This window comes from Thalassophryne amazonica, chromosome 2, assembly GCF_902500255.1.
Source record: "Thalassophryne amazonica chromosome 2, fThaAma1.1, whole genome shotgun sequence".
NCBI lineage: Eukaryota > Metazoa > Chordata > Actinopteri > Batrachoidiformes > Batrachoididae > Thalassophryne > Thalassophryne amazonica.
Genome location: NC_047104.1, coordinates 86,521,714 through 86,593,802, shown reverse-complemented (window position 1 = coordinate 86,593,802; position 72,089 = coordinate 86,521,714). Strand labels below are relative to the sequence as shown.

Here is a 72,089-nt window from a genome sequence, read left to right as displayed (position 1 = left end):
CTAGAAAAAACCATATTTTTGTACCGCTGTTTGAACTGGTTCATGCTTGGACATTGCTTGAGCCCCACTCCCAATCTGTTCCACATCCTCACCCCACAGACAGAAATACAGAAACCTTTTAATGTTGTTCGTGCCCACTGATGCTTTAAATTAAATTTCCCCCTCAGACTGTAATCCCCTGATCTGTTAAAAAACATATTTTTAATATTTGCTGGAAGTAAATTGTTATTGCTTTATACACAATTTGTACTGTTTGAAAATGAACCAAGTCTGTGAATTTTAAGAATTTGGATTGTAAAAATAGTGGATTTGTATGATCTCTATAGCCAGTATTATGAATAATTCTTATAGCTCTTTTCTGCATTACTGATAGTGATTGTGTTGTACCTTTATAAGTATTACCCCATACCTCTGCACAGTACTGTAAATATGGTAAAACCAGTGAGCAGTAAAGAATGCGGAGTGAGTTGTGGTCCAGAATATGTTTCGCTTTGTTTAGAACTGAAATGCTTCTTGACAGTTTACTTTGTATATGTTTATATGAGTCTTCCAGTTTATCTTATCATCTATTATCACCCCCAGAAACTTATTTTCATGTACCCTTTCAATATCTACCCCCTCGACTTGTAACTGAACCTGTATGTCTGTATTACAATAGCCAAATAACATGTATTTTGTTTTACTTAAGTTTAATGATAATTTGTTTCTGTCAAACCATATTTTCAATTTTCCCATTTCTATACTGATCCTCCTCAGTAACTCCTGCAAATCCCCCCCTGAACAAAAAATGCTTGTGTCATCTGCAAATAATACTAATTTTAATATTTTGGAAACATTGACAATATCATTTATATAAATTAGAAACAGTTTTGGACCCAATACTGACCCCTGTGGGACGCCACAAGCATTGTCCAAGCATGATGATGTATATTCCCCCAACTTCACAAACTGTTTTCTGTTACTTAAGTAGCTTCTCACCCAGTGCAACACCAACCCCCTAATCCCATACTGTTCAAGTTTATTGATTAATATGTCATGATTAATTGTATCAAAAGCCTTTTTAAGGTCTATAAATATTCCAACTGAATGTAATTTGTGGTCTATGGCGTTTGTAATCTCCTCAACTGATTCTATTAATGCAAGTGATGTTGAACTATGTGCTCTGAATCCATATTGACTATCAGTAAGTAATTTATGTTTATTTATGAATTTGTCTAATCTATTATTGAATAACTTTTCTAATAATTTGGAAAATTGTGGAAGCAAAGAAACAAGTCTATAATTTGTGAAGTGGTGTCTATCCCCAGTCTTATACAGCGGCACAACCTTAGCTATTTTCATTTGATTGGGAAATTTACCGGTTTGAAATGATAAGTTACAGATGTATGTTAATGGTTCTACAATCCATTCAATGACCTGTTTTACCACCACCATATCAATTTCATTTAAATCGGTAGATGTTTTATATTTACAATTATTCACAATGTCTATAATTTCATTTCCATCCACTGCTGTGAGGAACATTGAACAGGGATTTCTTTCTATAAGATTATTATCCCAATCCTCAGATTGGGAATCGGGAATTTTTTCTGCCAAGCTTGGTCCAATATTTACAAAAAAATTATTAAAACCGTTGACTACCTCATCCTTATTTTCCTTCTTGACATTATTATCAATGAAATACTGAGGGTAACTCTGTTTTTTATTACCATTTTTGATAATGCTATTTAATATATCCCATATTCTTTTAATATTGTTTTTGTTATTATATAATATGTTACTATAATATTCCTTCCTACATACCCGTATAATATTAGTTAATCTATTTTTGTATTTCTTATATCTATTTTCTGCCTCTTTAGTCTTTAGTTTTATACAGTGTATTTTTCTTATTACATGCATTTCGTAACCCTTTCGTCATCCATGGTCGAGCTTGGATTTTTTGTTTTCTGTAGTCTTGTTTAATTGGACAATTTTTATCATATAATGATGTAAATATTTGTAAAAAGTTTCATATGCACTATCAACATCACTTTCACTGTATACCCTTTCCCAGTTTTGCTCCTGTAAATCCTTCTTTAGTGTGTTCATGTTTTCCTCTGTCCGCACTCGCCTGTATTTTATTTTCTCCTCTGGCTGATTCCGCCGATGATTTCTATTATAAACGATGAAAACTGGTAGATGATCACTAATGTCACTGATTAATAATCCACTCACAGTGTTATTCTCAATATCATTGCTGAATATATTATCAATTAAGGTAGCACTATGGGATGTAATTCTGCTTGGCCTGGTGATTTTTGGATATAAACTCATACTGTACATTATACTGATAAATTCATCTGTTATTTTATGCTTATTTGGATTGAGCAGATCAATATTTAAGTCACCACAAATGAACACAGTTTTTTATTAGTTTTTGAGAACATTTTTCCCATACAGTCAGTGAATGTTTCAATACTAGATCCTGGTGCTCTATATATACAGCTGACTAATACATTTTTGCTTTTTTCTTCACATATTTCAATAGTTATACATTCTAATAAGTTATCAATCACAGTTGTCATATTGTCTACTATTTTATAATCCATGTTCTTATCCACATACACAGCCACTCCTCCTCCACTCTTATTTTTTCTGTTTACACAATTAAATTCATATCCATCCAGTTCAAAATCCATTCCTTTATCTTCATTGATCCATGTTTCTGATATAGCAATTATGTTAAATATTTTTTTAAACTGACTTAAATATTCTTTAATGTTGTTAAAGTTTGCATATAGACTTCTGCTGTTGAAATGGATTATTGATAATTTGTTATCCGTTCTAATGATCCGATTAAACTGTTCATCTGTATAATAGCAACAACTGTCATTGATATTTGAGAAGAAATTATTGTCCGGGTCTATATCGTGCTCCAAGTCCAGTACATTGTGGTCTGTGTATTTAAATGTTCTCAGTTCTACTTTTCCATGATCAGCAATCCTTTGAGTTATATCCTTCTTGTCTCCAGATGTAGATGAATAGGTAGTAGATGAATAGGTTCCTCTGGTCTGTGTCATGGTGTTGTGATGTGTTTGTGTCCTCATACCTTATTGGTCATATTTGTCCAGATCCTCGCTTTAAGAAACACTATTGTTCATATTTGTCCAGCTCCTCGATGTTCCTTATTGCCATGACTTTTGCTTGTTCTGGTGATCCGTTCAGTTTGATGAATATTTTACAGTTTGAAGTCCATGTGTGCTGGATTTTTCCCTGTTTCTTCAAGAAGCGTGCTTTCCTGGCGATGTCGGTATTCCGTTTGGTGAGATGTTCATTGATGAATACGTTTGTCCCTTTCAGTTTTCTTCCTTGTTTTAACAGTGCTGTTTTGTGTTTTCTGTTGATGAATCTCATGATGACGGTTCGTTTATCACCGTCATTTCTCCGGGGCAGAGGGTGGCACGCTTCAATGTTATTTAAATCCATTTCTATACCTTTAGATAGGAGGAAATCAGCAACCTGTTTTTCCACAGAGCTGACCTCCTGTTCACTGGGCTCCCCTCCGCTCTCATCTGTTACCGCCCGTGCGTAGGACCGTGGTTTGATATGAAGACCTGTGATGATGACGTCGTTAATTCTGGTGTATTGCTCCAATTCAGCCACTCTATTTTCCAGCTGCACCAGATGCCGGTCTTTCTCGGCATTCTGGAGCCGTAATGCCTTCACCTCCTCCACCAGATCCATGATTGATTTCTGTTGCTGCTTCACAACAGAAATCTCCTCTGATAGAAAGTCCAGAGATTTTTTAATATCGTCACCTTCCTCCGCTGTCAGAACCTTCTTAGGCCCCATGGTTGGCTTATGAGCAGCTTGTCGATCGCCGATGTTAACAGCCTGCGTTGTTTGTCACCGGGATGGATCTGCACTGCGCTGGTGCCGCGCGGCCTCGGTGTTTCCGTGCTGATGGATCCGCGGTGGCTGCACGAGGCCTCGGGGAAGCGGCACTCGTGACGCGCGGCTCTAATGACGCAGCGCGCGGCCTCAGTGAATTCACCACGTTGAGCCTCGGACGTTGTTGCTGTCCAGTCGCGGGGCTAAGTTGCCGGTTGAGGTGGTATTCCCACTGTCCGGGTTGGCAAACACCGGCGTGGCAGATGGCAACTACAAACACCACCTCTGAAAACTCGGGTACAAACTTTTTGCAGCTCGCTCTGACGACACGCAGCTCTGACTGACTGTGACTGACGCCGTACTCAAGAGAAAGCTCTGTGACCCGCAGACTTCTTATTCACCCTACGGACACAAAGTAGTCCTGCATCCTGAGAACGCAAACCCCGGGCTGGTACGTAAGGTTTAATTAGGTCAGCCAGGTAGGGAGGTGCCAGTCCATGAACAATTTTATAGACTAGTTGCAGAACCTTAAAATCTGATCTCACTGGGACAGGAAGCCAGTGAAGGGATGCCAAAATGGGTGTAATGTGGTCGAATTTTCTGCTTCGTGTCAAAAGTTTGGCTGCAGCATTTTGAACCAATTGGAGAGCCCTAATGCTAGACTGCGGTAAACCAGAAAAAAGAACATTGCAGTAGTCCGATCTAGAAGAGATAAATGCATGGAACAGGGTCTCAGCATCAGCCATAGACAGGATGGGACGAATCTTCGCTATATTTCTCAGGTGGAAGAAAGCAGTCTTCGTAATATTTCTAATGTGGAGGTCAAAGGACAAGGAAGGATCAAAAATTACCCCAAGGTTCCTCACTTTGTCAGTGTGATGTATGACACACGAGCCTAAGTTAAACGTTAGCTGGTCAAATTGATGCCGATGTCTCACTGGACCAAAAACCATCATTTCAGTCTTATAAAAGTTTAAAAGTAGGAGGTTTCTAGACATACAAGTTCTCATTGATGCAAGGCAATCTTCTAAGGATTTTATGGGAACGAGATTACTAGCAGTTGTTTGTATGTATAACTGAGTATCATCAGCACAGCAGTGAAATGTAATCCCAAAACGCCGCAATATGTGCCCAAGGGGTGCTATATAAAGGGAGAAAAGCAGGGGGCCTAAGACGGACCCCTGTGAAACCCCAAATTTCACGTCACTAAGGTTAGAGTTAGTGTCACTGTAGAAAACACAGTAAGAACGACTGGTCAAGTATGATGTCAGCCATGCAAGGGCACTCCCAGTAATCACAAAATGATTTTCCAGCCTATCAAGTACAATATGATGATCCACTGTATCAAATGCAGCACTGAGCTCTAACAGCAACAGAACCGTAGTGGTGTCCAAATCCATTGTAAGCAGATCATTATTCACCACTTTAGTGAGAGCCGTCTCTGTGGAATGATATTTTCTAAAAGCAGTCTGCAGTGGCTCAAAGAGATTATTCTCAGTAAGATAGTCTACGAGCTGCCGTGACACCACTTTTTCCAGAATTTTAGAGGAAAATGACAGATTTGATATCGGCCGATAGTTTTTCAATACACTAGGGCCAAAGATTTGAAACATTTAGGCACAAATCCAGAAGTTAAAGAAAGATTCATAATTTCCAGCACAGTCGGCCCAAGAGTGGCTACAGGCCCTTAAACAGTTTTGTTGGTATAGGATCAAATAAACAGGTTGTGCTTTTTGTTGACATTATGAGTTTCGTCAGCATGCCTAGAGAGATACTATCAAATTCTGTAAATCTAGGTCAGAGGTCTCAAACCGGTTCCAGAAAGGGCCAAGAGGGTGCAGCTTTTCTGTGCAACCACCCACTCCACCAGGTGATTTCAATGATTAACATCACTTTGAGTGGGTGGAATTAGTTAATCAGTGAAATCACCTGGTGGAGTGAGTGGTTGCACAGAAAAGCTGCACCCTCTTGGCTCTTTCTGGAACCGGTTTGAGACCTCTGATCTAGGTAATACCTCAGTAATGCATCACTACTCTTAGCTTCATAGTGGAGTAGAGCAGAGAAGGAATTTCTTTCAACAAAACAGATCAAATCCAGGCTTGCATCTCAGATGTACCTTCTGGCAATTTGTAGCTAAACTTTCAGGTCTTCTTTTTAAGAAAATCCTCCTCTGTACCACTTCATCATGAAGATGGATAACTGGTGATACAAAATGCAAAGCTTGCACTGTGCACAATTTCTCCAATCACAGCCACGTAAGCCTATAACTTCTTCTGGGTTGTCTGGGTGTCTTGGTGGCTTTCCTCACTCTTCTCCTTCTTGCACACTTACTCAGTTTTTGATATTGTTTGTACTTCTTTGTAATTAATGTAAATAAAGTCTGAAACACATTCAGTGGCAACTTTACCATCAGAGAGCCTCGTCCAAAAACGACTCCAAGCTGTCAGTGATGTTAAAGGGGCCAATACACAGTATTAAGAACAGGGGTATGTAAACTTTGGATCGGGTTCATTTGGGTAGTTTCTGTTGTCATTATGATTTGAAAAGAGTAAACACTGTTGTTTGCCAATAAATGGCTTCACCCAAACACTAACCATGAGTAAAAAAAGTTTTTGTGTTATTGTTCATATTCTGTGAAAAATGGCCAAAAAAATAATAATAATAATAATCTGCCAGGGTATGTAAACTTTTGAGCACAACTGTACCTTTCTGTAAAGTTTGGTGGTGATCAAAGCCTTCGCATGCATATTTTTATGATCTGCAAAACCAAGGTCGAGTCAGCAAGATGGCAGACATGGCGAAACTGACTTTTTTTTTACCTTGGAAACTACTGTCAGAAAACAGTGTTTATACGACAGATCTCTGCAAATCACACATTTAAATAAGATAATTAGGTTTGACAGAGTACCATCATTTTGAAATGTAAACAATGAGAGACTGGTCACGGCTTTCTGGTGTTTGTCCCTTAAAACACGCAGACACAAATTACCAAGATATTCCCACCTTCAAACGCTCATAACTTTCCTCATATTTGACATAGAACAAATGTTTAAACACCATTTGAAGGTCTCTATAAGCTCTTTTGCAACAACCATTTCTGTTACAATTCCTTGTACACTCTGCACGGCCTTTGACATACAGTGTTGTCAGGCTGTGATCAGGAATTTGGTATTGGCTCAAGCAGCATTTAGATAAGTCTGTGAATCTCATCATATGTGAAATCAAACAAGTCCAGAATCAGAACCCACTGGTTACAGATGTTACAAACGAACTTCTCTGTATAATTTTTGTAACTGCCCAGATATGTACCTATGAACATATCATGTGTCCATGTACTCTTGAGTCTGGAATAAAGTAATTGTTATTATCATCATCTCTGTGGCAGAGGTAATAATCATCAATTTTAATTTTTGCAATTTTAATTTTTATTCCAAAACTTAAATTCAAAGATGTTTGTATTTATTTATTTTTAATGACCTGTCACGGCCCACGCTTTAGGAATGATGAACTTCATTCATTCATTGTCTACCACTTAGTCCAATTAAGGGTTGCGGGGGGCTGGAGCCTATCCCAGCAGTCATAGAGCGCGAGGCGGGGTACACCCAGGACAGGACGCCAGTCTGTCACAGGGCTACAAACAGACAAACAAACACGGACAATTTAAAGACCATAGCCGGCGCCGTGAGGGGGCGTTTTGGGGCGACACCCCCTCACGTCATCAACCTCGCCCCCTCGGATGTTAGAGATATCAAAAAAATAAAAAAGAAAAAGAAATACTGGAAAATATAGCAAAATATTAGTTATTCAATAATATCATGTATTTAACAAAAAAGTCAAATTAAGAACTAAAGTAATTAATTTTAAAACAAACGGATATGGCGTGTGTCTGTGTTCAAGGGATTTGATAGGTTGAGGGTTGCGCTCATTAGTGCGGCAGAGGGCGGTGCGTTTCCAACGCGTCGTGACATCAGACACGTCGCTTCGGAAGCGGCAAGGGGGCAGAGATTGCTACGTCACACTCTGGCTGTTTCCACAATCTGAAAAAAGTTCAGCGATCGCCGTCTTGAACTTCGGTCGCCTGAACCACAAAAAAACCTTTAAAAAACAGCAGTAGAACGATTCTCCCATCACCCTGCTGGGAGAAGCTTTTTTCAGCTACTTTTCAGAGTGACGCTGACAGAGGGAGGACTGACGACTTGGTGGGATATCGATCGAACCGCGACAGCGGGCCGACCCGCACGGAGAAGCCGGCCTTCAGGCATCATCACTGTGCAGAGCGATCCAGGCCGCCGGGGTGATGGAGCAGACCCACTCAGTCCGAAATCTTCCACTTTTTGGATATATGCGAAGTCCCAGTTTGCCCAACAGAGTTTAGTTCTGCAACTTTACTGAGGTGAGAATAATGTAAAAATAAAACGTGACGTTTACTGAACTGTGAAGGTTTAATGATCGGCTAACGTTAGTGTAGCCTTTTAGCACAGTTGATATGAGTGAACACTTTAATTTGTAAATGGTTCAGTCTTTTTATTTTTACCAAATAAAGCTACAGCTTTTTTCAGACACCACAAAAGCTCAACTTTAAATAACTTATTTTTTCGGGCGTTTTTTCCATCGTTTTTGCCGTTTCCCCCCCCCTTTTTTATGTATAAACTGTTTAGTGTTTCTTTATATTTAAAGAAATATTTTTATTTGTCCCAATCAGGAACATTTGCTGTGCAGACAACCAAACTTCCATTGATGAGCTGAACAGCACGAAGTCCAGTCGAAAGAAAACATCTCTGCTTTTCAACAACATCACCAGAGTTCAAACCTGCAGAAGAGACCTTCATCTGGTCCCGAGAATCCAGCAGAACATCACCTGCTTCTAAATAAAAGGCTCTTTAAACAGCAACTATTTTATTATTTTTAAAAAGCTGTTTCATTTTATATTTTAACAATAAATGAACGGATCATTAAAAATGTCCACGAATCAAAGTCAAAAGACATTTGCACAGGTAGAAGCTCTCCACTTATTGTGCTCAAATTCATATTTTAGAAATGACTCTGTCCTGATAACAACATTAAAGGCAATTACATATTGTAGCGACCCTGCAAATATGTTCAGGCTGAAAATGTTATGAGATGTTCTGGGTTACTGACTGTAAATGCATTGTTGTGTGTGGGGTAAAAGACAGGTATGTGATTGGACGAGATGGGGAGGGGCGGGCTATAATGTGTTGGTGTGTACGTGCAGATTTTGCCTCCGTGAGTGTTGAGCTGTGTAGTAGCCGCTCGTGCAGAGACACCTGTATTGGCGTGGTTGCGGCCGACAGTAACCATTAAGTTTCCATAAAGAGACGGTTGTTCGCGTCTATCTCGTCCTTCATTTCGTCACGTCCAGCTAGACGCGACAATATTTTGATGAAATTACAAGTTTAAATGACTATAAAAAAATTCATCATGAGGTTTATGTCACAGAAATCCTACTTTACAATCACACTGCAGTCATTGTTAAATTATTTCCTTTTGCATTTATAATAAACATTTGTATTTATTTAGTGTTTGTTTTTCTGGTTGAAATAAGATATAAATAATCTACCAGACTTAAAAAATATACAAGTTTCCATGTTATTTTATTTGTCTAAAAATAAATGTCTGAGGTTCCTTATGTTAAACAAGAAATGATCTAATCTGAAATAACAGGTGGTTTTAATTTACAGATGAAATGTTTCTAAAGAACCATGTATTGATTTATTTAGCTATTTTAATTACAAGTGTACTTTTTTTTAACAGTAATCAGAAATTTTGAGGTAACAAACAACAACAAAAAAACATTTCCAATGATTTTTCTTCAGAAAACTGCTCTCTAAATGAGCAGTCCTGTCACACGTTAATGTTTTGTGCAGATCATTGGTTTCTGCACCAATCGGATTGGTCCAATCCATTTTGTACAGATCAGTGGTTTCTGCCACGAGTCTTCCGTGTTTTGGCCCGACGCGTCGTTCCTATTGGACAACACGAAGGTACGTCACAGCCCAGAGTGTCGAAAGTTGGCGCACCTCATCTCGACAGAACACCGGTCACTTGACCGAGGGTCTATACGTTCAAATAATAATTAAAAAATACTGTCATCACTCTTTACTCTTACTCAGTCAGTCTCTTACAACGGTGTAGCCTAAATACACAAGCTTTCCAGGAGCGCACCCAATTCATTATGCACGCTCAGAGGCACGTCTCCTCTGGTGCGCACTTTTTTTTGGGGGGGGGGGGGGGAGCGACCCCGCCCCCTGTGATAAACTCATCACCCCCTTAATATTTTTTTTCTGGCGCCGGGACTGTTAAAGACTCCAATTCAACCCGCATGTCTTTGGATGTGGGAGGAAACCGGAGCACCCGGAGGAAACTGACGCAAACACGGGGAGAACATGCAAACTCCACACAGAAAGGCCACGGGAATTGAACCCACAACCTTCTCGCTGTGAGGCAACAGTGCTAACCACTAAGCCACCGTGCTGCCCGGAATGATGAACTTGATTTTTAAAAATGTAACATTTTCTCCACATGCCAAAATACTTTGAAACGTGAGTCTTCTTACCTTCAGTGTATTTCTTCCAAAAGTCATCCTGCAGAAGTAAAAAAACATATAAATATACAAAACCAGATGCTGCTCGTACTCAGAGTGACGTCAGTGGGTACCGCCCACTTATTACCGTCGCCTGCGTGTTTTCGAAGACCTCTCGTGCTTCTTCGTAGTTGCAGACTTCTTCGTAACACTCTCTCTCCAGATCTCCGGGAACGAACATCTCGAAATCAAACCGGTTGAACAGCAGGTGGCGCCCCAGGTACGAGTTTGCATCTCCGTCACCCAAGAACACTGACACACACACACACACACTTAAAAACCAAACCCGACACACGTCTTCAAGATCACAGCAGTTTGGCCTGGCCGCGGTCAAAGGTTAATTCTCACCTCTCTGATCGTGAGCTCCGTGTTCTTTGCGTGGGGTCATGCACGCTCCGTGTCCAAAGGGCAGCAGGTGAAACAGAATGAACACATGAAACAACATGATCATCCGTTCACCTGTGCGCCGGAAGCGACAAACACAGCCAACAGTAAACAAAAAGTTGTTATCCGATCATCTCGTGTGTAAATGTGGTGTTAAACACGGCCCGAGTTCACGAGCAGCGCGTCCACAGCTCGACTCTGGAATCAGGAAACCAACAGTCACAAACAGCTGTCTGATCTCTAATTACGTCGGTAAAAGTTCGACACGGATCATTGTTTGTAGGATTTACAACCTGTGGAAACAAAAACGCCCCACAGCGGTCAGAAACCGAACGAAACTCTTCTGTTTACTAGTTCAGACCGAAACCACCTGCGCAGACCTGACTAATCGATCACCTCCTACCTGGATGTCCCGCGATCTGCCACAGACAGACGCGTGTCAAACCACAAAAATGAAAGTTATTTTCTTTAAAGCCCGTCCGCTCAAGAGGAAATAAAACCTCCCTGCATTTTTGTTCTCCACCTGATTGTGAGTCACACATACACACCACTACACCCAGCAACTTACTACTCACATATTCAACTTTCTATCTGTATATATTTAATTTAATTCGTTTTCCTTACAGTTCATATGTAGAATAAAAAAAATGCAAAATTATATTATTGACTTCCGCTCAAACAGATGAGGAAGTTTATAATGTGAACACCTGTGTAGATATTACAAAATTAAAGGTATTTGTTGGGCCATAATTGAAACAAACCTATTATTATTATTATTATTATTATTATTATTATTGTTGCCTGTGTGGGGGTGGTGGCCAAGTGGTTAATGCACTTGGTTTCAGTGCAGATGGTTCCGGGTTCAAATCCCACCCCTACCACATTTCTCCATGTAAGGTGGAGTTGCGTCAGGAAGGGCATCCGGCGTAAAACCTGTGCCAAGTCAACATGCAGATTTACCTTGGATTTGCTGTGGCGACCCCGAGTGCAAAACAAGGGAGCAGCCGAAGGGACTTACATTGCTTTTTGTGTTACCCTGTGTTTTATGCATTTATGTTTAGTTAATACATTTCTGTATTATTTTATGCATGCTTATTAATCAATCAATAAATCTTTTGTAAGACTGTCTAAAAGTGACAGATGAATCCTGAGTGATTTTTTTTTTTTTTTTTACTTTGACACTAGCATTTCCTGTTACCTTTGTGATAAGATTAAACCAGCCTTGTGGTGTCACAAAGGCCTCTTGATATCCTGAAGCCATCTTTGAGTTTGCTTGAATGTGGATGTCCTGCCAGATCAGTTTAAAAGAATTATTTTTAAACTAATCTGGCAGGACTACACTGCTGTACTTTAGTAATGATGTTGACACAAACCATTCTTGATTTTGATCCCATATACTTACAGAATTGTTTTTTCAAAAACATATTTATTTTTCCTGATGGGCCAAGCAAATTGCCACCAACAGAGCTTTTAATTATGTATTTAATTTATTTTATTATTATTATTGTATGTTTGTTGTGAGCATGATTATTTGCAGGATAAGCACATTAGCCAAGAAACTAAAAGACTATGGTCTCGGTAATTATTCAGAGTCACTATGACTATGCGTGTACTTGATGGTATTCTGGGCGAACTAAAAGATGCAAAGACGATTACAGGTTTCCCAGAACAAAATAGTTTGTTTTCTTTTGGATGCATGGACCACAATGCATGTTGGTGCTGCTGAGTTCAATCAGGTCAAAATGTTGCCAGTCCACAGGCGCGTTGCCCAGCTCAGGCTGAACCTTGTTTTTAAAATTCTTCATGGTATGGCCCTCAGTTATTTTTCAAATCTTGGTTCAAATTTTACATTCCATCAATACTCCATCATGTGCATCTTCCCTCCAGATTCCTCACATCAAGGCATTCGGCAACTCTTCCTTTGTATACACCTCCATTACAGCATTTAATAGCCTTCCAAGCAGGATAAAGACTCTGACCACTCTTGATAATTTTAAATCACCTGTTAAATGTAATTTTTTTTTTTTTTTTAGGGAATTAACTCACCAGGAGTAAAACACTTTTATGTATTTTTAGCAAAGTCAGTTCTGTTTTTTTCTTTTTGGTTTAGTTCTGTTTTTCTTTTAGTCATTCTAATTGAGACTAGTCATTCTGTTGTTTAGTTTTCTATTTTTTCTTTTTGTTTTAATTTTAGTTTTCTGTATTTGTCTTTAGTATCCCATCCTTTTTTGTTTTTCTAGTTTTTGTTTATCATTATTTGTTGTAATTATTATTTATTTATTATTCTTAGTTATTATATTTACTGTTGGTATTATTATTATTATAGATACGAGTATTGTATTGTTGTATTGTCATCATTACTTTTGGATTATTATTTCTCTATTATTTTTTTTTTTTAATTGTTACCATTACAAACACTGTACCTGTAACTATGATTGTCTGTTGACTTGTAAGGACCACATTGGAAATAAGCATTTATTCTTTCATGTGTTATCCTAGTTTATAATGTCATATTTACATGTTGTGTGTTTGTATGCGTTATCTGCCGAATAAACAATTAAAGAAAATGCGGCTACTACTGTTACTGTTATTCACACATACAAAGGTTGGCTGAAAAGTTCTGCCTCCAACACTCTTAGAAATGAAACATACACTCTTAGGCATAAAATGTTGAATTTAATTGATAAAGTTAAGGTAACTTTTTCCACATAACATTGTTAATTAAGTGCAAAACAACAGTCATTTACATTAATTAAATCAAATGAAACATTATTACTTAAATCCCAATATTGTGTTGCACTTAACTGACAAAGTTATGTGGAAAAAGTTACCTTAACTTTATTAATTAAATTCAACATTTTATTTCTTAGAGTGAAGGTGATTATTTTAATACCAAACAAAATATTGAAGTGTATGAGAATAATCATGTACTTATTAATGATCACGACACCAGTTTTTCACTGCATCTTTGACGTAAAACACAGGAGCATAGTAGTTGGTTAAAAAAAAAAGCAGACGTGTGTTTGAAACAGTGTGCTGTTATTGTATTGCCTGAGGGCTGTGCACTTGTGAACATTAATGGACGAATGAGTCATCTGTGGTGATATCTGCATGGACGTCAGTGCAGTCCGGAGTTTGAAGAGCAAAAATCCAGCCACGAGTCTGGATGACCAGGCCTGTAGAGGGCGCCCCATAACAGCCACAGATACACAGCATCAATGTGGTGCAATGGCACAGAATTTCTGAAACATGTCAACTCAGATTGATAGAAAGACACTTTACAACAGCTGCGTGTGCGGGTTCCTCCTTGAAACGACTCAGTTCTTCAGCGTGTTCATCCACACACCAGTCGACAAACACAGGATGCATTGCAGCAGCTCAACTCTGACCACACCCACTGTACAGATCTCACACCCTCCAACTCTTTCCTTTCTGCACAAGCTTAAAGAACACCTGAAGGGACACGGTTACACAAATGATCCACAGGTGCAAGCAGCTGTGTGTCACTGGTGCCGAGAGAGGACGCCTAATTTTTTTTTCACCGTCAGGATGCAAAATCTTGTCCAGCGGAAGGTGACTGTGGAAAATGAATTACACTTCCTGAAAAGGAACATTCCAAGTGTTAAACAGATATATGGTTCATGTGACAGTCTTGCTGGATGTTGAAATAACTGCAGAGGAGGCAGAACATTTCAGCTGACCCTTGCACAACAGAAGTATCAATAACTGTTAAAAAAAAAAACCTGACGACAAAAATGATAATTTGAAAAATTAGGAAAAACATGCATTTAAAGCAGCCTGTTTTCAATCTCTCTTTCTGAATTTTAGGTGGTCCTTCTGAATTTCTCCAGTTTCTGGTACCTGTAGAGTTCTTTGACAAACAATCCAATTTTTAGCCAGCTAGTTTACAAACATACGTGGAACAAGGAGCACTTGGAGTGCAACACTGAAACGTTCTTTGTGAGTCCATGATACCATTTTATATGGTTCCATGTGGTCTTGGGGAAAACCCCACTTCACCTGGCTGCAGCCAAGAGATAGAGATGTAGGAATGGACCGGCTGTCTGCCTGGGTGGTCATCATACAGGACCCAAGGCGGTTCTGTGGTCTTGTGGCTACGGTGACGGGCAGCTTCAGTGCAGGCTCCCAGACTTGACTTGTAGTTTTGGTATTTTGTCCAAAACTGAACTACTTTATCCCTAACACACAACCCTTCCACTATGTTTAATCCACATTGGTTCAGTCTGATCTTGCGCAATCACACAAGGTCAAAGTTATCTAACCATTAGACAAGCGATTCATTTCTCCATGTTAGTGTTTAACAGTAAGTATAGGTGAATCCTTCAGCCAGTTTCTCAAAATAAAAATTCTAAATGTTCCCGATATTAGTTTCCCAACCATGGTTCTTGGAACCCAAAGAGAGTACTGTGCATTTTCCCATTTATGCTCTAACTGCACATAATGAGCCAAATCAGGGGTGTTCCATTGTTCAGCTAGCTGTTGGTTGGCTAAACACATCTAACTGAGCTGATCTGGTCTGAGTAAACGGTAAATGGACTGCATTTATATCACGCTTTTCCATCTGCATCAGACGCTCACATCAGTGCCTCACATTCACCCTGATGTCAGGCTGCTGCCATACAAGGAGCCCAACTACACACCGGGAACAACTAGGGGATTAAGGACCTTACCCAAGGGCCCTTAGTGATTTTCCAGTCAGGCTGAGATTTGAACCGAGGATCCTCTGGTCTCAAGCCCAACGCTTAACCACTGGACCATCACCTCCCCCAAGTAGTAGATGAGTAGATGAAGGACAAATGGAAAATTAGAACATTGAGGTTGCGAGGACCAGTACTGGGAAACAATGCCCTATACTATATAAGCATTGGGCCCAAATTTTGGCCATGACTTGTCACATTGACTTTTAACCAAAACAATACCCCACATGCACTACTATGCACGATGTTTCCAAAATAAAGACATTAAAAAAAAAACTTCCTTCATTTGAATGGTGTTAATGTACCCCTTGGACACATATTGCAGCGTTTTGGGATTACCTTCCCCAAAATGGCCCGTTCTGTGGAATGATCTCCCTGCGTCAATAAAACAGATTCTGTGGAGACTTTCAAGTCCAGACTTAAGACGCACTTATTTTCTCTTTCGTATGGCTAGCATACTGTTTCTATGCTTTTTACTCTTTTAATTCATTTCATTAGGAAATGGAGCGTGCCGCGGCCTCATCTTTACCTAAATTCTGGGTCTTTAAGTGAAGTTTAGGGCTAGTGGCCGGCGATCATCTTAATATTTCTTTTGTTTTTCTTGTTGGTTAATGCTGACAAATTATATTGTATTTGTTGTCTTTCTAATGCTGAATTGTTTTGTTTTTTTTCTCTCTGTTTGAGGTGCGGCTCCATCCAAAGATGGGTGTGGTGTCTGTTTCTGTAATCCTCCTGTTCTGTGCACCGGCAACATTTCCTGTATATTCATTTTGTGAATTTTGTAAATTGTGTCTGTAGCATGGCCCAAGCAGAGGGTCACCCCTTTGAGTTTGGCCTGCTTGAGGTTTCTTCCTTAGATCATCAGAGGGAGTTTTTCCTTTCCACTGTCACCTGTGTGCCTGCTCTGGGGGTTGGTAAGGTTATACCTTACTTATGTGAAACGCCTTGAGGCAACTTTGGCGCTATATAAATGAAGTAAAACTGAAATTGTTCAGTTGATTCTAGTGCTCAAACAATATGTCATGGGTGCTACGTAAACTGGATCAGTCAGAGAACAGCAGCGGTGTTAAGACACTGAGGCTGATCACAGTGGAACTTGAATGGAAAAATATCAAAATTCTTTTGGGGGTATGGAGCCCCATTGGTTCATTTTATAACAAAACATCTTTTGTAACTGATGCAATAAGTGCAGTGAAGTTCATAAGACAACATATAGTACACCACGCACAGGCCTTGTATTGGAAAACATGTAATAATGGGCTCTGATGAAGCTGGGATAAAACACACCTGCAGCCCTGACAGTCACACGGCCTACGTAACAAAGAGCTACACATGTACTGTGTCACAGTGAGGATAAAGTATCCCGTTCGACATTAATAGCTGTTTATGTTTCACACACACTTTGTATAAATAGAGATATGTGTCTGAGCCTCGAGGACAAACTTTAGGTAGAGATAGAGCGGAAACTACTGCCATTCTCGTCCCAACTACTGGATGGTGCTAATTGAAGCGCACTGAGAGCCCAGTTTTTTTCTCTCTCTCTCTCTCTCCTCGGTGTCTGGATACTGTCAGTCTTGGATTTGAGCAGAGGAATGTGGATATAAAGTAAAGGGAAATTCCACACTATCTAGTGTGTAAGGTCATATGATTACCCACCCCCACACACTATGATTAATACTGCAGGGGGAACACATTGCACCCTGAAGTTTCTCAGTTTACACAGACGGTGGTGCACAAATCTAAAAGAAGGGTCACAAATTCAAATTCATCACAAAGTATGAGTTCGTCTGCCTATCAAATATGACGAGGGGTGGTTGTGTAGTTAGTACAGTTGCTTCACAGCAAGAAGATTCTGGGATCACTTCCCATCTGGTCCCTTGGAGTTTGCATGTTCTCCCCGTGCTTGCGTGCCCTTTGGGTGCTCCGGCTTCCTCCCACATCCAAAGACAAGCACGTTAGACAAATTGGAAACTTTGAATTGGCTCTGTTTGTCTGTCTACATGTGGCTCTGTGATAGACTGGCATCCTGTCCAGGGTGAACCCCACCTCTCGCCCTATGACCGCGGTGACCCTTAATTGGAATAAGCGGGTATAGATCATGACTGTATGAGTCTGACAAGGGGTCGTGATGCATAGACAGACACCAGACAAACTAGAGCACAAACCTCTATTTTTGCTTTTGATGGACCTTCAGGAAACAATCAGTGAGACAACTTAAGGCCAAGGTAATGAGATCCTCCTGTGAAGATAGAAAACTACTTATTCCACAGTTTTGCAGCTGAGATTGGAGATTATGTATAGGATAAATTTTGCCTGTTGCCTGATCACTCATTGGCTCATGGTGGAGTGAAGCATTTTCTGGAGAAAACAAACAAAAAAAGCAGCCCTAAAACTTCACTAATTTCCTGGGAGGCACATTGGAGACTAAACTCTAGATATGATGTTTCTTTTTATGAAAGTTCTCCTCTGTTCCACTCCATCATGTATCTGTGAGTGGTGATGCAAAAGGCCAAATTTGGCCTATGCACAATCTCTCCAATCGCATCCACAGAAGCCTATAATTGCTTCAGTTATGTGTGTAAATGGTAAATGGACTGTATTTATATAGCGCTTTATCATCTGCATCAGACACAAAGCGCTTTACAATTATGCGTCACATTCACCCCTTCACACAAACACACACACACACCATTGTTAAGGTGCTCCCTACACACCGGGAGCAATTTGGGGATTACAGACCTTGCCCAAGGGCCCTTAGTGATTTTTCCAGTCAGGCTGGGGTTTGAACAGAGGATTCTCTGGTCTCACGATCAACACTTAACCACTAGAGCATCACCTCCCATGTGTGTCTTGGTGGTTTCCCTCAGTCTCCTTTTTGCACGGTCACTCAGTTATTGAGAACACTCAGATTTACAACAGTACCATTTGTATTTCCCAATAATTGATGTAAATGAAATCCAAGACACATTCAGTCACGTCTAAAGAAAACTGGCAATAAAACTGATGATGTACGGGTGTCATACTAAAGGGGAATCATTACATATGCAACTCATCATCGTGGCTTTGGTATTTCTATTTAATTATAACAAGTTTTAGAGATTTGCTTTCAGTTTAAGGAGAATGATTTTAGAAATTTTAATAAAGTGTTTGAAATGGCATAAACAAATTAAAATGTATAAATCCCCAAAGGCGTGAATACTTTTTTATAGGCACTGTACTATGCTAGCGCACCTACATAGGGATCCTGGGTGCAAAGAGAGCATTTGAGTGGTTTTGTTGCCTAGTCTGTAATTTGGTGAACAGACTCTGGGTGGAGGGTAAAGAAGGCAGCAGCCTGCAGCCTTTTTCTAGCTACTGTTAATTTTAGTCAACATGACCTCGAGGAGGCCATTCATGCTCATATCAGCTCCAGACATCATTACTGCAACATACTTCGTGTTGGTGCTAACTGATCATCCCTTATGCACCCCCAGTTTGTGCAAAATTGTGCTGCTCATCTTTTAACAAACACTTCCAGATGTGAACACCTCGGTACTTTTCTCACTCCACTGGCTTCCACTTCATTTTAGTAATTTTTAAGATTTTAATGTTTGTTTATGGCCTTACCCCATCTTACTTGTCCAAGATTTTAACTCTCTGCAACTACAAAAGGGTATTGCGATCATTTAGTCAGCTTTATTTAGAAACCCCAAAGTCTAAATAGCTTTAAGGTGATTCCACTTTTGTGGTAGCTGGCGCCAAACTGTGGAACAAGTCATCCCCTGATTTGCACACTAAGAAGTTCTTGGACAATAATAAACTCAAAAACAAAACTTAATTGAAAAGGCTTTTAATACCTAGTGGTGCTGTGACGTTTTACTTTGTGCCTTTTTTACTGTATGATTCTATTTTACTGTAAGTTTGGTTTTATTCCTGGCAGTTTTACTGCAAAGCATTTTGGTCACCTTTTTGTTGTTGTAAAGGGCTATATAAAGAAATGCTGACTGATAAGCCAGTTTTTTTTTTTTTTTTACTAACCTCTACACTTAGGGACTGAACATTGGATAATTTGGACTTTGTGATTTTGTCACCATTTTAGAGAGCAAAACTCCACAAAGACCTTTTTAAGAAGTGTAATACAACCCCTGGCAAAAATTATGGAATCACCGGTCTCAGAGGATGTTAATTCAGTTGTTTAATTTTGTAGAAAAAAAAGCAGATCACAGACATGACACAAAACTAAAGTCATTTCAAATGGCAACTTTCTGGCTTTAAGAAACACTATAAGAAATCAAGAAAAAAAAGATTGTGGCAGTCAGTAACGGTTATTTTTTTAGACCAAGCAGAGGAAAAAAATATGGAATCACTCAGTTCTGAGGAAAAAATTATGGAATCACTCTGTAAATATTCATCCCCCAAATTAACACCTGCATCAAATCAGATCTGCTCATTGACACTGACCCTATGCCATGACATTGACCCTATGTGTCTTTTTGCAAGGAATGTTTTTGCAGTTTTTGCTCTATGGCAAGATGCATTATCATCTTGAAAAATGATTTCATCGTCCCCAGACATCCTTTCAATTGTCCAAAATAACATCAACTTGTGCATTTATTGATGTAATGACAGCCATCTCCCCAGTGCCTTTACCTGACATGCAGCCCCATATCATCAGTGACTGTGGAAATTTACATGTTCTCTTCAGGCAGTCATCTTTATAAATCTCATTGGAACGGCACCAAACAAAAGTTCCAGCATCATCACCTTGCCCAATGCAGATTCGAGATTCATCACTGAATATGACTTTCATCCAGTCATCCACAGTCCACGATTGCTTTTCCTTAGCCCATTGTAACCTTGTTTTTTTCTGTTTAGGTGTTAATGATGCCTTTCGTTTAGCTTTTCTGTATGTAAATCCCATTTCCTTTAGGCGGTTTCTTACAGTTCGGTCACAGACGTTGACTCCAGTTTCCTCCCATTCGTTCCTCATTTGTTTTGTTGTACATTTTTCGATTTTTGAGACATATGCTGCTCTAAGTTTTCTGTCTTGACGCTTTGATGTCTTCCTTGGTCTACCAGTAAGTTGCCATTTGAAATGACTTTAGCTTTGTCTCGTGTCTTTGATCTGCTTTTTTTCTACAAAATTAAACAACTGAATGAACATCCTCTGAGGCCGGTGATTCCATAATTTTTGCCAGGGGTTGTATGTGTGTGTGTATATATATATATATATATATATCCTTTCAAAGTCTGTCTGGTGTTGAAACACTGGCTACTAATCATCTTGTTTGAGTGTTGGGTCACGAGTTACTTTATCAGCACTTGACATTAAAACTGACATTTCTATTTTTACTCGTCCTCCAGCAGCTCTCGGCATCTGGCTTTAGTTACAGGACAGAAAGTAAATATTAGAGACATGGAGGGGAAAAAAAAAGACGTGCACCAAAAGGGTCACTTGTCTGGCGATGACAGCTAAAGGGGTGACTGTGTCGACTTAAAGCGAGCCTGTCCCCCGCGGTCAGAGCCGCGCGACTGTAGCATTAATCACTTTAACCTTGTGGTTAAGCCAGTTTGTAAACATGACAAATCTCAAATTGTGAGTTGTCAGATAACCATGAGCTACCATCAGCATGACTCATTAACACAGGGCTTTGCAGTTTGTAAGTTAGTATTTTGAACTTTTGGGATGTGAACCCAGTGATATGACTGAGGTACAACCCCTGGCAAAAATTATGGAATCACCGGCCTCGGAGGATGTTCATTCAGTTGTTTAATTTTGTAGAAAAAAAGCAGATCAAAGACACGAGACAAAACTAAAGTCATTTCAAATGGCAACTTTCTGGCTTTAAGAAACACTATAAGAAATCAAGAAAAAAAGATTGTGGCAGTCAGTAACGGTTACTTTTTTAGACCAAGCAGAGGAAAAAATATGGAATCACTCAATTCTGAGGAAAAAATTATGGAATCACCCTGTAAATTTTCATCCCCAAAACTAACACCTGCATCATATCAGATCTGCTCGTTAGTCTGCATCTAAAAAGGAGTGAACACACCTTGGAGAGCTGTTGCACCAAGTGGACTGACATGAATCATGGCTCCAACACGAGAGATGTCAATTGAAACCAAGGAGAGGATTATCAAACTCTTAAAAGAGTAAATCATCACGCAATGTTGCAAAAGATGTTGGTTGTTCACAGTCAGCTGTGTCTAAACTCTGGACCAAATACAAACAACATGGGAAGGTTGTTAAAGGCAAACATACTGGTAGACCAAGGAAGACATCAAAGCGTCAAGACAGAAAACAAAGCAATATGTCTCAAAAATCGAAAAATGTACAACAAAACAAATGAGGAACGAATGGGAGGAAACTGGAGTCAACGTCTGTGACCGAACTGTAAGAAACCGCCTAAAGGAAATGGGATATACATACAGAAAAGCTAAACGAAAGGCATCATTAACACCTAAACAGAAAAAAACAAGGTTACAATGGGCTAAGGAAAAGCAATTGTGGACTGTGGATGATTGGATGAAAGTCATATTCAGTGATTAATCAAATCTTCATTGGGCAAGGTGATGATGCTGGAACTTTTGTTTGGTGCCGTTCCAATGAGATTTATAAAGATGACTACCTGAAGAGAACATGTAAATTTCCACAGTCATTGATGATATGGGGCTGCATGTCAGGTAAAGGCACTGGGGAGATGGCTGTCATTACATCATCAATAAATGCACAAGTTTATGTTGATATTTTGGACAATTGAAAGGATGTTTGGGGATGATGAAATCATTTTTCAAGATGATAATGCATCTTGCCATAGAGCAAAATCTGCAAAAACATTCCTTGCAAAAAGACACATAGGGTCAATGTCAATGAGCAGATCTGATTTGATGCAGGTGTTAATTTGGGGGATGAAAATTTACAGGGTGATTCCATAATTTTTTCCTCAGAATTGAGTGATTCCATATTTTTTTCCTCTGCTTGGTCTAAAAAAGTAACCGTTACTGACTGCCACAATCTTTTTTTCTTGATTTCTTATAGTGTTTCTTAAAGCCAGAAAGATGCCATTTGAAATGACTTTAGTTTTGTGTCATGTCTGTGATCTGCTTTTTTTCTACAAAATTAAACAACTGAATGAACATCCGAGGCCGGTGATTCCATAATTTTTGCCAGGGGTTGTATATATACACACGTACGTATGTACGTACATACATACACACACACACACACACCATCAATAAGAAAACTGGTAACCTTGTGTCATCGCCACGGTTCTTTTATTGGCTGCATATAAAAAGTGATGGTTTCACTGTGTTTTTGGAAAACAGGAGAGAACAGAGAGTCAGGCAGTCCAGATATGTGGGTTAAGGTGGAATTAAGCAGAAGGTGAGAGGGCTTGCAGGCTGGACTTGACAGTTGCTAGGTTGGCCTTCCAGGAGCTGAGGCTGTCATACAGCTGCTGCCACTGCTGCTTGCCAAAGGTACGATGTGTGCTGTGGCTGATTGAGCACAAACAGAGAGGCAACAATGTTAAAAAAAAACAAAAACATGCCAAGGTCATAGCAAGAACCAAAAATGAAATACACAAAACTAAAAAATTAAAATGTTTCAACACAGAGGACATTATTTTCTTTAATTGAAATATTCCAAACTGCAGAAAAGTTAAAACAAGAATCTTAAAAAGTTTGAAATACAGTACACACACAAAAAACCCCTCAGTTGGATCAACTCCTCCCACACATGACAATAAACTCTTTGCAAAATATCACAATCCTCTTATTTTTTTGGAGTTATTGGACTATATGTTCCACACATAGAACAGTGGAGGTACCACTGCTAGGTCTCTTTACATACCAAGTCCACTTGTGCTCACCTGTGCACTCATGACCGTGCTGGTCAGGCACAGTGTTGGTGCACTGTTATTGTTACAACACAAAGTGAATGTGTCACAGACCAACAAAAACCTGGTTCAAAGCGTTTCTGTTGTGTATACAATGTATATTCACTCTGCTCGTACACAGAGGGACACCTGTTGGTGCATCAAACTACAAAGAAACAGAATTAACAAAACAGAAGTAAGCACTGCGCCTGGTGGGATATGTGGATGACCAGCTGGATGAGATGATGGTCGAGGAGTCTCTCAAATGCTTCACCTTGGGGAACATTGGTGGATGACGTTAGCTCCCATTTGTAGACTTTGTTTGCAGAAGTCCTTCCTTGCGAGAAGAGCTCTTTTCAGTATTCCTCAATTAAATATCAACACACCAGATACTACTGCACTCATCTTGCAGGGAATAACAGATACTTTACTTCATGTTATGCCCAAAACACACACCTGAATAATTAAATGGCCAAATACAACCTCTTTGCTACTATGACATGCTCAGATTACAGTTTGAATAGAAAAGTGCAGCTGGACACACATTGCTAGGTGATTCAGACTATGCTTCATCGATCATCAATACAGGACCTGAGGCATGTTAAAAATATGCACTTAAGATCAGACTGAAAACTGCAGTATTCCCAGTTGGAGACACATATGTTGCAAACCCTATCTGCACGTTAATGTGTCAACTATCATTATAGCATTTCCAACAATTAGTCTCCTATCAAAATTATTCTACGTATTGTGGAGCCTTAACAGCAACATAGAAATGATCTTTGGATTGACCGGCTTATTAGAGTTTCAGTAGTAACCAAACAGATTCTTGAATAACGGTGACAGATGCACAAAGACCACTAAGATATACCACTTCAAAACTGGAGCAGTACTAATTCTGGATGTGCAAGCACTGCACCATTATTCCAATTAAACTTTAAAGCAAATAAGTCACAGTGTACTTACCTCACAACAACTTTTTGCTGCGTCTGGTCTATCTTGCAGTACACCATTTTGGTCCGAACAGCTGGGAAGGAGATTAAGAGACGGGGGGAGTTACAACAGCCTCCTGACTGCTTTAAGAAAATGCACTTGGAAAAATACATTTAAGAGAAAGCTGAGCCTAGTCACAAAATAGCAAAATTATTATTTTAGGTCCACTCCAGTGTAATTTTTTCCACAAGTGTATTTCCCCTTGAATGTATTAGAGCAGGGGTGGAACTTGTTGCAGAAAGGGCCAAGAGGGTGCAGGTTTTCTTTGCAGCCACTGACTACCAGGTGATTTCACTGATTAGTATCACTTTGAGCAGATGGCATCAGGTAATCAGTGAAATCACCTGGTGGAGTCAGTGGCTGCAAAGAAAACCTGCACCCTCTTGGCCCTTTCTGCAACAAGTTGCCCACCCATGTATTAGAGCAACAAGGTTGATTCATTTGTTCATGCTGTGCAATGAAAGCATTTGGAGTTTCAGATCAAAAGCTGACATTTTACAATCTGGACAAGTTAAAGAACACAGAACATAGCATGTTTTGTATCAGAGACCACCCAATTACGGGGAAAGCAAAAATACTAGGACAAATAAGTTTGAAAGTATAACATAAAATACTTTATATCTGGTTGCAGACCAGCGCTGAGATATTAAATCCCCAGTGGTACAGCTCACAGTCCAATCTGTGAACTGACACTTGAGGTGCCAAGTTCTATTCTTTAACACTCTCACACACTCATCTTCAACCACTTAGTCCAAGTAAGGGTTGCAGGGGGCTGGAGCCTATCCCAGCAGTCATAGAGCGTGAGGCGGGGTACACCCAGGACAGGACGCCAGTCTGCCACAGGGCTATTCTTTAACACATCATATGTAAATACCACAAAGTTAAAAATTACATTCTAAACAGCCATCTTAATTTAAACTGAATTTATTTATACATTGGTGAATCACAACATTAGGAAAAACTCCCTCAGGCATTTTTTTTTTTTATTACGGGAAGAAAATGGAAGCAGACCAGAGTCAATTGGGTGACCATCTGCTCTGGACATACTAACAAAAACAAGCAAAAATAAATAGGCTGTTGTCACACTGTTTGGTGCATGCGCACCGAGTACTCAAGTCTGTCATGTAGAACTCCGTGGGGAGCAGAGCCTTCTCATGCGGGCATGTGTCCTCCGTGTGACTACAAGGGCATGACTGACTCTATGGGTAACACTGCAACAAATGCCTGTAAGTTGCCTAAAGGAAGGTGAACAAAGTCCCTTAAACATGTCCCAGATGTGACAATCAGAACATCCAAGTTATTGTACTTGGCCCCACAAATCTTAGAAGCATGGTGTCTAACCAGATCGTTACTCTGGATGGCATTTCCCTGATCTCTGGTAATACTGTGAGAAATCTTGGAGTTATTTTTGATCAGGATATGTCATTCAAAGCGCATATTAAACAAATATGTAGGACTGCCTTTTTGCATTTACGCAATATCTCTAAAATCAGAAAGGTCTTGTCTCAGAGTGATGCTGAAAAACTAATTCATGCATTTATTTCCTCTAGGCTGGACTATTGTAATTCATTATTATCAGGTTGTCCTAAAAGTTCCCTAAAAAGCCTTCAGTTGGTTCAGAATGCTGCAGCTAGAGTACTGACGGGGACTAGCAGGAGAGAGCATATCTCACCCGTGTTGGCCTCCCTTCATTGGCTTCCTGTTAATGCTAGAATAGAATTTAAAATTCTTCTTCTTACTTATAAGGTTTTGAATAATCAGGTCCCATCTTATCTTAGGGACCTCGTAGTACCATATTACCCCATTAGAGCGCTTCGCTCTCAGACTGCGGGCTTACTTGTAGTTCCTAGGGTTTGTAAGAGTAGAATGGGAGGCAGAGCCTTCAGCTTTCAGGCTCCTCTCCTGTGGAACCAGCTCCCAATTCAGATCAGGGAGACAGATACCCTCTCTACTTTTAAGATTAGGCTTAAAACTTTCCTTTTCTCTAAGGCTTATAGTTAGGGCTGGATCGGGTGACCCTGGACCATCCCTTGGTTATGTTGCTTTAGACGTAGACTGTGGGGGGGTTCCCATGATGCACTGTTTCTTTCTCTTTTTGCTCCGTATGCATCACTCTGCATTTAATCATTAGTGATCGATCTCTTTTTCCTGGTTCTTTCCCTCAGCCCCAACCAGTCTCAGCAGAAGACTGCCCCTCCCTGAGCCTGGTTCTGCTGGAGGTTTCTTCCTGTTAAAAGGGAGTTTTTCCTTCCCACTGTGGCCAAGTGCTTGCTCATAGGGGGTCGTTTTGACCGTTGGGGTTTTTCATGATTGTTGTATGGCCTTGCCTTGCAATGTGGAGCGCCTTGGGGCAACTGTTTGTTGTGATTTGGCGCTATATAAGAAACAAGTTGATTGATTGATTGAGTTGATCCATCCATTTTCTATACCCACTTCCTCCAATTAAGGGTCATGGGGGAGGATGGGGGGGTGAGAGGGAAGCTAGAGCCTATCCCAGCAGTTAGAGTGTGAGGCAGGGCACACCCTAGACAGGACCCTAGTCTGTCACAGGGCCACATAGACAAACAAACAGTCACACCCGCACGTACACCTACAGACAATTTAAACTACAATCAGAGCAATAAGACAATATTTAGTAGATAACGCTGGCACAGTCAGTTGTAATCCTGTCTGCACATTTTTGTCGCAGCTTTATTTGTGAAAATCATTCAGTATTACAATAACAAAAGTAGGTTGTGTGAAACTGTGTTTAATGTTTTGACTGAAAGGTGCTTCGCACAAATGATAGCTGTGCCTGGGAGAAAATCTGGAACAGCACATTTTTCCGTCATAATACATCATCAGGCAGATTGCAGAATGCTATAAGTACAATGTTCCATTCATTCCTCGCAAACATTAAAGAGTACCGCTCCAGTCGTCATGAAAAGAAAACACCAACTCAATATTTTTTAAGCCTTAAAGAAATGGTAAAAGGCATTAACAGCTGAGCTTCTGGCCAAGGGGCACAGTTCTTTACTTTAACGAGTTGCCAGGCCTAAACTTTACTGTGGACATGATTTTTTCCATCCGTCAGTTGCAGGAGAAGGCGATAGAGCAAAACATGCCACTCTTTGCCATTGTTGTGTATTTTATGAAAGCATTCAACACTTTTTGCTCTGTACCTTAAGGCCCCATGACACTTGCATGACTTTGATCCACGCGCTTGCACGCACTCTGCCATGCACAAGCGTAAACTCCTCTCAAACTCATTGTAAACCGTTGTAAACTGTGCCCAGCTTCATGTAAGTACACAAAAATTTTTTTGAAATGCTCAAAATCTCCATCATGCAATAATTACATCAACTTCACGCAAACAAGTCAAAAATACTGCGTGAGTGCGTCAGCGCACCGCATCAGAGCACAGCTCATCTGTACGATTATAACAAGATGTTAAATCTATCATAAACATACTTTTACAGCTGCACACAAGAAGGGATGAACATGCAACTGTTTTACCAAGCTATTACAATATAAACATGACAAATAATTACCATTTTAGACGGCTCCAAATACGTTCTCCACCTCATTTTCCCCCGCGTGGGGGAAAAGCAGCAGCTGAAGTGCTCCTCTGTGATTCTGGAAGCGATTAGAGCCATTTTCAACAGCCAACTCGAACAGAAAATGATTATTCTGCCACAAAATAATTATTTTATATATGCAGCATCCAGTGCCCAACGCATGGCAGCCAGTGGAACAAAGCTCAGCGTCCAGCTGGGAACATAGCAGGTGGGATCGTCACGAAGATGTGTGTGCAAGTGCATGGATCAAAGTCATGCAAGTGTCACGGCACCTTTACAGCAGTGATCGAGGACATGTCAACCTCACCAATGGTGTGTATATCCACACCAGGGCAGACGGTGGCCTGTTCAATCTGTCATGGCTGCATTCTCACTGTAAGATGCTGGAGAGATGTCTCCACAATTTCCTGTATGCCAATGACACTGCACTAGTAGCTCACTCAATTCCTGACATTCAAGAAATCGTGAACCGCTTTGCACAATCAGCTAGTGCCTTCGGTCTGTCAATGAACATCAAGAAAACAGAAATACTATACAAACCTGCGCTTGGTCAAACACTCATTAAGCCTGACATTCTGATGGAGTCGGCACAGCATTCAACACAGCACAAAGTGTAAGGTGTACAGGGTGTGGTACTGAGCGCTCTGCTCTACTCAGCAGAAACTTAAACACTTTATAGAAGACACAAAAACAGGCTGTCATTCACCATCGGACAATCATAGGTATTTCCTGGAAGGATATAGTCACCAACATTGAAGTTCTAAAACATGCTGACATGTCTTCCATTGAAACCATCCTGGCCCAAATGCAGCTGCACTGGATTGGACACGTTCTATATACAGTAGTGTTCAGAATAATAGTAGTGTTGTATGACTAAAAGGATTAATCCAGGTTTTGAGTATAGTTCTTATTGTTACATGGGAAACAAGGTACCAGTAGATTCAGTAGATTCTCACAAATCCAACAAGACCAAGCATTCATGATATGCACACTCTTAAGGCTACGAAATTGGGCTATTAGTAAAAAAAAAAAAAAAAGTAGAAAAGGGGGTGTTCACAATAATAGTAGCATCTGCTGTTGATGCTACAAACTCAAAACTATTACGTTCAAACTGCTTTTTTAACAATCCTGTGAATCACTAAACTAGTATTTAGTTGTATAACCACAGTTTTTCATGATTTCTTCACATCTGCAAGGCATTAATTTTGTTGGTTTGGAACCAAGATTTTGCTTGTTTACTAGTGTGCTTGGGGTCACTGTCTTGTTGAAACACCCATTTCAAGGGCATGTCCTCTTCAGCATAAGGCAACATGACCTCTTCAAATATTTTGACATATCCAAACTGATCCATGATACCTGGTATGTGATATATAGACCCAACACCATAGTAGGAGAAACATGCCCATATCATGATGCTTGCACCACCATGCTTCACTGTCTTCACTGTGAACTGTGGCTTGAATTCAGAGTTTGGGGGTCGTCTCACAAACTGTCTGCGGCCCTTGGACCCAAAAAGAACAATTTTACTCTCATCAGTCCACAAAATATTCCTCCATTTCTCTTTAAGCCAGTTGATGTGTTCTTTAGCAAATTGTAACCTCTTCTGCATGTCTTTTATTTAACAGAGGGACTTTGCAGGGGATTCTTGCAAATAAATTAGCTTCACACAGGCGTCTTCTAACTGTCACAGCACTTACAGGTAACTCCAGACTGTCTTTGATCATCCTGGAGCTGATCAATGGGTAAGCCTTTGCCATTCTGGTTATTCTTCTATCCATTTTGATGGTTGTTTTCCATTTTCTTCCACACGTCTCTGGTTTTGTTGTCCATTTTAAAGCATTGGAGATCATTGTAGATGAACAGCCTATAATTTTTTGCACCTGCGTATAAGTTTTCCCCTCTCCAATCAACTTTTTAATCAAACTACGCTGTTCTTCTAAACTATGTTTTGAATGTCCCATTTTCCTCAGGCTTTCAGAGAGAAAAGCATGTTCAACAGGTGCTGGCTTCATCCTTACATAGGGGACACCTGATTCACGTTTGTTCCACAAAACTGACAAAATCACTGACTGAATGCCACACTACTATTATTGTGAACACCCCCTTTTCTACTTTTTTTTTTACTAATAGCCCAATTTCATAGCCTTAAGAGTGTGCATATCATGAATGCTTGGTCTTGTTGGATTTGTGAGAATCTACTGAATCTACTGGTACCTTGTTTCCCATGTAACAATAAGAAATATACTCAAAATCTGGATTAATCTTTTTAGTCATACACCACTACTATTATTCTGAACACTACTGTATGTCAGAGGAACGCACCCCAAAGGCCATTCTATATGGTGAGTTGTGGTGGTGATGGTGGTTATGGTGAGTCCTATCTGTGGACATCCCCTGCTCTGCTACAAAGATGTGGTGAAACAAACCAGTGCAGCAGGCATCCCAGCAGATTGGGAACATCTGGCCGAAGACTGACTTGCATGGCAACATCTGGTCCAACAGGGTGCTGAACGGGGACAGGAGGTGTCGATCTGGAGCCAGGAGGAAAGACGAGTTTGCAGGCATGCCCGTACTGTTGGAGCGATCTCTGCTGGCATTGTCTGATAAGACGGCCCAATGAAGAGAGAGCCAGCTCTGCACTTTATAAACCAGGCTGTTAGGAGGCAAGCCGGATCAAAGCTTTTCATTGTGTTTTAGCACATTTTTGGGCCATGGGTGATCGTAGGGGAACAGCCCAGTGGAATAAGCTGTGAGGTCTGCTCCTCGTACATGTTTTGAATGAATAGGCACTTAACACTCCCCATGCCAACAGCAAAGGTGGGAGTATACGCTTTGTCACACAAGATTTATGCACCACTGAGCATGTAAAAGTCGTTCTCACTGTGTTTTGTACAATAACACTACCTCTAACCTTAGTGACATGAAATTTGGTGTTCCACAGGGGTCCATCTTAGGCCCCCTGCTTTTCTCCCTTTATTATAGCACCCCTTGGGCACATATTGCAGTGTTTTGGGATTACCTTTCATTGCTATGCTGATGATACCCAGTTATACATGCTGATAACTGCTGATAATCTCATTCACATAAAATCCTTAGAAGACTGCCTTGCATCAGTGAAAAGCTGGATGTCTAGCAATCTCCTACTTTTAAACTCTGATAAGACTGAAATGATGGTTCGTGGTCCAGTGAGACATCAGCATCAATTGGACGAGAGAACGCTTAGCATTGGCTCGTATGTCATACATCACACTGAAAGTGAGGTACCTTGAGGTAATTTTTGATGCTACATTGTCCTTTGACCTCCACATTAGAGGTATTACGAGGACTGCTTTCTTCCACCTGCGAAATATAGCGAAGAGTCGTCCCATACTGTCGATGGCTGATTCATGCATTTGTTTCTTCTAGATTGGGCTACTGCAATGTTCTATTTTCTGGTTTACCACAGTCCAGCATTAGGGCTCTCCAATTGGTTCAAAATGCTGCTGCCAGACTTCTGACAGGAAGCAGAAAGTTTGACCATATTACACCCATTTTGGCATCTCTTCATTGGCTTCTTGTCCCTGTGAGATCAGATTTTAAGGTTCTGCTACTAGTCTATAAAATTGTTCATGGACTGGCACCTCCCTACTTAGCTGACCTAATTAAACCCTACATACCGGCCCGGGCTTTGCGTTCTCAGGGTGCAGGACTACTTTGTATCCCTAGGGTGAATAAGAAGTCTGCGGCTCACAGAGCTTTCTCTTATCGTGCCCCTGTTCTGTGGAATGATCTCCCTGTGTCAATTAAACAGTCAGATTCTGTGGAGACGTTCAAGTCCAGACTTAAGACGCACTTCTTTTCCTTTTCGTATGGCTAGCATACTGGCACAGTTTTGTTTTACGCTTTTTTCTCTTAATTCATTTTATTAGGAAATGGAGCGTGCCGCGACCTCAACTTTACCTAAATTCTGGGTCTTTTAGTGAAGCTTAGGGCTAGTGGCTGGTGATCACCTTAGTATTTCTTCTGTTTTTCTTGTTGTTTAATAGTGACAAATTATACTGTATTTCTTGTCTTTCTGATGCCTGATTCTGTTTTTTGTCTCTGTTTAAGGTGCAGCTCCATCCAGAGATGGGAGTTGTATTTGTGCTGGCGACCCTCTTGTCATGTGCACCAACAGCATTTCTTGTATATTCGTCCGTGAATTGTTCTGTAATTTATGTCTGTAGTATGGCCCAAGCAGAGGGTCACCCCTTTGAGTCTGGTCTGCGTGAGATTTCTTCCTCAGAGGGGGTTTTTCTTTACCACTGATGCTCAGGCGGTTAGTAAACCTTACTTGAGTGAAGCGCCTTGAGGAAACTCTGTTGTGATTTGGCGCTATATAAATGAAAATAAATTGAAATTGAATTGTGTCATTAATATCTGAAAGGAAATGTTTTTTGCCAAAAACTACAGATTTTGTTTATTTCGATTTATGTCCAGAGATCAATGATCCACCATGTACATCAAGGATCCAGTGACCATGTACAGATTCTATTGATTTTATTTATGTCCAGAGATCAAGGATCCAGTGACCAATTTCATATTTATTTACTTTAAAGACTCAATGTCATTGACATAGAAAACCTGTAAAGCCAACTTTACACAGATAATTCACAAAAGGTATTGATATGGGAATCGATAAGGAATCAGATCGATAAGCAGAATCGATAATGGCATTGATAGATAAAATCTTATCAAGACTCATCCCTTAATCGTATTGCACCAAATCGCATCGTATTGCATTGTGAGGAATTGTATCACCATCAAATAGCATCGACTAGGGAACAGGGGTGAATTGTATCGCATCATATTATCAGTATCATCATGTATCACAATATGTATCGTATCGCTGGTAGTATATCATGGTGCGTATAGAATTGTTGTCAGTGATGAGATTCAAATGCCTAATATACATGTGTCATGTTATCACAAAACTGGATGGGTCAAAAAACAACCAACAGCTGAAGAACAGAGTACCAGTAATAAGTACACTGACTTCTCATCTTCAGCTTTTGATCTCAAACCCAAATAAATGTCTTCAAAGTGTAGTAAAACACAAATGCATTGGACTTGTCATTCTGTAGTTTCTGAAATCCCACACATTCCTCATCTTCACTTCTTTGCTCTTCCACTGAAGGGTGAAGATTATTTTTGTGATGGAAAGCCAGCAAAAACAAAAAGTTAGAGGGAAGTCACAGTGACATACAGGCATGTTCTTATGTGACCTGTTTAATATTTTCCATTTACCACTGGGAAGACCTAAGTACATGTCTGAAGAGGAAAGACGGGAAAAAAAAGAACAGGAATGGATTGTTTGTACCGTCAATGACAAAAGCCTCAACGTCCTCAGCTCCGATCTGCAGCTCCTGCTGCATGGTGTCAAAGGAGATCTCCTTGAACTCCACCGCCATGCCCATGAATGTCAGCAATCGCATCTTGGCCATGTTTTGCTCGTGAGACAGGCCTGGAGACCAACAGTCATAGCTGATTACTTAACTCCGGGAGTTTCCTCGTGTTAATTATTCCTTCACTTACAGGCGTCCCATCAGAGAATCGCCTCAGGAACACAAACAAACACTCCAAATAGTCTGTTTGGAGAGGCCATCCCACACAAGCTTTCAATTAAACCATCAGTACACACACTGCTGACACACACATTCCTCCATTGTACAAACAACAAGCTAATAAAAAGTAAAAGTTAACTACTTTTTTCCCCACCACATCTGTGTGGGATCATCAGACATCTCAGAACTTCTAAATTATAGAATGCTGTCATTTGGTGAAAAGAATTATGGTGTATTGTAGGTGGCCTCCAAATTTATGCATTTACTGCACAAAGGCGATTTGTATAAAATACTTTAAAATTATAATATTACAACACATTTCTTATGACCCAGTCACACGGCGATTCCTGAACGAAGGGAAAAAGTAAAAGAAGTCACAATTTGTTGAGAAAAAGTAGATGAAAGAGCTTTATCACTGAATAGCCTGCGAAGCAAGAGGGAGGGACGAAAGAGGAACTTAACAAAACCGAACTAACGATCTCAACGCTTTAAATGAAACACGCCAGCAACAGCTGGAGCAGTGTGTGCCTGCATCTCTGAGTCCCAGGACTCGGTGCTGGGATGGACCTCATAGCTCCTGAGTCTTGGAGAAACTGAAAACAGAAGCTGTGGAGATCCGTGTGCACGTCAGTGGGTCCACCAGCTCTGGTTCCTCATCTAGAACAAAAGAGGGATCATCTCCATCATCAGGACCCTCACTGTCTAACACGCTGCGCGCTCCGTCTTGCTCCAAAAAAAACAAAACAAAAACAAAATAAAACATCTCTGGTGTGCTGTGGTCACTGCTGCATCACTATATTACGTTACTAAGCTCTCTCTCTCTCTAACAGAAAACTGTCAAAAGGGGGAATAATTTCTAAGTGTAAATATGATTGAATATGTCAGAGCAGTAAATTGATCAGTCCATGTGAACGCGCATTGACTCAAATGTGTGGTTATTTCCACCAGCTGCAGCTGATCCACAACGTGAATTCTGCCTTCCAGAACAGCTCTTTATATAATCTTTTGAATTATCTACCTGTTACCACATGTACATAAGGGCTGGATTGTCATTCCTGCACTCATATTGTTATATTTAATAAAAAATAATATGCGTACGCAGGGGCTGTAGCTGTCGCTGCCGCTGCATTTGAGTACCATCGGAAATTAGAAAACTTTTTTGTTGTTTCAAATTCAGCAGTTGACTGTGGCGAAATACTTAATTGTATCCATACAAAAGATTAATTCTGGCCTGTATAAGGTGCCTGAGCCCACTGAAGTTGACCCCCCCCCCCCACCCAGATAAAAATTCCAAGCAAACAGGCTGAGTTTGCCCTGTAATTTCCGATGGTACATGAATGCAACGGCAGCAGCAGCGCTCACAAACCGGTTTCTGCACTGTGTGAAAACATTCAGCTGGTCGAACGAAGTCAAACTACACAATAACGTTACAAAAACAAACAATTCAAAAACGTCAAGAACGTCAGCAAAACGAAACAGACAAATTGAGGTTTTCTTGCCCTTCATTCAAATTTTTCAAACAGTTTAAAAATCCTGACGAAGCGGCAGCTGCAGGAATGAAGCTGCGCGAAGGTTAAGCGATACCAACGAAAGTCCAGATTTCTTGTTTCGTTAGGGTTTCGTTGCCCTTCGTTACGTGCCGTGTGACTGGGCCAATAAGGAGATTATGAACAAACATACTTTAGATTTTAACGTACTACAACATCGTATATATCAAACTACTTACCGAGGGAATCAATGAAGTCCTTGTTACTGTGGTAAAACTTTACATATGCTACCAGTTTGGCACTCACAAAGATGGTTAATAGCTGAAAAGGCAGAGTGAACAGAGGGAGAAGTGCAATTATGATGCTGCACAAACAGAGATGTCAAATGCATGGAAATATTTACATTTCCCAGCCACCGTATCAGTGGCTTCCTGTGGATTGTTTGCAGTTGTGACGCTCTTCCGAACTTTACACGGTTGTATACGTTTCTTTTATTTCTGTTTAGCACTCTTCTGGTTGTTAAGTGTATCTACTCTGAATCTTATTTACCTACAGTCCTGTTGTGAATTGCTAGCGGTTAGCATAAACTAGCTAGGTCGACTCCCCCTCCCCCCACCGTTACATTTATAGCTGTTTCTTTTTTACCTGTTTAATACTTTTGTTAGTTTTTCAGTGTAACTGCTGTGAATTTTAGGTCATTATTTTACTCCTGTGTAAATCTTATTAGTGGCTAGCATTTTCACTAGCGTTTAGCTTGCGTAGTTCGACCCCTCCCCCACCTGTTCACTTAATACTTCTGTTTGTTTTTTAGTGTAACTGTTGTGAATTTTATCTTACTAAAATTACTTTTGAGCTCACTCCTGTGTTAATCTTAGGAGTGGTTTACTCGTAGGAGGGTTTCTTCTGTTCCTACAAGTCTACTACTTCTACTTTTTCAGTTTAACTGCTGTGAATTTTAATTCATTTATTTACGTCTGTTTGAATCCTGTGTGAACCTTAGGAGTGGTTAGCTTATTCATTATTGGTTAGCTCGTGCTTGCTTGGCTATACTCTTGAATTTCTTAGTGCACAAAGTACACTACACCCTCTGTAAATCCTGCGTGATGTTGGAAGATAGGGTGGCTCTCTTAGAGAGTCGTGTCTGTAAGTTAAAGCAGCTTCTTAGCTCAGTGGAGTAAGATGTTACAGGCACTCCAGATGAGGTTAATGTTGGGTTGGCTAGTGTGCCCATTAGCATCAGCCTAGAAACGCCGGCTGTGGAGGACGGCTTTCGGACTGTGGTTAGTCGGAGAAAGCCATGTAGGGCTTGGTGCCCGGTTGTAGCACCCCGATCACACTGGCCACTGCGAACTGTGAATTGGTTCTCCCCCTTGAATTTGCCTGATGTGAATTCTCTGAGCCCACGAGTGACTTCCACTCCTGTCTCCAGGCCGAAATGCCGGACTTTAGTGATAGAGGATTCTATCACGCACAAAGTCAGGGCACAGACGCCGGCTGACGTTAAATGTATTCCTGGGGCCAGAGCTCCCGACATTGCATCCCACCTTAGAGTGCTGACACTGTAGAAGGGAAGACAGACTAAGGAACATGACATGAGATATAGTCATTATTCACATTTGCACCAATGATGTCAGGATGAAACACTCAGAGGTCACAAAAATGGACATAGAGAGGACTTGTGACCTTGCCAGATAGATGTGTTGTCATCGATTAATAGTCTCTGGTCCCCTCCCCTCCCGGGGTACTGATGAGGCGTTTAGCAGGCTGACATCATTCAATAGGTGGCTGCCGCAATTTTGAAGACAGCAAGGCTTTAGCTTTATTGATAACTGGCCTTCGTTCTTGGGCCGCCGTGGCTTGCTGCTGCCGGACGGCCTCCACCTTAATGGGGAAGGCGCCGCCATCTTGTCTGAGAACATAGATAGAGCTCTACAGGGAGGATAACATTAGGAATTTACAGCAGGCCACGGAGCAGGTGATTAGAGACCCTGCAAGGCTTATGACAAATGTGGGTGTGGAATCCATTAGCTTGGTGGGGAAATTAGTGCAGAAAATCCACTATGGTGATAGTGCAGTTTATCTGCCAGGAACGGAAATTCAACAAGTTGAGCCTGTGGCCTGCTTCCGTAGACATGTCCATAAAAATCATAGAGGGATATGCTTTGCAAACTTAATACCTAAAAATCATAGAGGGATATGCTTTGTAAAAGTAATTACTACATTACTACACTGGATGATGTTAAAACTGAGGATGGCCCGGTGATTGTTCCAACAATATCAAAGATTTCACGTCTGCTACCTACAACACGCGTGGAATGTCTCAAACCTAAACCAACTTCTAGGCATCTTATACAACCCCTGGCAAAAATTATGGAATCACCAGCCTCGGAGGATGTTCATTCAGTTGTTTAATTTTGTAGAAAAAAAGCAGATCACAGACATGACACAAAAGTAAAGTCATTTCAAATGGCAACTTTCTGGCTTTAAGAAACACTATAAGAAATCAGGAAAAAAAATTGTGGCAGTCAGTAACGGTTACTTTTTTAGACCAAGCAGAGGGAAAAAAATATGGAATCACTCAATTCTGAGGAAAAAAATTATGGAATCATGAAAAACAAAAGAACGCTCCAACACATCACTAGTATTTTGTTGCACCACCTCTGCTTTTATAACAGCTTGCAGTCTCTGAGGCATGGACTTAATGAGTGACAAACAGTACTCTTCAATCTGCCTCCAATTTTCTCTGATTGCTGTTGCCAGATCAGCTTTGAAGGTTGGAGCCTTGTCATGGACCATTTTCTTCAACTTACACCAAAGATTTTCAATTGGATTAAGATCCGGACTATTTGCAGGCCATGACATTGACCCTATGTGTCTTTTTGCAAGGAATGTTTTCACAGTTTTTGCTCTATGGCAAGATGCATTATCATCTTGAAAAATGATTTCATCATCCCAAACATCCTTTCAATTGATGGGATAAGAAAAGTGTCCAAAATATCAACGTAAACTTGTGCATTTATTGATGATGTAATGACAGCCATCTCCCCAGTGCCTTTACCTGACATGCAGCCCTATATCATCAATGTCTGTGGAAATTTACATGTTCTCTTCAGGCAGTCATCTTTATAAATCTTATTAGAACGGCACCAAACAAAAGTTCCAGCATCATCACCTTGCCCAATGCAGATTTGAGATTCATCACTGAATATGACTTTCATCCAGTCATCTACAGTCCATGATTGCTTTTCCTTAGCCCATTGTAACCTTGTTTTTTTTGTTTAGGTGTTAATGATGGCTTTCGTTTAGCTTTTCTGTATGTAAATCCCATTTCCTTTAGGCGGTTTCTTACACTTCGGTCACAGACGTTGACTCCAGTTTCCTCCCATTCGTTCCTCATTTGTTTTGTTGTGCATTTTCGATTTTTGAGACATATTGCTTTAAGTTTTATGTCTTGATGCTTTGATGTCTTCCTTGGTCTACCAGTATGTTTGCCTTTAACAACCTTCCCATGTTTGTATTTGGTCCAGAGTTTAGACACAGCTGACTGTGAACACCCAACATCTTTTGCAACATTGCGTGATGATTTACCCTCTTTTAAGAGTTTGATAATCCTCTCCTTTGTTTCAATTGACATCTTTCGTGTTGGAGCCATGATTCATGTCAGTCCACTTGGTGCAACAGCTCTCCAAGGTGTGATCACTCCTTTTTAGATGCAGACTAACGAGCAGATCTGATTTGATGCAGGTGTTAGTTTTGGGGATGAAAATTTACAGGGTGATTCCATAATTTATTCCCTCTGCTTGGTCTAAAAAAGTAACCGTTACTGACTGCCACAATTATTTTTCCTGATTTCTTATAGTGTTTCTTAAAGCCAGAAAGTTGCCATTTGAAATGACTTTAGTTTTGTGTCATGTCTGTGATCTGCTTTTTTACTACAAAATTAAACAACTGAATGAACATCCTCCGAGGCCGGTGATTCCATAATTATTTCCAGGGGTTGTATATGCTACTCTGGAACCACCCCTAAATCCAAACAGTTCAACTGTCAACACCACTGAGGTCTTTAGTCTGGGTCTCATTAACATAAGATCACTATCCTCAAAATCATTGTTGATTAATGATGTAATTATTGGTGTTCTATTTTCTGGTTTACTGCAGTCTATCATTAGGGCTCTCCAATTCGTTCAAAATGCTGCAGCCAGACTTTTGACACAAAGCAGCAAGTTTGACCACATTACACACATTTTGGCATCCCTTCACTGGCTTCCAGTCCAGTGAGATCAGATTTTAAGGTTCTGCTACTAGTCTATAAAACTGTTCACGGATTGGCACCTCCCTACTTAGCTGACCTAAATAAACCCTACGTATCGGCCCGGGCTTTACGTTCTCTGGGTGTAGGACTACTTTGTGTCCCTAGGGTGAATACGAAGTCTGCAGGTCATAGAGCTTTCTCTTACCGTGCCCCTGTTCTGTGGAATGATCTCCCTGCATCAGTAAAACAGATTCTGTGGAGACGTTCAAGTCCAGACTTAAGATGCACTTATTTTCCTTTTCGTATGGCTAGAATACTGGCACAGTATAGTTTTACACTTTTTGCTCTTTTATTTCATTTTATTAGGAAACGGAGCATGCCGCGGCCTCAACTTTATCTAAATTCCGGGTCTTTCAGTGAAGCTTAGGGCTAGTGGCCGGCGATCACCTTAGTATTCCTGTTTTTCTTGTTGTTTAATACTGGCAAATTATACTGTATTTTTGTCTTTCTGATGCCTGATTCTGTTTTTTCCTCCCTGTTTAAGGTGCAGCTCCATCCAGAGATGGGTGTGCTATTTGTGCTGGAGACCCTCCTGTCCTGTGCACCAACTGCATTTCCTGTATATTTGTTTAGTGAATTGTTCTGTAATTTATGTCTTGAGGTTTCTTCCTCAGAGGGAGTTTTTCCTTACCACTGTTGCTCTGGGGGTTGGTAAGGTTAGACCTTACCTGTGTGAAGCGCTTTGAGGCAACTCTGTTGTGATTTGGCGCTATATAAATGAAAATAAATGGAAAAAATTGAAATTGTAGCATGGCCCAAGCAGAAGGTCACCCATTTGAGACTGGTCTGCTTGAGGTTTCTTCCTCAGAGGGAGTTTTTCCTTACCACTGCTGCTCTGGGGGTTAGCAAGGTTAGACCTTACTTGTGTGAAGCACCTTGAGGCAACTCTGTTGTGATTTGGTGCTATATAAACTCCAGTACACAAGTATTTGCACTGACAGTTTTCATAATTTTTCATCTGTGCACCACCACAATGGAGTTAATATAAAACAATCAAGATGTGCTTATACCATCAGTTTTAATTCAAGGGGCTTAAACAAATATTCAGAAATGACAACCATTTTTGCAGTATATGCAGTCTTCCAGTGTTCAGAGGCTACAGGTAAACAAACTAAACATGGTAAAATGCAAAAAGTGGAAATATTACGAGACGTCATGAACAGCAATTCATCAAAAAACAAGTAAACGTGTTCCATCTCTACTAGCCTTTGTCAAAGGGTGATGCACTGACCACTGGTGGTCCATAAATGTCCCCCAGTGATCCGTGACTATACTGGTAACATACAGTGGGGAAAATAAGTATTTGAGCCCCTGTCAGTTTTGCAGGTTTTCCCACTTACAAAGAATGGAGCACCTGTGATTTTTATCGTAGGTACACTTCAACTGTGAGAGGCAGAATCTAAAAAAAAAAACAAAAAAAATCCAGAAAGTCACATTGTACGATTTTTAAATAATTAATTTGCATTTTATTGCCTAAAATAAGTATTTGACCCCCTATCAACCAGCAAGAATTCTGGCTCTCACAGACCTGTTAATTTTTCTTTAAGAAGCCTTCTTATTCTGCACTCTTTACCTATATTAACTGCACCTGTTTGAATTTGTTACCTGTATAAAAGACACCTGTTCACACACTCAATCAATCACACTCCAACCTGTCCACCACAGCCAAGACCAAAGAGCTGTCTAAGGACACCAAGGACAAAACTGTAGACCTGCACAAGGTTGGGATGGACTACAGGACAACAGGCAAGCAGCTTGGTAGAAGACAACAACTGTTATGATTATTAGAAAGTGGAAGAAACACAAGATGACTGTCAATCTCCCTCAGTCTGGGATTCCATGCAAGATCTCACTTTGTGGGGTAAAGATGATTCTGAGAAAGCTCAGAACTACACAGGAGGACCTGGTCAATGACCTAAAGAGAGCTGGGACCACAGTCACAAAGATTACATTAGTAACACATGATGCTGTCATGGTTTAAAACCTGCAGGGCAGCAAGGTCCCCCTGCTCAAGCCAGCACATGTCCAGGCCCGTCTGAAGTTCACCAGTGACCATTTGGATGATCCAGAGGAGGCATGGGAGAAGGCCATGTGGTCAGATGAGACCAAAATAGAGTTTTTGGAATAAACTCCACTTACCATGTTTAGGGGATGAGAACAACCTCAACAAAACCATCCCAACCGTGAAGCATGGGGGTGGAAACGTCATACTCTGGGGTTGTTCTTCTGCACAGGGGACAGGACGACTGCACCGTATTGAAGGGAGGATGGATGGGGTCATGTATTGCGAGATTTTGGCAAACAACCTCCTTCCCTCAGTAAGAGCGTTGAAGATGGGTCATGGCTGGGTCTTCAGCATGACAATGACCCCAAACACACAGCCAGGGCAACTAAGGAGGGGCTCCGTAAGAAGCATTTCAAGGTCCTGGAGTGGCCTGGCCAGTCTCCAGACCTGAACTCAATAGACAATCTTTGGAGGGAGCTGAAACTCCAAACCTGAAAGATCAGGAGAAGATCTGTATGGAGGAGTGGACCAAAATCCCTGCTGCAGTGTGTGCAAACCTGGTCAAGAACTACAGGAAACGTCTGACCTGTGTAATGGCAGACAAATGTTTCTGTACCAGTTGTTAAGCTCTGTTTTTCTAGGGGGTCAAATACTTATTTTATGCAATAAAATGCTAATTATTTAAAAATCATACAATGTGATTTACTGGATATTTTTTTTTTAGATTCTGTCTCTCACAGTTGAAGTGTACCTACGATAAAAATTACAGTCCTCTCCATTCTTTGTATGTGGGAAAACCTGCAAAACTGACAGGGGGTCAAATACTTATTTTCCCCACTGTATCACATTTTAACTTATATTCTTATTGGTTCTCAAACTGTTTAAAAAGACTCCAATGTATAATTGATAGTAGCATATATGCATTATTTCAATTTTTAACAACTCGGATGTAAATTATTGTTTTTGAATATTAGGGAAGCTAGGTGGTCCACGACATTATTTGTTTTGGGTAAGTGGTCCTTTGTTCTTTAGAGGTTTGAGAAACACTGATCTATACAAAACTAAATGCAGAATTTATTTTTAAATTAACCTTTCAGATGCACCTTTGATATTGCTGAAGCTATTAGGAAAATTAAAGTTGAGGAGGTAACAAAATTGCTTTAGCAATCAGTACAAATCTAAGTACTAGGGTACTTCTTGTGAACAAAAACATGAGTATGCTAGTAGCATTTGATCAGTGGTGGTAACATTGTCCTTTGAAGAAGAGTTGGAGGCAAGTGTAGGGCGGTGGTTTACATGAGGCTGGAGGAATAAAACTAAATGTCAAAGGGTTGGGTGGGCGTGTATGCGTGAACAGTATAGCGTGGATACCAGACCCGGGCTTTGCGAGCTGGGCTGGGTTCGGACAAATATTTTGGAATGATCGTCTGGTTTGGACGGGGATCGGGCTTGGTCATGTCAGCACAAAGACACGGAATGTACATAACTCTTCTGAAACACTGTCATAGCCCTGCCTCTCTAACCTCAACTGCTCATAATGAATGATGTGTTCTTAACTGTGTAATTTAAACACACTTTTTTTGTCTTGGTGGACCATTAATGGGATTTATTTTCATCCTGAGCAGAAAGCTGAACGGAAGACGGATGGCTGTGGTGAACGCTGATCGCAAAGAGTGCCGTGAGGCTGATAAAATAATTGCAGAAAAGATTTTCAGCTTTTAAAATAAGTTATTTTTCTTCTTCTTGGTGGCAGGACAAAGCAGCCGCTTCCTCCGTTCTCAGGCTGAGAAATGCACCCAGAGCACCGTATTATAACACAGAGGGACTACTTTAAAAATGCTGCCTTTATTCACAAGCAATCTTCCAAAACATGTTCTCTTATTTTGTCAGGATGCGATGATGAAGCCGGTCAGATTAAAAGACTTTATATTTACTCTGTGTGCTGGTCTGATCTGCTGCACATGATGCAAACGCTCACATAAAAATACAGGAAGGGATTTGTTTAAGATGAAAATAACAGATATTAACAGTGTTGGCTTCGGACAGAAACACTCAAATGGGTGTTTACAAAAAATCATTGTGCGCCATGATACTGTTATGTCCTGGAACAAGCCATTCAATCTCAGGTTGTTGGCTTGTTATGTGTTCCGAGTGTAAAGAAAGAGTCGTCAGGCTGTACAGTCTTTACTTATCATGTACCAGTGTTATGACATAGTTTACCTGAAATACAATGGTCACATTCAGCTGAAAAACCCACCTTTTTTCCCTACCAGTTTTAATTAGTAGATGGTTTTATTTAACTCACTGTGATCGTATCTGATTAGGATGTTGATTTTTGTCTTATTCATGTCCGTGGCTGTTTCTTTTGAATTTTATATCATTTTATTTTCCAATATTTGTGTTTTAATATTTTTAATTGTAAAGTACTTTCAGAATTATTAATTTTGCAGATGGCACTGTAAGTGTGGCTTGAATCCCTACACACTACTTGCCAAAGTGTAACACTTTGAAATCTTGGTGATATACAAAGGTATAAAGTTACACCATAAACCCACAGAAATTATTATTCTTAACATTCTTCAGTACTTACATCGTGGATTAGTTCTCCTTCAAGGAAGCGAACAGGCTTCAGAGCAAGCAGATGGTCAAACAAGAAGGTGTTGGGGTCTTTGAGAGCACGGACAATACAACTACAGGGAACAAGTGCAGAAGGATGAAAGGGTGGAAAGAAAAATAAAAATAAAAACTCTAAATAAAATAACTGGCACACAGTTTCTCCAAATTCCTCAAAGTACCTGTGGGCATCAACACGTGCTTGTGAAGCATTGTCTTCGGTATAACTTCCCAGAAGCTCAACCATGACTTTAGCTGCAGCCTCACTGTGAAAAATGAGATACTGTTGAGCATATTTTTTGTTTAGCAGCATCTGACCCTGGCAGAGTTGCTTGTCGAGTTTTCCAGAGCAGCATCTTGGCACATATCATTTGTGTCATCACAAAAACTCAGACTGTGCATTTAATTTTCACAAGCTCGTCTGGACTCTGAGCCCAGCCAACCACCATGTGCTCAGTTAACCACCGTGCGCTCGGCTGCTGACGGCACAGTGCAGGCTCAATGCAATTTGGAGTCCAATTTTCACACATAGCGTGCATAGAATGACCCTGAAGTATGAATTCTTGTGAATGCAGTGTCCGCCATGTTCGCTCAAAGTTACATTGAGTTGTGCTGCGCCTAGCCTAACACACACACACACACACGCTGGTCATATACAATATCATGACATGAAAAAGTTGATTTATTTCAGTAATTCCATTCAAAAAGTGAAACTTGTATATCATATTCATTCATTCCACACAGACTGATATATTTCAAGTGTTTCTTTTAATTTTGATGATTATAACTGACAACTAATAAAAACCCCAAATTCAGTATCTCAGAAAATTAGAATATCGTGAAAAGGTTCAATACTGAAGACACCTGGTGACACACTAATCAGCTAATTAACTCCAAACACCTACAAAGGCCTTTAATTGGTCTCTCAGTCTAGTTCTGTAGGCTACACAATCATGGGGGAAGACTGCTGACTTGATGTCTTGCCTGGGCTAAAGACAAAAAGGACTGGACTGCTGCTGAGTGGTCCAAAGTTATGTTCTCTGATGAAAGTAAATTTTGCATTTCCTTTGGAAATCAAGGTCCCAGAGTCTGGAGGAAGAGAGGAGGCACAGAATCCATGTTGCTTGAGGTCCAGTGTAAAGTTTTCACAGTCAGTGATGTTTGGAGTGTCATGTCATCTGCTGGTGTTGGTCCACTGTGTTTTCTGAGGTCCAAGGTCAACGCAGCCGTCTACCAGGAAGCTGTAAAGCACTTCATGCTTCCTGCTGCTGATCAACTTTATGGAGATGCAGATTTCATTTTCCAACAGGACTTGGCACCTGCACACAGTGCCAAAGCTACCAGCACCTGCTTGAAGGACCATGGTATCCCTGTTCATAATTGGCCAGCAAATTGGCCTGACCTTAACTCTGTAGAAAATCTATGGGGTATTGTGAAGAGGAAGATGCGACACACCAGACCCAACAATGCAGAAGAGCCGAAGGCCACTATCAGAGCAACCTGGGCTCTGATACCACCTGAGCAGTGCCACAGACTGATCGACTCCATGCCATACCACATTGTAATTCAGGCAAAAGGAGCCCCAACTACGTATTGAGTGCTGTACATGCTCATACTTTTCATGTTCATACTTTTCAGTTGGCCAACATTTCTAAAAATCTTTTTATATTGGTCTTAAGACAGATACCCTCTCTACTTTTAAGATTAGGCTTAAAACTTTCCTTTTCGCTAAGGCTTATAGTTAGGGCTGGATCAGGTGACCCTGGACCATCCCTTGGTTATGTTGCTTTAGACGTAGACTGTGGGGGGGTTCCCATGATGCACTGTTTCTTTCTCTTTTTGCTCCGTATGCATCACTCTGCATTTAATCATTAGTGATCGATCTCTGCCCCCCTTCTCGGCATGTCTTTTTCCTGGTTCTTTCCCTCAGCCCCAACCAGTCTCAGCAGAAGACTGCCCCTCCCTGAGCCTGGTTCTGCTGGAGGTTTCTTCCTGTTAAAAGGGAGTTTTTCCTTCCCACTGTGGCCAAGTGCTTGCTCATAGGGGGTCGTTTTGACCGTTGGGGTTTTTTCATAATTATTGTATGGCCTTGCCTTACAATATGGAGCGCCTTGGGGCAACTGTTTGTTGTGATTTGGCGCTATATAAGAAAAAAGTTGATTGATTGATTGAAGTACAACCCCAATTCCAATGAAGTTGGGACATTGTGTAAAATGTAAATTAAAAACAGAATACAATGATTTGCAAATCCTCTTCAATCTATATTCAATTGAATACACCACAAAGACAAGATATTTAGTGTTCAAACTGATAAACTTTATTGTTTTGTGCAAATATTTGCTCAATTTGAAATGGCTGCCTGCAACACGTTTCAAAAAAGCTGGGACACTGGTATGTTTACCACTGTGTTACATCACCTTTACTTCTAACAACACTCAATCAGTGTTTGGGAACTGAGGACACCAATTGTCAGTGTCATGATTGGACACTGAGGATTGGGTGTAAAAGGAGCATCCCCAAAAGGTTCAGCCGTTCACAAGCAAAGATGGGGCGAGGATCACCACTTTGTGAACAACTGCATGAAAAAACAGTCCAATAGTGTAAGAACAATGTTTCTCAATGTTCAATTGCAAGGAATTGAGGGATTCCATCATCTACAGTCCATAATCAGAAAATTCAGAGAATCTGGAGAACTTTCTACACATAAGCGGCAATGCCGAAAACCAACACTGAATGCCTGTGACCTTCGATCCCTCAGGCAGCACTGCATTAAAAACCGACATCACTGTGTAAAGGATCTTACCGCGTGGGCTCAGGAACACTTCAGGAAACCATTGCCAGTTAACACAGTTCATCGCTACATCTACAAGTGCAAGTTAAAACTCTACCATGCAAAGCGAAAGCCATACATCAACAACATCCAGAAACATCACTGCCTTCTTTGGGCTCAAGCTCATTTGAAATGGACAGACACAAAGTGGAAAAGTATGCTGTGGTCTGATGACTCCACATTTCAAATTGTTTATGGAAATCATGGACGTCGTGTCCTCTGAACAAAATAGGAAAAAGACCATCCAGATTTTTACCAGCGCAAAGTTCAAAAGCCAGCATCTGTCATGGTATGGGGGTGTGTTAGTGCCCATGGCATGGGCAACTTACACATCTGTGATGGCACCATCAATGATGAAAGGTACATCCAGGTTTTGGAGCAACACATGCTGCCATCCAAGCAACATCTTTTTCAGGGACGTCCCTGCTTATTTCAGCAACAATGTCAATCCACATTCTGCACGTGTTACAACAGCGTGGCTTCATAGTAAAAGAGTGCGGGTACTAGACTGGCCTGTCTGCAGTCCAGACCTGTCGCCCATTGAAAATGTGTGGCGCATTATGAAGTGCAAAATACGACAACGGAGACCCCGGACTGTTGAACCACTGAAGTCGTACATCAAGCAAGAATGGGAAAGAATTCCACCTACAAAGCTTCAACAATCAGTGTCCTCAGTTCCCAAATGCTTATTGAGTGTTGTTAGAAGGAAAGGTGATGTAACACAGTGGTAAACATACCACTGTCCCCGCTTTTTTGAAACATGTTGCAGGCATCCATTTTAAAATGAGCAAATATTTGCACAAAAACAAAAAAGTCTATCAGTTTGAACATTAAAGTAGACCTGCATTGAAATAAATGCAGTCAGATCTTTGGACCAAAAAATGACATATTTACACATAAGATCCTTCTGAATGTAGTAAAGTAAATCTGCAAGCCCAGATCTGTCATTCAATGGAGAAATCTTCATTTGAAAATGACAAATTTACAGCTAACTGTCCCTCTCATCATGGACGGTGCATTGCGCGCGGCAACTGTAATTTGTGGATTTACGTCAGTTTGCATCTGCACCTTTTTCTTGTCTTTATACGGAAGGATCTACTTTTTAAAACTTCATATTGTCTTGCGGTACGCTTGGTGAGTACACATTTCTTTTATTTGTGCTTGAAAATTATTTTTGTGGACTTTTTCATACGCCCGTTTGATTGAGTGGTGTCGCATTGAAAGTCTACTGTCTTTCACCTCCGGTGTACCGTCGCGGGCTACAGAGGTGAGACCTGCAAAGAATTCAAGTCATTAAAAATATATAAACCTCTCTCAGCAGCCACGGAGCTCTGCAGCTCCGATTACCGAGACGTGCGGCGCTGCAGATTTTGCAGCAAGAAGTCTGTCCTTGCAGCAACAGGTGTCACCGTGCGCACTGCATTAAAACAGCGAGCGTAGTCTCTGGACTTGTGCCAAGTTGGCTGCAACTCCATTCAGTAGACAGAGAGGTGGTTGCACAGCAGACACGGGGGTGTGAGTGCCGCGGCAGCATTTAACGAGTGCATGCACTTGGTAAGCGTATCGGGGGCAGTGAGAGCGAGGCGTCGGGGAATAATGTCGCCCGCTGTCGATGCCGCCCGCTGTCAATGCCGCCCGCTGTCAATGCCGCCCGCTGATCTGATCCCCGGATCTGAATCTCTCATTCATTGCAGCTTACTTTTGGATGTTGAAACCAGGATGTGTATAACAGTAACATTACTAAGAGATAAAATCAATTTCAATGCGGGATCGGACTGAAGGCGGGAACGTGTCGTCTTGTCACCGACGTCATGGAAATGATCCGGATGTACAAACTGTTTTCACAGAGGGCTAAATGTTAGCTGCAAATTTGTCATTTTTAAACTAATATTTCTCCGCTGAATTACAAATTTGGGCTTACAGATTTACTTTACTGCATTCACAAGGGTCTTATAAATACATATCAGCTATTTCTTTTCTGAAATCTGACCACATTTGTTTCAATGCAGGTCTCCTTTAAATATCTTGTCTTTGTGTTGTATTCAATTGAATATAGGTTGAAGAGGATTCACAAATCATTGCATTCTGATTTTATTTACATTTTACACAACATCCCAACTTCATTGGAATAGGGCTTGTAATATTCTAATTTTCGGAAATACTGAATTTGGGATTTTCATTAGTTGTCAGTTATAATCATCAAAATCAAAAGAAATAAACATTTGAAATATATCAGTCTGTGTGTAATAAATGAATATAATATAGACGTTCCACTTTTTGAATGGAATTACTGAAATAAATCAACTTTTTCATGATATTCTATATTATATATATATATATATATTCGTACAGTTATCTGGCTGCAGTAATGACACGTGTAACTTAGGTTTGATGTACTTGAGCATCATCCAATAGGCAGATGTGTCTTAAAACGTGTCTTGGTTTTATGGGTATAATCACATTTACCTTTTTTTGCAGTCAACCAGTGCTTCATATACCAGCCTCAGGAGTGTGTGCTTCTTCTCTGTGTTCAAGTTCCAATCGATAATCCACTTGCGCACCTGACCAGTAACACAAATGTGAACATTGATTCCAACTTTTTCTTCCATTTTTATTGTCTCTGCAGTTTAAGACAGAGACTGTATAAGGAGCAATGAGAAGTGTTTGTAGTCTCTGCTGTCAGTTACACACAATGAGTGGATTTACCTGGTCAAGGTCAGTTGGAATGAAGGAGATAGCATTACAGGTAGCTGCTACCTTGATGAGGCTACAGAAGACTGTGTACCTCACTGGTGTGTTCTCATCCATGCCGTGAAACAGGTTACTCAGCCTGTGACAAGAAAATATGAAAAAGACGAGAGTTCTCTTTGCAGTTGAAGGTTCTCTGGATGATCCTGCCTCTTATTAACGTTAACTCCAATAACACACCAGTTTAAAGAGTCAAACTGCCTATTTACAATCCACGAATCTGGAATCTGTTGATTACTTTTATTCTTGGAAGACTAGCATGGTATCTGGGAAATTTCTGATTGCTTGGTGGCTGACAGTACTGTTGCTAGGCAATCCCCCATCCCACTCTCCTTTGATATACACTGATGTCCATATGACTTAGGGCACTGCCTCATTCCACTCTCCTTAATTGGTAAAAGGGTGCTATGATTTAACTGACTTTCATTAAAGCCATCAACACAATCAAAGATGGAACTGATCTTGAATGATCAATTCAGGTGAACCCCTGTTAACAAGCATATGCGTAACTTTTGTTTCTGCTTTACTCAGGGTTGATTTGTGGACCCTGACTGTATGAAGCCAACTGTACGTTTTTGGTCGACCTCATTAACTCACTGTTTCAGATAACTCGCAGTTCAATTTTGTGGACCACAACTTGCACGAGTTAATGAGGTTCACCTGTACTTTTATTAAGTGAACAGTAGGAGCTAATGTTCACAAAGTTTGCACATTGCGGACAGGAAAGAAGGCAGTGTGACTGTGTGTGAGGCGTTTCTGCGGTTACTGTGACTAAGCTACAGATAAGTCATGGGTGGGCATACCAGTATAGATGCACATGTGTCATAAGTAAGATGAGATGCACTGCTGCAAAAACATCCAGAGAAAAGTAACAGGACTCACAGCTGCATCCTCAGGGAGGGTCTCTCTCCTTCACGGAACTTCACCAGTTTCTCACACAGACTTTCAATAAGAGCTTCCTGTTTGTCTGTCTCCAGGATCAACAGAAGAGATACGATGCTGTTCATCACACTCTCCACATCTTCAGACATACACAGAAAGAGGGTCATGGGTGAAGATAAACGCTGAGTACAAACAGTGGTACTGTCACATTCAGCTATAATGATTCTTTAGAAATGTAGTCCCTTTTGGTTGTATCTATGTATTTGGAGCCAAGTGGCCTCTGTGTGCGTATATGTATGCGTGCGTGCATGTATGTGTATGGCTTCGATTACAGAGAAACTGGGGAGAGCTGAGATTTGCTGTTTGGTATGTTTATGCATTTTGGGTCAAGGATGAAAGCAGAGAAAATGTAAAGTTGCTACCGCTAATATTTGTGGAGAAACTTGGGATAATTTAGCTAACAACAGTAAACAATAGACTGATAATTAAATTCTGGACTCACATGTCATTCCAGCAGGGGGTGGTAAATCATCTATATATTAAAAGCCAATTGGCCTCCGTGTACTAGGCATGTGGAGATTAATCGATATGAATCAGTATCTAGATACAAACGTGTGTGATGCAAGTGTATCGATTCATTCAGTGTGCATCGATTCAATTGACAGGTGAAATCGTGATCGCATCGCTCGCTGAGTGCTTACATCGATTTTTTTCCAAGGCATATTGAATGCACCAAATGCTTCGCGTTTGGTTTTGAACATGGACGGAACCTTGAAAGCACATTTCTACCACAACAAACAGGGAGGTCCGAGAGCGGTTGGTGATTTCTGACACACCTAAAACATTTAAATAAGCGTTTGGAGATACTTTGGCTGTTTTACCAAAGACAGGAAACTTCACAAGACACAGGTCGCTAGTTAAGAATCCTGTGCTGCTTAAACCATACAGCCTCTGCTGTTCTACTTGGATATTCCTCAGATTGTAAACCTTCAGCAAAACTCTGGTGAGAAAAGTATCTGAAATTACTTTTGCCAAGGCGGTACTGTCAATGACTGACTCACTTTAAGTCATTCATTGAGAGTGATGTTTACTATTTAAGTTCTGACGGTGTGATGAAGCAGGTTCCAAACATGGGAACTGATTCCGGTTCAATAATGTTGAATCTGGTAAATTTGCTGCTTATAAGAAGTAAAACAAATCCTCTGCCTCTATCAGAATCAGAAGAAGAATACCATAGTACCATACTGAATTGCAGCTTCTTATTTTCTATTTAAATTTTTGGTATAATTTCTTTGCATCATGTTGAATTGCATCATATCACATTGTGAGGAATTGAATTGCCATCAAATACACATCAAATCGCATCGGGGATAGGGGTGAATCATACTGCATCGTCAGTATCGCCATGTATTGCTATATGTATGCTGGTTGTGTATCGAGATGTGTATTCAATCATTTTCAATGATGAGATTAACATGCCTACATATATGCGTGCGTGTAACTTCGATCACAGAGAAACCTGGAAGAGCGGACATTTGCTGTTTGGTATGCTTATGTACACTGAACAAAAATATAAATGCAACACTTGTTTTTGCTCCCATTTTTCATGAGCTGAACTCAAGATCTAAAACATTTTTCTATTAAACAAAAGACCTATTTCTCTCAAATATTGTTCACAAATCTGCCTAAATGTGTTAGTGAGCACTTCTCCTTTGCCGAGATAATCAATCCCACCTCACAGGTGTGGCATATCAAGATGCTGATTAGAAAGCATAATTATTGCACAGGTGTGCCTTAGGCTGGCCACAATAAAAGGCCACTCTGTGTGTGTGTGTGTGTGTGTGTGTATATATATATATATATATATATATATATACATACGCATGCTGTTCCTTCAGCGATACAGGTATAAAAACACTCATGCTGCTCAAAACCATGACTGTGGAAATTAGTGTTGTGCTAAGTCAGAGGTACCAAAGACTGCTCCTGGAGGGTCCCTGTCCTGCATGTTTTCATATCTATCTGTTTATTTAATGCTGGTGTTTCTTAACTTTTGTTTGGCTGAGCACACCTGGGATAATTAGCTTTGGGTGGAGTGGGGAGAGTTAGAAAACACACAGCATAGGTGCCCTCCACAAGAATGTCTTAGATAATCCTGGTTTGAAAGTGGGTCATTCCATGTCAATTCAACGAATATTTGAGAGGCCTCACGCACTTTGCCTCAGATTTTCTTTAAATTTTAATCAAATATTCCCAGACTATTCAGAACAACCCCTCTGAAGTTTGAGGCCTGTAGACCAAGTAGTTTCTGAGATATGGCCAATTTAGTGTGCATGGGGTCTGCCGTTTTTTAGGCAAAAATTATGGCCGTCATTTCTGGAGCCTTGTTCAAGGTAGAATATCTCAGCAATAATGGACTTAGAGGCCTGAAATTTTCTGTGGCAGTTGTCATGAACACCCAGACTTGGACTATAGTCAAACAACAGACATTGACACTAAACTGTGAAGTTTATGTATGCTCAACCTATGGAAAAAATTACATTGACTATTGCGAGCATCCATGTTTGAGACACTGAAGCATACCATTGCACTCAAAGAAGCCCTTCCATTTCTTGGCTCCTTAATGCCAGCTACAGTAAGGAAAATAAGTATTTGAACACACTGCGATTTTGCAAGTTCTCCCACTTAGAAATCATGGAGGGGTCTGAAATTTTCATCTTAGGTGCATGTCCACTGTGAGAGACATAATCTAAAAAAAAAAAAAATCCGGAAATCACAATGTATGATTTTTTTTTTGCACACTAAATTGGCCACATCCCAGAAACTACTTGGCCTGCAGGCCTCAAACTTCAGATGTGTTGTTCTGAATAGTCTGGGAATATTTGATTAAAATTTGAAGAAAATCTGAGACAAAGTGCATGAGGCCCTCATTGAATTGACATGGAATGACCCAGGTGTCATGGATAAGACAATGCACCATATTTACAATGCATGCTGCACAACATGACTCGAAGTGACCTGTGAGAAACACATGGTCTTTGTCATTACCATAGATCTTGCTAGCATTACAACAGAGTAACGGCCCATTAAGCTGCTGCCCGAAAGAACTACACTGCAATTGAGCGGTTACATTGCGAGGGTGGGAAAATGATCATTTCTCTATGCTGATTGTGAACCCCGTTTCTGAATCGGAAGCAGCGGGTCCACAATTTATTCATCAACCTCCATCAAAGCCATTTAAAGATGTCAATTGTAATTCACCTTTCTGCTGATTAAAGTCATTAACCGGGACTCTTCACACTGGACAGTTTTATTCGTGCCTCATTAACGTGCCTCACAATCCATTACACTCCATTATGTGAAGTAAAGTTACGGTCCATCATGTAAAGCAAAAACAATAATAACTAGGACTGCAAGCAGTCATATACGGGCCCTCGTTCCGCGCAACCGCCTACCCAGGCCTTGTGACCACATGTGGGCATGTGCATGCAGGGGCAACCACTCATCACACAGTTAAAATTTTAAACAAATCACACAATGCATCAAGGAGTTATGACATGTTGATTGAAAATGGAGTGCTCCCAAAAGCTCGCCAAAGTTTGACGACCTCTAGCAGCCACGCCTTTTGACTTAATTAGAATCTTTTGATAACTTTTGATCACCATTGTGTTGTGATGATTTTGACAAAATCTGAAGACGATCGGATGAAATCCCTAGGACGAGTTCGTTCAAATGTAAGTAGTGGAAATGGCCAAAAATGGCAAAAATTTGCTCAAAATCGAAACTTAAAATCAAAATGGCCGACTTCCTGTCGATATTTCACCATGACAGTAAGAGACTTTTTCGTGCATCGTGGCATGGTAAATATGTGTACCGAATTTCGTGAGGCTACGACGAAAAAAGCCCAATGCGGAGGGGTTTTTGAAAATTTCTAGGGGGCGCTATTTGCGATTTTTCTGCGACCATGTGCGACGCCCCCAAAATATCGAATTTTGGATCCGGTCGGACGACTTTGGAAAGCTTGGTGAGTTTTTGAGCATGGGAAGAGGCCGAAATTTCGATTTCAAGAGTGAGAATAATAATAATAATAATAATAACTAGGACTGCAAGCAGTCATATACGGGCCCTCGTTCCGCGCGACCGCCTACCCAGGCCAGTGGGTGCCCTTGTGACCACATGTGGGCATGTGCATGCAGGGGCAACCACTCGTCACACAGTAAAAATTTTAAACAAATCACACAATGCATCAAGGAGTTATGACATGTTGATTGTTCATCTACTAGGGGGTGCTCAGTGTACAAACAGAGGGGCCGGGTGTGTTCAGGGGCCAACCGTCATAATACATGTGAAGTTTCAAGTCAATCAGGCAAAGCATGAAGGAGTTATCATGACTTGATGTTCCATGGCAAAGGGTCAAAATGACGGCACCATAGCGGCCACACCCTTCAACATAGAGAAAAGCTTTCGATAACTTTTGGTCAGTATCATCTTTGGATGTTGTCAAAGAAATTGGAAGTGCATTGGACAAAATCCCTAGGAGGAGTTCGTTCAAATACAACATGTGGAAATCACGCCAAAATGAGAAGAAAATTCAAAATGGCCGACTTCCTGTTTGGAGTAGACCCATGGTGCAAGAGACTTTTTTGTACGTCTATGCAAGTCACACGTGTACCAATTTTCATCTCCCTACTCCAAAAAAACCCTTATCTGGAGGGGTTTTTGAAAGTTTCAAGGGGGCGCTATTGAGGCATTTTGCCCCGCCCGTAGGCGACGCCCCTATGAATTGTAAGAGGTTGTCGTGCTCGACCTGTGTATCAATTTTCATGATGATGTGACAAAATTAAAGCCGTCAAAAGGAAGAACGTAATTTCATGGTGAATGGTCAATATTCGGCACGCCGCCACACGGACGCTATTACTCGTAAAGTCACGGCGTTCATCGCCTACGTTCACCAATTTGTTGTGCATGTTTTAGAAGTGAAATGAAGTTGATTGGGTTAAGTATGTGACATCAGGACCTCTTAAAGTAAAAATAGGACATTTCCCGCCACCACCGGGGGGCACTATGGCGCAGGTGGGAACTTAAGATATGTAGACGTTCAGGGCGGAGCCCTCATCATGTCCAGCAAGTTTGAAGGATCTACGATGAAGTATGTGGGCGTGACAGCCGTTCGAAGTGAAATGGCGTGCTCCCAAAAACTCGCCAAAGTTTGACGACCCCTAGGAGCCACGCCTTTTGACTTAATTAGAATCTTTTGATAACTTTTGATCACCATTGTGTTGTGATGATTTTGACCAAATTTGAAGACAATCGGATGAAATCCCTAGGACGAGTTCGTTCAAAGTAGTGGAAATGGCCAAAAATGGCAAAAATTTGCTCAAAATCGAAACTTAAAATCAAAATGGCCGACTTCCTGTCGATATTTCACCATGACAGTAAGAGACTTTTTCGTGCGTCCTGGCATGGTAAATAAGTGTACTGAATTTCGTGAGGCTACGATGAAAAAAGCCCAATGAGGAGGGGTTTTTGAAAATTTCTAGGGGGCGCTATTTCACAATTTTCCTGCGACCATGTGCGACGCCCCCAAAATATCGAATTTCGGATCCGGCCGGATGACTATGGAAAGTTTGGTGAGTTTTTGAGCATGGGAAGAGGCCGAAATTTCGATTTCAAAAGTGATAATAATAATAATAATAAATAATAATAATAATAATAATAATAATAAACAGTGCAATTACAATAGGGTCCTCGTAGGACGTTGCCTACTCGGGCCCTAATAATGCTAATAATAATATCCTCTGTGTGTTGTTGTGGGACTTGACTAATTAAACATCGTTCCTGCTCACGCTGCTGCTCTCTGCCAAGTAAAGTTGGAAAGATATTCAAATATTCGACACTCCAGAATAACCTCAACAACAAATGGCTGTTTTAAATTAAATGAATCATCTTTCCAAATGCTATAATGCAGAAAGGAAGGTATTGATATTGAAGGTATTGGTATTGAAGGTACTGACCAAAACTGTTTTTTTTTTTTTTGCCCCAAAAAAATTAGATATCCTCCATTCTTTGTGAAGTGCACTGATCTTGACATGCAGCTGGCTGTGAGACCGGAGCTCAGAGACCCTCAACAAATTACCAGGGTAAAAGGAAATGCTTTGTTAAAAACTCTATAACGTCACATTTACTGCTTGTAGTACCATCAAACTCACATCACACATCAATGGACTTCCTCTGGTTGTACTACAGCACTTAGATGGGAAAAACAAACGTTTATATAATTTTTGGTATTTTGTATACCAATGAATTTGAATTAAATTTCTATCTTTTTATTATTATTGCTTGTAGTACAACCAAACTCGCATCACACATCAATGAACTCCCTCTGGTTGTACTTGGGGAAAAAAAGGTTCTGAATGGTTGTAGTTTTGTCTGTATTACAACATTTGGAGAGAGGTGTCATTTGATTTAAAATGATGATTCCATTTGAAGTTTTTGATCTGAATGATGTTGATGATGTCAAATCTTTGAATATCTTGAAAATCTTTACCTAACTAACAACAGTAATGTGATCATGACTACATACCATTTGTTAACTCCTCACCAATGAAATTATCCTGTTACTGGTAGCTCATTTTACAAGTGAAAACTCTCAATTTCTGTTGAAATTTGCTCACTCCCCGACCATGTGAAGAAGGTGATGTCTGTACATCATAACGATGAATCTGGCTTCAACCATTGCTGTAATTCCTTTTTCAACAGGGTTTTTTTTTTTTTGAGAGAGTTTCATACATGATCATTTTTATTTTACCCTGGTATTATACCTGCTGTTCATATATGATTGACTTGAAGAAATTTAAGTTATAAATAACATGATTAGCATCTTGAAACAAAACGTATTAAATGCATTTACTTGTAGTGTCTCAATACACATACACTGTGATGAGACTGTCAGTTCAAGGCTGAGGTATCAAGTAATTTATATTTTCAGACTGTGGAAGGGGCTTTTCTACTATGAAGAGGGTCGAGACCCCCTTCCGAAACAGAATGAAAGAAGAAACCCTGGACAACCTCCTTATGATTTCTATTGAAGGAGATGAGGCAAAAACATTCAACTTTGACTCTGCTTGCAACAGCAGGGGTGGTGGCCAAGTGGTTAATGCACTTGGTTTCAGTTCAGAAGGTTCCGGGTTCAAATCCCACCCCTGCCACATTTCTCCAATTTAATGTGGAGTTGCGTCAGGAAGGGCATCCGGCATAAAACTTGTGCCAATTCAACATGCAGATCCACCTTGGATTTGCTGTGGCGACCCCAAGTGCAAACTAGGGAGCAGCCGAAGGGACTTACTTTTTTTGACTCTGCTTGCAACAACTGGGCCAAGATGAATAAAAGAAGAATTGATGTTACTGCCTTTGGAAATGTGTGTAAAAGGTAAAAATATCATGGTCTAATTAAGTTCATTCCAGAGCTATTTGGTATATTTAGACTGACAAAGAAGGCCCTTTATAAGCCCATAATGCAGAGCCCCCTGGGCCCTCCACTGAGATGCCGCCTAAGCAGCCCCCAAACCCCCTACTTTTTAAGATAAATTTTCCATTGCATTATTCTGCTAAAAAAAAAAAAAAAAAAAAAAAATCTTGGTGGGAACCCTGATTACCTACCTTTATCATCATCCTTGAGGCATACATCACATGCCTCAATGATCTGAGCTAGATCTACATGAAGTCCACCTTCAGAGTTTTCTTCTGAGATTTCGGCTCCTTTGGATTTGATGTAGGCCCTCAGCTCTGAAGCCTACCAACAGAAAATAAACTCAGTGACATAAAAGCAAGCAACAACATATATAAATATTATACTCTAACGTGATGCCAACATACTGCTATTTTTTTTTTTAGCATTGATCACAAGTTAGCATCGATGTCTGATGTTCCAATCCAGTGGAAAGTGTCCCCCAACCTCCCCCCCAAAAAAGAGGTCAAGTTGTCTCTGCAGCTTTGTTAAGCCTACATGTTTATTAATTAGCTGCCAAGCTCCACAAGTATACAGGGCTTGACATAAACCAATTTGCCCCACTGGCCCACAGGGCCAGTAGAATTTAGAAGTTAGTGGCCCACAGTGTGGGAGCACTGGCCCATGGTTTTGCACGTGAGAGTTCATGATATTCCACCTTGAAATACTGCAAATAAAACTCCCTATATAATATCAACCAATCCAGAAAAAACATGAAATAGTCTATAGATCATGAAGTTAAAAAATAGAATTTATCAGAGGGTATTCTCAAGTGTAAAAAAATAGTGACTCCCATAAAATTTAGGGGGCATTTTTTAAGCAACCCTCAGAGTCAGAAATATAAAATACAGATGTAGGTCCATATCAAAACTAAAAAGTATGCCTTGTCTGGATTGGAGTTAGAGATCTAAAAAAAATAAAAATAAATTATGCTTGGCTCCTTTGCTAATGCTGTCACCGTGGGGTTTCCACAAAGGCAAGCTGGTTAGACTTTTAAACCAGCTTCAAAACAGCCAGGGTCTACCAGGACCAAACATATACTTTACTTACTTGTCAGCATACAACAGATAGGCCCTGCAGATTTGGCAGAAAACCTCATTCTTCTTCTGGTCATGACCAAGGCACGGCCATTTCTGTGGTCAGGTTGGGACAAAACCTCTCTTCCTCTTGTTTCTTTCATATAGCCTGTCTCTCTCCCTTAACTTATCATCACTAAGCTTCCTCTTCTGGCCAATTCCTTTAGCAAAACTCTTTCCTGGTTGTTGTCCGGGTTTGGGTGGATGTAGTTTAAACATATTTCAATTTGAATTTCAAAGCATTCTGTTAGATTTGAGTCTTGTTCGTCTTCGCTTCCTGCAGCTTCCCGTGCATTTAAAGATGCTAACGAACATTGCAGAAGATCGATGACGGAAACGGCCGAACGCATGCTCCACGCATCGACAACATACATTTCAATATGTGCGAGGTTCTGCGAGACCGTGGAACGTGGTTAGGGATGGGTATTGATAAGATTTTATCGATATCAATACCATTACTGATTCCGCTTATCGATCCGATTCCTTATCAATTCCCTTATCAATACCGCTTGTGAATTTTCTGTGTACTAAAAGTAGGCCTTAAAGGTTTTCTATGTCAACAACATTTTAGTGAGTCTTCAAGTAAATAAATATGAAATTGGTCACTGGATCCCTAAACTCTGGGCCTAAATAAACTCTACATGGTGGCTCCTTGATCTCTGAATATAAATAGAAATAAACAAAATCTGTAGTTTTTGTCAAAAGCATTTCCTTTCAGACATTATTGGTATGAATGTCTTTCCATACCTCTGAGCTGAGCTCTTGCAGTTGTGCTGTGCTTCACGTCAGCATCAGTTTACTTCATAGAGAATGCAGGATGTCTCATTTTGGGAAGAAAAAAACGTTTTAGTCAATTGTAGTTTATTTTCTGTATTACAGCATTTGGAAAGAGGTGTCATTTTATTTAAAGTGGCAATTCCTTATTAAGTTATTAATTCCGAATGGACTCTGTCTCAGCCAGTGATGCCGGTAACGCGTTACTTAGTAATCTCTAATCTGACCACTTTTTTTAGTAACGAGTAATCTAAAGCGTTAATCTTTCCAAATCAGTAATCAGATTAAAGTTACTTCTCCATGTCACTGTGCGTTACTATTATTTTTCATTGTGGGTCGATAGCAGTGTGGGCAGGGGGTCGGGGTTCGACTGAACTGCCCACTTTCAGTGAGCTGTGAGCTTATCATCCACGGTTTTTTGCAGCTGCTCGACTCGTCGTCTCCTCTTAAGGCACGGTGATCAGCACACCTGCACTGAGCTTTACAAAGACATTTTTATACTTTTTTTCCTCCTTTATTTAGAGCTGAGCCGCTCCGTATCTGCACGTTAAAACAGCTGATCCTCTGCGACGCGTCAACAACTAACACTATTTTCCACTCAAATGCACCTAAACTCTCTTTCTGAGGACCACATGATGTGAAAACACAATAAAACTTTCTTACCTGTAAATCTGGTCACGTTTTCTGCATAAATAAATGTTATCCATTCTTTGTACTCAAACGCCAAAGTAGGGGCGAATCCAGATGGAATGGGGGTGTGGGGGAGGGAAGTGCCCCCCTCACAACACCCCTAGATTAAAGGTCCAGTTTTGAAGCCTTTTTTTTACTACAACTACTAATACTAAAAATAATATTAATTTCGACAAGTAAAATATTTAGAGAGAATTTAAATGTTAGAAAAATGCTAGAATGAATTTAATAGTTACATTTATAAACAATGTAGGTTCAAAATTGCAAGTTTTACTGTTACAGTGCTGTCAACAGTTAAATATGAGGTCAAGAAAGAGGTCTTTATTTTACTTTTTATAAAACAAGTATTTATTTTCATTGAAGTCAAGAAAGGGTGACTATAAAGTAAGTTTTGGCAAAACAGGTATCATTGTCATGTTGAGGTGGCAGAGGGTTGTTGTCGGCAGCTGGGAAAAGTAACTTAAAAAGTAACTAGTAATCTAACTTAGTTACTTTTACAATTGAGTAATCAGTAAAGTAACTAAGTTACTTTTTCAAGGAGTAATCAGTAATCAGTAATTGGATTACTTTTTCAAAGTAACTGTGGCAACACTGGTCTCAGCAGAGAGCCACGCAGCGTTTGAAGCTGTGCCAACGGAACGGAGGACGATTCTTGTTTCTTGACTGCCACAAGACAAGATCCCACTTGGCGACTTTAGTCTGCACAAAAGTGACTCACAGTCACGAATGACATATTTTAATGGCTTTGAGAGGAATTAAGAAGCGGACTTGCCACTTCTGAAGAGTTGTTATTACTATTATTACTGTTGTTGTTGCTATTATTATTATTAATATATAAATACAAATAAATTTAAAAAATTACAATTTTTAATACATTTGACTCTTTAACGACAACATCCCTGAGCCATTAATTATTATACAGAAAAAAATGCACACAAACATGCTGAAATGCCAACCGCTAATGCTAATTTTAACATTGAAAACATCATAGACATTCTAATGTGTTAGCATCGGTCTCGTTTTGAGTTATAAAATACATCAACTGTTTCAGAAGACCATAATAGGTCAGTTTAACATAAAAGGGTATATTAATCACAGGCATATGCTCTTTGGGGTTTTAGCAGGGAAAAATTAAGATAAAGTCCAACGACCCAGCGGATCTGCAGAAGCGGTTGATTACAGACCTGTTGCAGGGTCTGCAATCAACATAGAGAAATGATCATTTTCCAGACAAAGACCCTCAAAAACAACGGCCACTCTGAAGGACCGATAAGGGAACTGTTAAGCAAAAAGACTACTAATATCGGTGGATCGAATCATTTCTTATCGATAACCAACCCAAGATGCCAGATGTGGTCCGTGGTGCGAGACCAAAACAAACAAAGACGAAGAAGAAGAAGACCAAAACAAACATGGCGGACTCTGTGAAGTTTGATGACACGGAGATGTGTAGAAATTCGACTATGCCGCCGCAAAATATGGTAAAATAAATAGAATTTTGCGTATTTTTGTAAAATTCCTGGATCCGGATCGTGATCCAGATCACCACTAAAATTTAATCACTTGTTCCTCTTGTCATTTCCAATCATCCCACAAAATTTCATCAAAATCCGTTCAAAACTTTTTGAGTTATCCTGCTGACAAACAGACAGACAGACAAACAAACTCGACCGAAAACATAACCTCCTTGGCGGAGGTAACCACAACAACAACAAACAAAAACAAAAATGCAGCCTTCCTTCCCTTGAACACAAAGGATGCAACGGGTGTATCTTATGCAGCTAAAACAATCCCAAGAGTCACTGAGTGTTTTTTTTTCTCTCCAAAACAAAACTGTTCCCAAATTAAAATAAATAAATAAAATTTGGGCTTCATATGTACAGTTATACAAAAGTAATAATAAGTAAAGTATAAATAAGTATTAAAAATGATTACGAAACCATGGGTTACGCCCACTACGCTAGCTTGCAGCGCCGGAGGTTACTAGGTGAGTGGCAGCAGGGCTAGGATGAGTTAATGACACAATCACAAAATGCTCCGTGGGCTGGACAGCTTCATTTCAGAATGGTTGGCTCAGTCATTGTGGTTTTGTGAGGCAAGAGCTTCATCAAAGCACCCTTCAAAGGATGTGGCCCCTTAATTGAGACACAGCCTGTGTCATATTTCTGCTAACCATCAACGTGTAAACAGCTTGTACCCAGTTAACCGCCAGCTGTCACCAGCTAAATGTCAGTGTGTAACCAGTTAACCATCAAGTCAGCTAACCAGTGTGTAACTCAGCTTTCAGCCTGTAACCAGATAAACCAGTAGCACAAAGTCAAGTAACCACAAGTGCATAACCAGCCAACTAGTAACACATACAGCTAACCAGTAGCCTGTAACCTGGTAATTATTAGAAGGAAATGGCTATGTGCAAGGCAGCCGTGTGGATAATTTCCTATTGGCTATTTGCAAGGCAACGACCGAGTGGCAAAATGGGACTTACAGTTCTAAACAAACCAAACAGTCATTGATTATCCGTACCCACAGTTTAGAAATCTGAGGCCACGGTCAGTTTTAGAAAAAAATAATTTGCATCTTTTTTTCTTTTTTTTTATTTTAACCAAAACTGGAGCAACTTTAACTTTTGACTCCTGTACAAACTTAAAGTGACCTGTCACAATTGTTACTGTTTTTACCCATTAACTCCAGAACATTCAGTTATAGATTATCCAAACTATATCTTTTTGGAATTGTTATGATCAGACAGATATTGTGGTTTAGTTTTCAACATGACTGGAGCATTTTTAAATTTTAACCCCTGTGTAACCCTTCATTGACCCCTACGTGGCAACAGCTGCCAACCTGGCATGGTTGTCATACATTTTTGTGTAGGTCATGGTACACTGAGACTGGATTGTAAGTGTCGTTTTGTCACCTTAAGTGGTACCAATTTGGTCAAAACTGATGACTGGCTCATGGAGTATGAAGTCAAAGGAAATATCTGTAGACCTCTGAGACAGGATTGTGTCGAGGCACAAATCTGGGAACGGTACAGAAACATTGCTTTGCTTTGAAAGTCTCAATAAGCACAGTGGTCTCCATCATCCATAAATGGAAGAAGATCGGATCCACTAGGACTCTTCCTAGAGCTGGCCACCCATCTAAACTGAACAATCAGGACAGAAGGGCCTTAATCAGGGAGGTGACCAAGAACCCAACGGTAACTCCGTCGGAGCTCCAGAATTCCTCTGTTAAGAGAGGAGAACTTTCCAGAAGAACAGCCATCTTTGCAGCAAGCCACCAATCAGGTCTGTATGGTACAGTGGCCAGACGGAACCCACTCCTCAGTAAAAAGCACATGGCAGCCTGCATGGAGTTTGCCAAAAGTCACCTGAAGGACTCTCAGATAATAAGAAACACAATTCTTTGGTCTGATGAGACAAAGATTGAACTCTTTGGTGTGAACGGCAGGTGTCAAATTTGGAGGAAACCAGGCACCATCCCTACAGTGTAGAGCCTGACCGATATATTGGCCAGCCGATATTATCGCCGATATAAGCACCCTTTAAAGTACTCACTATCGGCCGAAATTTTGCCAAAAGAACGCAGAGCATTTCTCATAAACAGACCAGTTACTGAAATAGTGCTTGTGTCGGCAATGTAAAATGTCGTTGCACCGTTTGTCCAGTAGATGGAGCTCTAACTTCATTCAACTGACAGCTGCTTACACCCCTGCTTAAATGTGTTTATCACCGGCCCCTGTAGTTCGCCATCACACTGCACTGATCGGCTGACAAAAGCATGCAAGTAAATTTATAAGGATGTTGTTTGTAATAACTTTGCGATTACATTCACCCCACATTTCTCCCGTTTCAGTTCAACTCAGTTTAACTCAGTTTATGTGGTAATGTGTCAACTCTGCTTCATTGCGTCGGTCACGCTTTTTATTAAGCCCACGTTGTGTAGACCTTATTTCTAGCATGAAAAACTTTCGTTTACTGATAAGGTTTGAAACATTGAGATTCACTGGTCGTCCGGAAGGGTTCTGGGAATTACTGCCATTCGCCATTAACCCCCTGGGGCTGACACCATCGTATACGACGGCTGGGACCAAACTTTACTAAATTGTAAATAACTTTTTAATGATATGAGATAGAAACTTACTTTTTTTTTTTTTTTTTTTTACTGAAAAGTTAAATCCGCGGACTTTCGATCCACCATTGGCCATCTTGGTACTCCTCATAGAAGATGTATGATGACGTGCGCAATTCATTATGGGGTATTGTGAGTAGAATTTTGAGGGGAAAAAAAAAAAAATTACTCCATTTTGGAATAAGGCTGTAACAAAATGTGGAAAAGGTGAAGCACTGTGAACATTTTCTGAGTGCACTGTACCTTCACCCTTCATCATCTGAGCTCCAGTGGAAGCTGTCTGATAAAGAAATAATCTAAACAGTGTATGTGCTGAGGATCATAGCTCATTTACAGCTGATAACTTAAAATCATCTCAACCGTTTTTCATTGTGGCGCAGTGAGGTAGCACACGCAGTCTGTCCCTGTCGGTCTGTCCACTGCAGATTCGCTGACATTTTAAACAGCAGAAATCACAATAGTCTGTCATTTTGGGAGCGCTCAGGTGAACACAAGGTGAAACTAAAAGCGGAGATTTGCGTTTACGGCACAAATATTGCGCTCAGTTATGTAAACGTTCTATTTTTAGTCGTTGAATTTAAAAACGGTGTTCAGATGACGATATTACTTGTCAATATGTGTTTTTGTTCTGTTGTTTGTCACATTTAATCCAAAAACGAGAGAATTTCTGTTTTATTACAGAACAGCTACATGCTGTGTGCCCCAGACATAAAGAACAGAAATACACTTCACACATCTTCAGCAGTTTGCCAGAAAAACAGAAGCACATAACCAGCTACCGATCAACACCCAATTAACTATCAATCTGTAATGAGCTAAACAACTAACTTTGTGCACAACTGCTAACCACCACCATGTAAACAGCTAATCGTTAGCATGCTAACTATCAGCACTATCACCATCAGCATGTCTGACAGCTACGAAGTACATTAGCATGCTAAACTATTTTTTGAGAATAGCATTAAAAACATCCACAAGCAGCACGAAGCATTAAACGTTTTAAAGTAGTACCTGATCCTCCTCTGTAATATCAATAAATGCTGGGACGCTCATTTTTCGGTGATTTTTGAGCTCAGATTATGAAGCTCACGAGCTCACCAGTGCTGAATTCTAACCGGAAAGAAAAGGAAGCAATGCCGGTGACGCAAAGCAGTTCCGGGTCAAAGCACAGAGGCTGAGTTGCCAGATTTGGTTGTCGTCCGCTTTGTGGTCAAGCTATTGACATTGTAATATTATAGTCACATCACCGCTGAGCTTCTTTCCTCCAGCAATAAAATAGCAACCAAACTCCAAAAACTCCTTCAAATGTCTTAAATATCATCCACTACAAAAAAAAAATCACAGTTTGTAGATACTTTAAGTGTTAATTTGTTATTACTGAGATTCTAATATGTATATGTCATGGACATGAAGGAGTGAAGCTTGTCAGCATCTCACCATGTCATTTCCAGTGTTGCAGACCGAACAGTCCCCCCCTAAAAATCGCCCTGCCTTCACTGCGTATGCGTCATCAGCCAGGGTTCACAGATTATTACCTCGTTTCTGCTTCAAACTGCAATCCAGTCATCATCTGTCTCAGTGACAGATATCTGAAGCTTTTGTACAACAATCATTTCCACATAAATTCAGCATTATTTCATCATAAAAGATGCAGGAAGTGATCAGAGCAACGCAGCAACACAGGCTGCTAGCTGCTGCGTTCACTGCGCGTCTCATTTCAAAGCGTCACGGAATATTGCCTTGTTTTTGCTTAAAACGGCCTTGTTTCTGCTTAAAACTGACTTTAGAATGATTTAAGAGGTTTCACCTTGTCAACTGATGGTTAATAATCCCAATAATCCATTTGATCACTTTGGGTGAAGACAGTCCATCTCAGATGTGCTGCTGTGGTCTGAAATGACCATGGGCGCAGTTTGGTGGGGGATAGGGGGGACATGTCCCCCCCCCACCTTTTCAACCAGGGTGGACAGAATATGGTATGTCCCCCCCACCTTCTGACATATGTGTGTACTTGAAACATGCTATGCCAGTCTTATGTGCAAACCATGTCAGTCTTATGTGCAAAACCATGTCAGAATAGTATCTTTGTTACTGCAAGTTTGTATTTTTAGCAACATTGACTTGTTTACAACATCTGTTTCTTGTTTGTCACATTCGGAATTTTCTGGGACTGCATTTGCCCAGATTTGAAACCAAAAATAGTTGCCTCTAGGGACTAGTGTCTACACATAAGTATCAATGGACCATATGCTAATTTACTAAATTCTGAAAGTTAGAAAAGGAAATCAGAAAAGCTATCTGCCTTACACCAGGATGTGAATAAAATCAATGCTGGCTATTATCAGAATAAAGTACTTATATCCACAGTTTCAAATTGCATAAGTCAAATGGTGTCCACTCAAAACATTAAAATTAGTGTTCTGGATGCTCAGAATGCATCTGAGCTTATCTAGAAACCGTTGGCTTCTGGAGGCCTAAAGAGGCCCCCAGACCCCCGGCCTATGGGCTTCGGCCCTACGGGCCTCACACTTTGTCCCCCCAATTTCTAGTTCTAAATTGCATCTTTGGAAATGACGTATGCGCAGTGGAGGCAGGGCCAGATGTCTCTGGGCAGGGCGGACCGTTCGGTCTGTGACACCAGTTTGCAGCTTCGTCTACCATCACTTTGTGGTTTTTTACAGCTTTTTTAAGACAAAGTTGTCCGGTTTGTGGCTTTTTCCCCACTGGACAGATTTTTTGTGCAATTTCCGGTTTGCGCCTTCAACTACCATAGAGCTCGTATTACTGTGACTTTGGTTTGTAAAATTGTTGCGCAACATATTATCAATTTCTGCATATTTGAAATAAACTAGTGCAGTACCCATAGGAAATTATTCCTATAGATTAGAAAATTGGGAGTTTAAGTAGATTTTTCATGGATGGTTGTATGAGGCTGTGTTTGAAAGTGAGATGTAGAGGCGTACTTACTCTTACATAGCTTTAACAGACAAAGTGTACGTTTGTTAACACATGGTTGACATTGAGACCAAGGAGACATGCAAATAGTTATTTTAAGAAAAAGACTGACAGTAATCCAACATGGACATACAACCCCAATTCCAATGAAGTTGGGACATTGTGTAAAATGTAAATAAAAACAGAATACAATAATATGCAAATCCTCTTCAACCTATATTCAATTGAATACACCACAAAGACAAGATATTTAATGTTCAAACTGATAAACTTTATTGTTTTTGTGCAAATATTTGTTCATTTTGAAATGGATGCCTGTAACACGTTTCAAAAAAGCTGGGACAGTGGTATATTTACCACTGTGTTACATCACCTTTCTTTGTAACAACACTCATTAAGTGTTTGGGAACTGTGGACACTCAGGATTGGGTGTAAAAGGAGCATCCCCAAAAGGTTCAGCCGTTCACAAGCAAAGACGGGGCGAGGATCACCACTTGGGGAACAACTGCATGAAAAAAAATCGTCAAACAGTTTAAAGAACAATGTTTCTCAATGTTCAATTGCAAGGAATTTAGGAGTTCCATCATCTATAGTCCATAATATAGTCAGAAGATTCAGGAATCTGGAGAACTTTCAACACTTAAGCGGCAAGGCCGAAAACCAACATTGAATGCCCGTGACCATCGATGCCTTAGGTTGCACTGCATTAAAAACCGACATCATTGTGTAAAGTATCTTACCGTGTGGGCTCAAAAACACTTCAGAAAACCATTCTCAGTTAACACAGTTCGTTGCTACATCTACAAGTGCAAGTTAAAACTACCATGCAAAGTGAAAGCCATACATCAACAACATTCGGAAATGCCGCCGCCTTCTCTGGGTCTGAGCTCATTTGAAACTGGGACACACACACACACACACACACACACACACACACACACACACACACACACACACACACACACACACACACACACGTTTATGGAATTACACAACTAACATGGTTGATCTGCTGGTGGGAATACACAGTATAATTTACAAGCCTCATGATAAATGAAAATACATATTCCATAATTATTATTATTTAAAAAATCTTAAAAATATTTGCTTAGTCTATTGTGGGGCCACACAGTTCCTCGACACTTCACGACAACACGTCATCCAGTTAAATATCTGATATATGGTCCATATGGTCCCCATGTACACCATATGGGGCCCATATTGGTACCATCAGAGCAAAATGTAGCCTGGATGATCTCTGGGTTTTACATGGAATACAGCTGGGTTGTAAAGGAAATTAGTTTTCTGGAGTGGAAACACAAATTTCTGCCATGTGCATGTTTGCAAAATCATTCAAAAAAATAAAAAAATGTTGCAATGATTTGCAATTTGGCACAGCAAGAATTCACAATAGTGATGACACTTCAAAAGCTGACAGGAATACTGACAAGATACATCACGAAGATGTTTTTTTTGCAATCTGGATACAAGATAAAGTTTAAGACAGGAGGGAAGGTACACACAGAACTCAAACTTAACTTAATGTAGCACATAACATTTGAAAAAACTTTTTATTGAGTAAAAACCAACAAATGAAATAACTCACAATACAACAAAATAAATGTATAGTAATATCAACAAGGTAGACATATCACCTGGCAAAGATACATAACATTAGTTGTACAAACGTTTCAAATGTCAATAGAGAGGAAACTTGATACAAAGATTTTATTTAACAAAATACCTCTAATATAACAAACTTTTCTCTGGTCTCAGTGAAGCCAATTTGCTTTGTTTTGTATTGTTTATCATCTTCTGATATAACAAACTACCTGATATCACAAAAATGAGAAAATATACCTCACACATTAGTTAAAATAATATTATTGCAAATACACAATAAGCACACCCATTTTTTCACACACCTTCTGTTGACTAAGACTCTTCAGCATATTCACGTGCACAGAATTGCTACCTGCAGCATTACTTGTCTGGCAAACATCTTATAATTACACTGCTAGTTACATATACAGTGAGGAAAATAAGTATTTGAACACCCTGCGATTTTGCAAGTTCTCCCACTTAGAAATCATGGAGGGGTCTGAAATTTTCATCTTAGGTGCATGTCCACTGTGAGAGACATAATCTTAAAAAAAAGAAAAAGATAAAAAAATCACAATGTATGATTTTTTTAATAATTTATTTGTATGTTACTGCTGCGAAAATAAGTATTTGAACACCTGTGAAAATCAATGTTAATATTTGGTACAGTAGCCTTTGTTTGCATTGCACTTACAGAGGTCAGATGTTTCCTGTAGTTCTTGACCAAGTTTTCACACACTGCAGCAGGGATTTTGGTCCACTCCTCCTTACAGATCTTCTCTAGATCTTTCAGGTTTGGAGTTTCAGCTCCCTCCAAAGATTTTCTATTGAGTTCAGGTCTGGAGACTGGCCAGGCCACTCCAGGACCTTGAAATGCTTCTTACGGAGCCCCTCCTTAGTTGCCCTGGCTGTGTGTGTGGGATCATTGTCATGCTGGAAGACCCAGCTATGACCCATCTTCAATGCTCTTACTGAGGGAAGGAGGTTGTTTGCCAAAATTCGCAATACATGACCCCATCCATCCTCCCTTCAATACAGTGTAGTCGTCCTGTCCCCTTTGCAGAAGAGCACCCCCAGAGTATGATATTTCCACCCCAATGCTTCACAGTTGGGATGGTTTTCTTGGGGTTGTTCTCATCCTCTAAACATGGTAAGTGGAGTTGATTCCAAAAAGCTCTATTCTGGTCTCTTCTGACCACATGACCTTCTCCCATGCCTCCTCTGGATCATCCAGATGGTCACTGGTGAACTTCAAACATGCCTGGACATGTGCTGGCTTGAGCAGGGGGACCTTGCTGCCCTGCAGGATTTTAAACCATGACAGCATCATGTGTTACTAATGTAATCTTTGTAACTGTGGTCCCAGCTCTCTTCAGGTCATTGACCAGGTCCTCCTGTGTAGTTCTGAGCTTTCTCAGAATCATCCTTACTCCACAAAGCGAGATCTTGCATGGAATCCCAGACTGAGGGAGATTGACAGTCATCTTGTGTTTCTTCCACTTTCTAATAAATAATCATAACAGTTGTTGTCTTCTACCAAGCTGCTTGCCTGTTGTCCTGTAGTCCATCCCAGCCTTGTGCAGGTCTACAGTTTTGTCCCTGGTGTCCTTAGACAGCTCTTTGGTCTTGGCTATGGTGGACAGGTTGGAGTGTGATTGATTCAGTGTGTGAACAGGTGTCTTTTATACAGGTAACAAGTTCAAACAGGTACAGTTAATACAGGTAAAGAGTGCAGAATAAGAGGACTTCTTAAAGAAAAATTAACAGGTCTGTGTGAGCCAGAATTCTTGCTGGTTGGTAGGTGTTCAAATACTTATTTGCAGCAGTAACATACAAATAAATTATTAAAAAAATCATACATTGTGATTTCTGGATTTGTTTTTTTTTTTTTTTAGGTTATGTCTCTCACAATGGACATGCACCTAAGATGAAAATTTCAGACCCCTCCATGATTTCTAAGTGGGAGAACTTGCAAAACAGCAGGGTGTTCACATACTTATTTTCCTCACTGTATATATGAAACCTAGAGATAAAAACAAAATGTATTTGTTCATACATATCACCCAGGACAGGAATTCTGGGAGTATGTGTCTGTGGGTTTTTTTCCCCCCTTTCCTATGCCAAAAATAATGTTGAATACAAAGCATACACTTTACTGTTGTGGTCTGTCCCCTGTTTGTGTTTTTTCTCCTTATGTTGGTTGTCTTTGTGGTCTGTCCCCTCTCTGTGTCTTTACGTTAATTGTTATTGTGTTCAGTCCCGTGCTAGTATCTGTAGTCACGTAGTTTCCATGTTTTGCACTCTTTTGCATCCTTGAGGTCCACTTTTGTTTTCTGCCTTTCTTCCTTGGTTTTGTATTTGGTTATTGTGTGGTTCTCCTTTTAGTTTGATAAGTTTTTGCTTCTACTCACTCCCAGTGTTCTTATTGTCACTCTGTCATTGTCGGTTTCTGTGTGTGTTTGTAGGCATGTCTGTGTCACCTGGTCTCCCCTACACCTGTTGCACATTTCCAATCACACCACCTGTTGCACATCGGTTCATTTGTGTCATTATTTAGCACTGCACCGGGTAGTAGGTCTTTGTAATAGTTCTGAGCTGATTACCTTTTGTCAGATTCCCAGTAGTTGCTGCCTTCCTTTGCCTGCATTTAGGTTTGAGCTTTACACTAACTTCTGTTTTGATATCTGGACTCCTGTTGTTGGACTGGACTTCTGCCTTCAGTAAATAAAACATCTTTGTTTTTGCCATTATTTGCTGTGTGGATACTGCCTGCCTCAGTTGGGTTTATTCCAAAACTGCTCTCACATCAGAACGTAACAGAATAATCTGACCAATAAAAACATGAACCCAGCAGGCAGTACCCCAGACATGGTGGTACTAAAATCCATATTTTCTAAGTTTTTCCAAGCA

The 72,089-nt window shown here is 40.4% G+C and overlaps 2 protein-coding genes across 2 annotated transcripts in view; both read right to left on the bottom strand.

The window, feature by feature from the left end:
- Positions 1 to 11,269, bottom strand: part of prrg4 (proline rich Gla (G-carboxyglutamic acid) 4 (transmembrane)) — a 22,988-nt gene extending 11,719 nt beyond the window's left edge. The window contains exons 1-3 of the mRNA XM_034188759.1: positions 10,823 to 11,269; positions 10,563 to 10,726; positions 10,448 to 10,475 (exon numbers count right to left, since the gene is read on the bottom strand). Coding sequence (XP_034044650.1) covers positions 10,448 to 10,475; positions 10,563 to 10,726; positions 10,823 to 10,925 — 295 coding nt within the window. The 5' untranslated portion in view covers positions 10,926 to 11,269. The remainder of the gene's footprint in view (positions 1 to 10,447; positions 10,476 to 10,562; positions 10,727 to 10,822) is intronic.
- An 11,542-nt stretch (positions 11,270 to 22,811) lies between these two features.
- Positions 22,812 to 65,675, bottom strand: eif3m (eukaryotic translation initiation factor 3, subunit M). Its single transcript, XM_034188748.1, has 11 exons — positions 65,634 to 65,675; positions 58,101 to 58,233; positions 50,442 to 50,580; positions 49,518 to 49,641; positions 49,278 to 49,372; positions 44,164 to 44,247; positions 43,959 to 44,058; positions 35,291 to 35,372; positions 33,321 to 33,464; positions 24,399 to 24,459; positions 22,812 to 23,052 (listed from the first exon to the last, which is right to left on the bottom strand). Exons 1-11 carry the CDS (start codon positions 65,673 to 65,675, stop codon positions 22,929 to 22,931), a joined length of 1,128 nt encoding a protein of 375 aa, XP_034044639.1. The 3' UTR covers positions 22,812 to 22,928.
- Between the last annotated feature and the right edge of the window lie 6,414 nt (positions 65,676 to 72,089).

Bases quoted from the DNA above. Each gene is read 5' to 3' on its own strand.
- eif3m (XM_034188748.1), bottom strand. From the start codon at position 65,675: ATGAGCGTCCCAGCATTTATTGATATTACAGAGGAGGATCAG. The intron at 35,373-43,958 runs GTAAGTACTGAA...CTGCCTTTTCAG, and splicing joins AAGGAGAACTAATCCACGAT to CTATTAACCATCTTTGTGAG. The intron at 33,465-35,290 runs GTAAGTAGTTTG...GTTGGTCTCCAG, and splicing joins GGACTTCATTGATTCCCTCG to GCCTGTCTCACGAGCAAAAC.